The 72,089-nt window shown below is 45.2% G+C and overlaps 1 protein-coding gene across 2 annotated transcripts; it reads right to left on the bottom strand.

Moving 5' to 3' along the window:
* Window positions 1-24,494: 24,494 nt before the first annotated feature.
* Window positions 24,495-34,560, bottom strand: LOC125536632 (B3 domain-containing protein Os07g0563300-like). 2 transcript variants are annotated; one of them, XM_048699885.2, is made up of 12 exons: window positions 34,138-34,560; window positions 33,751-33,832; window positions 33,546-33,647; window positions 32,185-33,032; window positions 31,922-32,018; window positions 30,745-30,919; window positions 28,590-28,660; window positions 27,773-28,177; window positions 27,421-27,470; window positions 26,955-27,068; window positions 26,083-26,150; window positions 24,495-25,375 (listed from the first exon to the last, which is right to left on the bottom strand). In XM_048699885.2, exons 1-12 carry the CDS (start codon window positions 34,458-34,460, stop codon window positions 24,816-24,818), a joined length of 2,895 nt encoding a protein of 964 aa, XP_048555842.2. In that variant the 5' UTR covers window positions 34,461-34,560; the 3' UTR covers window positions 24,495-24,815. The 2 variants fall into 2 exon arrangements, with proteins under 2 accessions (XP_048555842.2, XP_048555843.2); XM_048699886.2 differs by having other exon boundaries at window positions 32,203-33,032; window positions 34,138-34,558.
* Between the last annotated feature and the right edge of the window lie 37,529 nt (window positions 34,561-72,089).

A 72,089-nucleotide genomic window follows, 5' to 3' on the forward strand; every position in this document is an offset into this window, starting at 1 on the left:
ACATAAGAGCAGGTTCAAACAAGCATAGCAAAAGTGCAAAAGATATCAGCTTCACAGACTTAGTGGAAATACTAACATGCCAGGAATTAACATCAGGAAGCAATGTTTAGAGCAAGCTAACAACATACTACGGGATCAGAACATAGCAAACAAAGGCATGGCATGAATCTACTCAAAGCATAGAACAGAAGTCCCTTACTGACCATGAGCCAAAAGGGCACATAAAATATGATGGAACCCATGTAAACATAGCAAGTTTCATTAACAGATTCAGACTTAGCAGAAAACTGGACATGGCATAAACAGAATTAAGAAAGCATCTTTGCGAGCTCGAACCACTCACCACAAAGCCTTGCATGACAAACTAAGCATAGAAATCAAAAGAAGACATGTTCAAGAAGCTAACCATGGCAAGAATCAAGTTTATAGCATGCATGGATCAACTACAACAACCTTGGCAAAATTGATTAACACGTAAACAATCTGCCAGGAACATTTTATAGCAAAAGTAGAGCAATATTAAGTCACGCTAGGGCACTCCATAAATGCAAACAGGAGCATGGATGGATAGAGCACAACCATATTCCCAAATTATCCTTACTGGACATACTCAAAAGAAGCATGGATCTCATTGTAGCAACATGAATACATGGCATAAAAATAACAGCAGGGAAATGACTTAGAGAAATTCAAAGTCTCTGAAATCAGCAATATCATGAGAGCTACTTTGCATACATGTGCTAGTCACCACATTGATCACAAAAATACATGGCATACACCCCTGTAAATATGGCATGGCATATCCCAAAACACATGTAGAGCTCATGCCCATATGCAGCACACAACAAATGTAGCAAAAATGACAAATGCTCATACTCTGCTAAGAATCAGCACCTAACATTTTATGGCACTCTTGCATCAGCGATTTGGGCATCAAGATGGACTCAAACAAGCATGGAACAATGGAACAAAATGAAGAGCACATCCTGATGAACATTTTGATATATCAAGTGCACGAAACGGAGTAGCACATACAAAGTTATGGCATGATAAACAGGGCTCTAGAATGCTAAAATTTATGGACTTAGAGAAAAAACAGGGTCAACCTCGTGGATCTGGATCTAGGGCGCGGGAAACGAGGATGGCCGGAGACGGGCTGCGCGGGGGCCGGAGAAGCTCGGGGAGGCGCCGGCGGGGGTCGGGGACGGCGGGGCCGGATCGGTCCCGGCCGGATCCGGGCGATGGCCGGACGGCGACGAGGCGACGAGCGGCGGCGGGGCCGCGGGGACGTGGCGGCGTCAGGCGACGAGGCGCGGCCGGCGTCGAGCGCGGCCGGCACCGCGGTGGTCCGGCGAGGCAGGGGCGGCGGTGGAGGCCGGCGACGGCGCGGGCAGGCGGAGGACGAACGCGGGCACGGGCGGCGGAGATGGGCCGCGGGGGCCGGCGGCGGGCCTGGCGGGCCGGCGACGCGCGCGGTGTCCGGGGCTGCCATGTGTCGCGTCTTGGTTCGTCAGGCGGCGGCGGGCGGACATGTCCGGCCCGATCCGGACGTGTCCGGCGGCATGAGGAGGAAGAGGCTAGGGTTAGACTGCGCCAAAAATCCGGGAGGGGCACATATTTATAGCTAGGAGGAGGTAGGAGTGTCCAAATGAGATGCGGTTTCGGCCACACGATCGTGATCGAGCGGCCGAGAGGATGGAGGTGGTTTGGATGGGTTTGTGGGCTGTCTTGGAGGGTTGTTGGGCTGCAACATACATGATGCCTTCACGGTTCCCCGGTTAACCGTTGGAGTATCAAACGGACTCCAAATGGCACGAAACTTGACAAGCAGTCTACCGGTGGTGTACCAAGGCCGCTTGACAAATCTCGGTCCATTCCGAGAAAGTTTAACACCCGCTCATGAAAAGAGGTAAAAGGGGGCGCCGGAGGACGTAGGAGTGCCGGATTGCAAAACGGACAACGGGGAAATGCTCGGATGCATGAGACGAACACGCATGCAAATGAGATGCACAAGATGACATGATATGAAATGCATGACATGAACAAAATGCAAAACTAAGACAAAACCCAACCACGAAGGAATCTCATAACTTAGAGCCGAAAATGGCAAGAGTCGGAGTACAAATATGGAAAGTTGTATCTGGGGCGTTACAACTCGGCTAGCATGGCAGGTTCATTCAAGACCATTCTCGACTCAACTAATAACATCATTACAATGAACACAAGGGTCCAGGAGCAGTTTGATCTCCCATATCTTCTCACCATGACCCTGCTCACTGGCGCGCGGACGACGGAGGCCTCACCTTGTGCAAGTTGGTGCTGCTTGATAATGATACGTGTGATGTTAAGATGCCATCGCTTGAGGGTAAGGCTTGGGCGGGTGCAAATGGAGATTGGGTTGTTTATATTGGGTCCAGCTGCGAGTGGGAACTTGTGAATGTGTACACTCATCACCGGGTTCCACTTCCAAAAATCTCAGACTACCCAGAGGTTGAGCACACCGGTTATGACCGTACTTTCAAGTATGGCCATGGTGATTGTCTTCTACATAAGATAGCAATTTTTCAAGTTCCCGGCCACTCTTGGGATTTAATGGAATATGTAGTTGTTGCTATCTTCAACAAGCTTGTTGCCTTCCTTCATAGTTCGACTGGATGGATATTGCTCAAGAATCAGTTTCTATACAAGGATGAGCACTGTGATGCAATTCAATACGAGGGTCTTGTGTTTGATGCCACCACTCATGGCACTGTTTTTGCTTGGAATCTTGATGCTTTCGGTACATTTGTCTTCCACCGTAATTATAATTGTTTCATCCACATGCATGCGGGTTAGCTAGTTTCCCTTTACTAATTAACCTTCTTGTGTTTCCAAGGTCCTGTGAACATTCCACCACCTATACTTGAAAAAAAATTATAACCAAGGGGGATATGACGATGATGATGATCACGAGCATGAGAACCCATATAGGAGTACTCAGTGGTGCCTGGCAACTTATTCCGATGGATCACCTCTTCTTGTCAGTATACAGGGCACCGCTGATGTGACTAAGGAAGCAGGTGTTGTCTCCCATGGTCGCACTCTTCGGACATATTCCAACATCTGTTGCAGGGTATTTGGGATGGATACTATTGTGCTAGCGCCAACACCTTCTCCCTGATTTAGTATTGGTACTCTTGGAGGAAACTCACTCTTCCTTGGACAAAACTATCCAATCATGATGAAAGGTGATCCATCTGCTGTTGACACAACATTACTACCATTTATGAGAAGCAATTGTATCTATACCTCGGACATTTCTATGCTTCCCTACCGTGGCTATCACAATATGGGTCATGAAATAGGCCGCTTCAGCCTGGATGATCAGTCATGCATTGGTCTCGAGATTGACAGTAGTTGGCCCTTCCGAGACAAACTCTTCTGGTTCAAAGCAAGTGTTTCCAACGCCGAGGAGTGGTTGAGCTGAAGTTCATTTCATTGCTTGTTATTTGTTGTGTGATGAAAACTTTAGTATTTACTAGAATGTTTTGTTGGAACTAATCTATAATCCAACATGTATCCTCGTTGTCGTATGTTTTGTTGGAACTAATCTATAATCCAACATGTATCCTCGTTGTCGTTGTGTGTTGATGAATTGTTGTATGTAATGAATGGTACATTTGCATATGCATGTCATAAACTCAATTTATAAATGGTTTTCGGCTCACTTCTTGGAGTGTTAGTGTCGTAGTAGTATAGCTAGCATTTGTAGTAGTATGAAGTTGCCACATCACATAGAGCCAACCAATAGTTAGGTGACGCAGGGAGGCCAAGAAATATGGTGATAGCGTGACTGCGTGAGGTGGGCTTGTACGTAGTATGATGTACGCACAGGGCTTGCGTGTTTCCTACTCCTCCGGTCTGCCGCCTTTTGTCGACACGTGGGACATCCAGCATCCAGGTCGTGTTATGCAAGAAAATGGAGTGCTAGTTGAAGCCATGTGATGTGCATCTTGGGTTAAACTATGAATAGAATCTTACTACTCTTGAGTAAATCCAAAAGCGGCCACCGAAGATCTTTATTGGATTTGTTTTTCATCACCAGCATGTCGAGGTGAAAGATGTGTAGGTTCAGTGGGTCCTCTTGCGTTTTCACTGACATGTGGGACCGCATGTGAGCAAACAGACGATGGGCTCCGCGCGTTTGCTGGCTGGCTGAGAAGAGAGATAGAGGAGGGATGAGCACGGACTCCAGGAAATTTGTTATACATAACAAGCACCTCGATATAGGCTCGATATAGTGGGGTGGCATGGGCCATAACTAGCATTCACGTCTAGCAGTATGTCACACGCCACCCACATGAGTCCCATCCGACACCAATTTTCTTGGAGTCTGTGCTACAACCATCTCTTCTCCCGCCTGTTTTCTCAGCCATCACGCGCTGGGCGGGGTGTGGGTTTACCGATAGTCGGTTTGCTCAACTACGGTCCCACTTGTAAGTGAAAATGCAACACACCACGCATTCCCCCTTGAGCGGCGTGCTGGACCAACCGTGTGGGCAGCGGGTGCGACGCGAACACGGCAAGCTTTTCCTTTTGAACTTGTAACTTGTAAAATTTGGTTCTGCTCCATGGCGCTGCCGATAGATAGAAATAACGATTTTCCCTAGAGTAATGAGAAGTTAGGTTCTGGCGCGGTTCATGCATGGAGTACGTACAAAAATTATGAAGTTGATGTGAAAGGTAAGATAATTACTAGTAGTACCATATACTACTACATGGATTTGACGGAAAGATAAAGATACATATGGATCCATCAATGACTTCCTCACGCCCTAGTGCGCTGGGTCACCAACCGACGTGTGAGGAGCGGCGGTGTTGGCGGCAAGCTCAACGTGCTTCTGAACAATGTCGTCCAAGGTTGCCCTGCGGGTCAAGAAGGCCAGCGACCTATCGTCCTCCTCTGGCAGGTAGTAGTCCTTGTGGACGATTTGCGCGTAGACGTGGGTGATTATGTCGACGGTGTCTTGCTGCACCAGGCGTTGCGCGGCGAGTGCGACCTCGAGGTGGACATTCTCCGGTGCAATGGTGGGCAGTCGCAGGACCACCAGTGCGTCGAAGAGGTTACCACCATAGAGGCCGTTGAGGGTAGCGGGCATCGTAGAGCCTGGGCACGTGGGCTGGAGGCGTACGTCAAGGTCGTCCGCGAGCTTCTTGATGACGGTGAACTTGTCGAGGAAACCGACGAGGACCTTGTCAAACAAGGAGACGAAGCTGTCGTCCAAGCGGCCTCTCACCCTGGCGGCCTCAAGCACGACCTGGAGACATTCCTCGGTGCCGGGCCACAGGCCGGTGTCGTGGACCATCTGGCACAGCCGGATGATGCTCGCTCTCATCGCCTCCATGGGTCTAGCTTCTAGTCAACTGATCTTGCGATTGGAGTGATTACTCTTGCCCTTGGTTAGGGTGCGTAGGTGCGTAGGATTTCATAGATTGGACTGGCAGGGAGCCTTTATATGAGAAGTGCAGACTGTTGAATTCACGTGCGTGTTGGCCATCTACTCCTCGGCCCTCTACTGCACCTGCCTTTGGTTGTATGACAGGCGGGCCAGCCACCTGTTGGGCCCACGTGTCATACAACCAAAGGTAGGTGTGGTAAGTTAATGAAGTTGCGTCCCTGTTGGGGATATAACTATCAGTTATGACCCTCCCAGGAGGGGCCGGGTCAGCCCCAATGGCGGGTCACAAAGGAAGCCCAGTAAGCACTCAAGGCAATAGTTTATTAAATATTATAGAAGGCCTAAAGGCCTAGAGGCGGCTTAAGGCCCAATATTGTAAACCATCGTATGTAAGGAAAGACTTGTAAGGAAAGGCATGTAAAAGAAGTCACCGAGTCGGACACGATTTATGAGCCGGCAGGGACTCTGTAGGCCACCAACCGTCAACCCGTGTATATAAGGGGACGACCCGGTGGCGGCTTAGGGCAAGAAACAAGAGATCGATAACCAAGCCGGCGAACTAGCCTCTTGGTGATGGAAAACCCAGCAATATCAACACAACTAGACATAGGCTTTTACCTTCATCGTAAGGGGCCGAACTAGTATAAAATCTCTCGTGTCCTTTGTCCCGATTAACCCCTTTAAGCTTCCTAGTTGCGATGGCCCTACGACTAAGTCCTTCTGCTAGGACATCTGTCGTGACAATTCCACGACAGTTGGTGCCCACCGTGGGGCCAGCGCATGGTGGATTTGAGTTCTTGAAGGGCAACTTCGAAGGGCTCAAGGGATACATTGTGGGACGGATGACCAAGAGTCGTCGCGGCAAGCTCTAAGTCGATGATGAAGGCTGGGGCTCCGAGGCCGGCTCGATTGAGTATGGGTACTGGGTCCCCTTCGGCGGAATTCATGTCTTCATCGGTCGGATCGGCGAGTCGGGCCCTGAGTCGGACGTCCACACCAACCTTGTCGAAACGGCTCAGCGCGCGAGGTCCACCCGTGTTCAATCTGTCGTGAAGCATGCCTTCGTAGGTTGCATCCACGGTGGTGAATACTGTGAAGAATTGGTGGATGGCGGTGAGACGGCCGTCTGTTCTGACGCCACATCATCAACGAGCGAGATGGATTCTTTGTATCAGCTGCAGGATGGCATGCTCGGGGGCTGTTCCGATGGCAGCAGTATTCCAGACCCCCTTGAGCCGCCGAATTGGGCCAGAGTCTTCATGGCAGGAACACAGCCCGGGCAAAACTCCACAGCAGCAGCGGAAACAACCACCGGGTCAGCCGCAGCCGGGTCAGGAGACCCCGCGGGCCCCCCGGCTCAGATTCTAATGGACCTCATGGATAAACTGACGACCCTGTTGACTGCCATGGTAGATCCGGCGGATAAAGCTCAACATGACGCAGAGGTGGCACGCGTACGTGAAGAGATGGTACAAGCTAAAGCAAATTTAGCAGCAGAAGAGGTCAGGATGGCAGTAGAGCGGGCGGCATTGGACGCTCGTGCTCAACAGCTTCAAGCAGAGACCTTCTGGCTCTCGGTGGATCTGAACGCGTCAAACGAGGTCATGAGAAGAAGGCATCAGAAAACTCAGTCACGTCTACCTCTGACGCTCGATCCTAGGAACCTTTTCCATACACCCAAGGCCGGGACAAGTAACCCTCCGGAGGCAAATCGGATCACGACACACGGGGCACCGGTTCAGCCGCGCGCCATGGAACCACCTCGCGTACATACCGCTCCGCCTCATTATGTGCCAACACCACCGGGTCACTTCTCCAATCCCTTGGAAAACCTCATTGCTACGTCGGCTCGTTTGGCGGCTCTCCCGATGGAAGGCGACTCTCCGGCGGCGATCAAAACACGAAGGGTGAGAGAACTTCTTCAAACAGCTCTGGCGCAGTAGGATGCGTACTCTTACAGTCGAGACAGGATCCATTCAACCCCTCGCCCGAGCTGGAGCCCAAGCTACAGTAGGCATATGGATTCAGTTGACATGTCAAGCAATGCTCAACACCGCAACCGGCCGCACAGGCATGAGCCGGTACAGGCTGGAGCCCTTAACTTGGCGGATCAGGAGAGGATCCGACAAGAGGCTGAGCGAGCGGTTCAACTGGTGACAGAGCAGGCGGCTCATCATCAGACTTTTCCGACTTATCCAGCAACCTCAGTTGAGGCAGGAGTAGCCACAAGAACCGAAGGTGTCCCTTGCCTGGTGCCGGCCATACGTAATGAGCGTTTGCCAAAGGACTTCAAGGGGCCTCGTAAGGTGCCTAATTACACGGCCGACTTGCAGCCTGGGGCTTGGATTGAGAGTTATGAGATGGCTATGGAGCTGTTGGAGGTCAGTGATGTGGCAATGGCTAAGTATTTCACTATGATGTTGGATGGAACGGCTCGTACTTGGTTGAAGGGGTTGCCACCCAATTCCATCAGCTCATGGGCGGAGTTGAAGACCCGGTTCATTCAGAACTTCAAAGACACATGTAAGCAACCTATGTCGATTGTGGACCTGACTAATTGTAAGCAAGAGGAAGGTGAGTCTACAACCCATTGGGTGCGCCGGGTCAAGGAGATAATACATTCATCTGATAAGATGGATGCCGGCTCTGCAGTCTTAATGTTGGAGAAGAACTGCCGTTTTGAACCTCTGAAGCAGAAGCTGGGGCGACTCAAGCGAGACTACAATGACATGGGCCAGTTGATGGCGGCTCTCGTCAAGTATGCTGATTATGATAGTACCAAGGACCCTGTGTCTGATGAAGAAAAGACAGGGAAGGGAAAGAAGAACGGCAACGGCAAGGGTCACCAGCAAAACCCGGCAAATCAAGGAGGTAACAAACGTAAGGCTCACGAATTTGTAGCTAACACCAATACACAGGGCAACAATCAACGGCGCAATGGTAGGAAACCCCCTCGGTCAGGCGGGTCAGGTCCCACCCCCGAGCAGCTATTGAATGAACCTTGTCCAAAACACAGCACCCGGGAGAAGCCAGCCACCCATCTGTGGAAGGACTATACAATCATGAAAGTGTTTAAGAATTCAAATGCATTTGATGGCGGTCACGGGCCTGGCGCCGGTTCAGGTGGAGGCGGTTTTTTCGGTCAGGGCCATACGGGTAACCCGGGAGGTTATAATCCACAACCCGGCCAAGGGAATCAACAGCAACAGTCCGGATATCAGAGCAACCCAAAACAGTTGAATAGTGGGCAATACCATGTGTTCACCACTAGTTTATGTAAGAGGGACCAGAAGCTTCACAAGAGGGCTGTCAATGCCATTGAGCCGGCGATTCCACATTACTTACGATGGTCAGAACAACCTATTGTGTGGAGCAGAGAGGATCATCCTCCCCGGGTTGATAATTCGGGTCACTTGGCTTTGGTAGTAGCGCCTCAGGTTGCTGGATATAAATTCACTAAGGTGCTCATGGATGGAGGCAGCAGCATCAACATCCTCTACTATGAGACGTTTCGTCGGATGGGGTTGACTGATAAGAGTCTTAAGCAATCCAACATTGTTTTTCATGGTGTGGTACCTGGAAAATCGGCATACCCAGTTGGTAAGATTGAACTGGAAGTATCCTTTGGGGATGAATATGATTCCAGAGTGGAAAAATTAACCTTTGAGGTGGTTAAGATCAAAAGCCCATGTCATGCTCTGTTTGGACGGCCGGCTTACGCCAAGTTCATGGCTCGCCCGTGTTATGTGTATTTGCAGCTCAAGATGTCGGGTTATAAGGGCACCATTACAGTACATGGAAGACGGAAAATAGCCCTGGAGTGTGAAGAAGGAGATGTTGCATATGCTGAGTTTGTTTGCGCAACAGAGGAGTTAAAATTTTATAAGTATAATGTTGACCCGGCAGACATGACGTCTTTAAAGAAGCCAACAACGGATCATGAACCGGTGTTGAAATTCAAGTCAGCTGATGACACCAAGATGGTTGATTTTGTGCCCGACGACTCATCCAAGCAGTTCATCATCAGTGCCAACTTGGATCCAAAATAGAAAGCGCGCTCATCGAGTTCATCCGTGAGAACCGGGACATCTTTGCATGGAAACCTTCTGACATGCTGGGTGTCCCGAGGGAACTCGCTGAGAACACTCTCAATATTGATCCAAAGTTTAAGCCGATTAGGCAGTTTCTCTGACGGTTTAACGAGGAACGGCGCAAATCCATTGGAGAAGAGGTGGCCCGGCTCTTGGCAGCCGAGTTCATTGTGGAAGCTTTTCACCCATAGTGGTTGGCTAACCTGGTGCTTGTACTCAAGAAGAACGGCACCTGGTGTATGTGTGTGGATTATACTGATCTAAACAAAGCTTATCCGTCTGACCCTTTTGCTCTCCCTCGTATTGATCAGATTATTGATGTTATGGCGGATTGTGAGCGTTTGAGTTTTTTGGATGCTTATTCAGGTTATCATCAGATCAAGATGGCAGTCAAGGACCAGGAGAAGACATCTTTTATCACTCCGTTTGGAGCCTTCTGTTATGTGTCTATGCCTTTTGGGCTTAAGAGTGCCCAGGCGACTTATCAACGGTGTGTGCAGAATTGCCTTCACAATCAGATTGAGCGTAATGTTCATGCTTATGTGGATGATATAGTAATAAAGTCCAGAAAGGAGGAAACTTTGGTCACAGATCTGAAGGAGACCTTTGATAACCTCCGGGTCTACAGAATGATGCTCAACCCGGCCAAGTGTGTTTTTGGAGTCCCAGCTGGCAAGCTCTTGGGTTTCTTGGTATCCAACCGAGGTATTGAAGCTAACCCGGAGAAAATTAAGGCAATCACATCCCTGGCCAAACCAACATGCATCAATGACGTTCAACGGCTGGCGGGTCATGTTGCTGCTTTAAGCCGGTTCATAAGCTGGTTATGGGAGAAAGCGATGCCTTTATATCATATGATGAAGAAAATGGATGATTTTGTTTGGAGCGATGATGCAAACTCTGCTTTTGAGGATCTGAAGAAACAACTTGTTGAGCCGCCAGTTCTTGCTGCTCCAATTGAGAAAGAGCCGCTATTGTTATACATAGCCACTAACTCACAGGCTGTTAGTGTGGCAATTGTGGTGGAGCGCGAGGTTGGCAAGGAACATTCGGTTCAACGGCCGGTTTATTACGTTAGTGAGGTGCTGATTGAATCTAAACAAAGATATCCACATTGGCAAAAGCTCGTGTACTTGGTGTTCATGGCAAGCCGGAAGCTCAAACATTACTTCCAGGGTCACCCAATCACTGTGGTTAGCTCTGCGTCTTTGGGGGACATCATCCAGAATAGAGAGGCCACTGGAAGTATGTGCCGCGTACTGCGATCAAGTCTCAAGCACTGGTTGACTTTATTAATGACTGGACAGAGATGCAGATGCCGGAGGAGAAACCAGACAACACATATTGGACTATTCACTTTGATGGGTCCAGACAGTAGGAAGGCTCGGGGGTTGGATTTGTTTTAACCTCCCCTCGAGGTGACAAATTTTGTTATGCGTTGCGGCTGATGTTTCCTTGCACTAACAACGCAGCGGAATATGAAGCATTGCTCCATGGTCTTCGAATGGCTAAAGAGATGAGCCTGAGCCGGAACCGGTGTCTTGGCGACTCAGATTTGGTAGCTCAACAGGTGTCAGGCAAGTGGGATTCCAAAGATCCTCTCATGGCGGCTTATCGCCGTGAAGTTGATGCTGTTGCAGGGCATTTTAAAGGTTATCAGGTGGAACACATTGACCGTAGGAAGAACGAAGCGGCTGATGCTTTAAGCCGGTTGGGATCTCAGCGTAAGCCGGTGCCACCTAACACCTTTTTGGATATTTTGCATAACCCGTCTGTTAAGTTACCTACAAAAGAAGATCTAGCCATTCCTGACCCGGAGGCGCAGTTGGTGGTGGCTCTTCATGTCATCCCAGATTGGACAGTGTCGTTCTTGGCTTACATGACCAGGGCGAGCTGCCAGCAGATGAGACCCTGGCCCGACAGATAACCCGACGGTCTAAATCAATGATGATTTCCGACGGAGAACTATACCATCGCAGCGTCTCTGGAGCATTTCAGTGGTGTGTTTCCCCTGAAGAAGGCCAAGAAATACTTCGTGAGATCCATGAAGGCGATTGTGGTCATCACACCGGGTCAAAATCTCTGGTGGCCAAAGCTTTTCGTCATGGTTTTTACTGGTTGACGGCTCACACTGATGCAGAAGATCTGGTCAGTAGATGTGATGGATGTCAAAAATTCGCACGACGAGCACATGTGCCAGCTCAAGAGCTGCGGATGATTCCAATCACTTGGCCGTTTGCGGTCTGGGGGCTTGACATGGTTGGACCTTTCAAAAGGTCTAAGGGTAAAAAGACACATCTTTTAGTGGGAGTTGACAAATTCACAAAGTGGGTTGAGGCAGAACCAGTGAGTAAGTGTGATGCGTCCACAGTGGTTCAGTTCATGAAAAATGTGATCTTCCGTTTTGGTTTTCCACACAGCATTATCACTGACAATGGCACTAATCTATCCCAAGGGGCTATGGAGGAGTTTTGTCAGCGTGAGCATATCCGGCTTGATGTTTCTTCTATAGCTCATCCTCAATCCAATGGTCAGGCTGAGAGAGCAAATCAGGAAATCTTAAAAGGTCTCAAGCCCCGGCTTATGGTTCCCTTGCAGCGAACGCGGGTTGTTGGGTAGAGGAGTTACCCTCGGTGCTGTGGAGTATCAACACCACCCCTAACAGGTCTACAGGTTATACACCTTTCTTCATGGTTTATGGAGCGGAAGCAGTGTTGCCTAGTGACATCCCTCATGACTCGCCCCGTGTGGCGGCTTATGTTGAAGCTAACAATGAACAAGCCAGACAGGATGCACTTGACTTGTTAGATGAGGAAAGAGACTTAGCAGCGGCTCGATCAGCAATTTATCAACAGGTCCTGCGTCGTTATCACAGCCGCCGGGTTAAGTCCAGGACTTTTCAAGAAGGTGACCTGGTCCTCCGGCTCATCCAGGATCTGTCAGATGCACACAAGCTATCCCCACCTTGGGAAGGACCCTTTGTGGTCAGCAAGAACTTAAACAACGGGTCATATTACCTCATTGACGTTTGAGAGCACAAAGACTCACGTAAGTCGGAAGAGGAGACCCGCCGGCCGTGGAACATTGCTCAACTTCGGCCATACTACACCTGAGCCACCGGCTCTCATCATGTACATACTTTGACGTTGTATATACTATGATAAGAAATAAATCAGGACCATCGGTCTCTTTTATTTTCAAAGATTACGCATCTTTACTATTTTTTACTATTTTCAAATGACTATTAAGGAGCTGATCATATTTGAATCAAGTCTAACCTTCTTTGGTCCGGCTTATGATCGTATTCGAATCTAGCTGCAAACTATCATAGTCACTTGGGGGCTTCCTGTTCAAACATAGGTCGTATTCAAACCAAAGAGAACATAGCTGTCGTAACCCTCTTGATCGACTCAAATCCAAACTCACTAGGGGGCTTCTTGATCGTATTCGAATCACAGCTTAACCCCTTTTGGGTCCGACTTGGATCGTATTCGAATCAGGGTCGTTAAAAACCTCTCAAGGTCATTTGGGGGCTTCCTATTCAAACATAGGTCGTATTCGAACCAAAGAGAACATATATGTCGGTATCCTCTTGATCGGCGCAACGCCAAAGCCACTGGGGGCTATATGATCGTATTTGAATCTTAGCTTAACCCTTTTGGTCCAGTTTACTGATCGTATTCGAATCAGAAAACCCCCAACCTTTAGTTACAAGGTTAATTTTGTTTACCACCTGTTATTTGTCTTATTGGTTTTTTGTTGTCCCAATTTCAAAATAATCAATCATGGTCTTTTCACCGGCTTGACTATTTGACAACAAGCCGCCAGGGCATGATAATCATTAGGTATTCAGAAGCATTGACTTCTCGCAAAGACTTGATTATCAACCTCATCACCCGGGTCATATAAACCGGTGGTCCGGAGGTCAAAGATACAGGTATGGCTATTGTTTATGAACAGTTTCCTTCTGTATTAATCAAAGGTTATTTCAACCTTGTTTTATTTTTACGTCTGGTTCTGTTTTCTACTATGATAAAAATATTGGCTATAAACCAAGTGTTCCGACCCGTTCGGTACTAAGCCGCCAAGCCAGTTTTTCCCTTTTATCTACAGGAACAGAGCGGAAATATTACAGGGACAACCATAAATATGATGCATATATTGACATCAGGAAACATAGAATCACACACGGTGTCTTATGTGCGATGGCATAGGCAAATTATGTAGTGTTTTCACAGCTAATCTATTACAAGGCTTTTAAAAGCCCATGAAGATGGTCTTTACTCCTCCCTCGTCGGCCCACCGCCTTTTGCTAATTGGAAGTTAGGTTTTGACCAGTCAAAACCGTCTACAGCAGTAAATTCTACTTCTTCATCAATCAAGCCGGCTGGATCAATATCCGAAGCAAATGTATGTTGACGAACCGGCAAGATAAGGTCGGTCACTTTGTAGGAGGGAGTCGCCATCTTCTTATTGTCCAAGTCAAAACCCGGCTGGTATTTATTGATATTTGTTCCATCTCCAAGAAGGCCAAGGCGGCCGGGTCTTCTGGAGTTTCAGTAGGAGGGGGAGAAGGTGGCATGGCCGGTTCAGGCGCCAGGACTAGCGGGTCTTCCGCTGGTTTAGTCACCTTGGCCTTCTTGGACTTAGCTTGACCACTAAAAGAAATGTTATGACACTATCAGTATAAAGATACAATTTGAAAAACACGGAGGAAAGAGGGTTTTTCCTTACCCAGGGGCAGTCTTGAAGGCTGGAAGTTGGGTCTGTGACGAATCACCAGAAGAGCGTGACACCTCCTACAAAGATAAAACAAAGTAAGTAATGCAAGGGAGAAGATCCATTAACAGAAAGTCAAAGACAAAGAAATAAACCTCATTCTGGCATTTTTGAGGAGTCTGTTGAAGAACAGCAGGCGGTTCATCATCATTCCGGGTCTGACGGTGGCTCTCATGTTGCTACTTTTTCAAAAGAAAATGAGGATCCAGATAAGCCAAAGGGTGTGAAAACCTTGCTTTCCGGGTTACGACTCGAAGTTTCTGTCTTGGCAAATGAGCTGAGTCGGAGGAAATAGTTACCTCTTCTTCCACTGCCTGACTGGCCCCTGTGTCATCCTGGCAATGATCAGTGTTAATAAGATTATTAAAAAGTTGGCCAAGGGAGTCAAGGGCTACCTCCGACTCAGAAGTATCATCAAGCTTCATCAGATCCTCGGCGGTACTTTTCTTCTTCTTGGACCGCCGGGTCGTTTTCTTGGTGTTGATAGCAGCGGCTCTAGCCTTCTTGGCGGCTTCGTGGTCGTACTTGGCTTTCCAGAAATCAGATCTGGCCTGCAGATGAATAAACAAAGATGAAAGATCATGCAGGTACTTAACACGGCTGGGGAAAATACAAAAAAGGAGATCAGAGGTTCTTTACCTCTGGCGCCGGGTTAAGTTTGCAGAAGGGGTTTAACCCAACTTTACTGCAGTCTTCGTATTTGCCTTTTACCAGAAGGGTTGACATTGCAACAATATCTTCTTCGGGTAATTGGACGGAGCTGTGACGAAGAGAATCATTTGGGCCTCCACCATATTGACACATCAGTTTTGATCGGCGGCTTAGAGGGATAACCCGCCATGAGACCCAGCAGCGGGTCAAGTCAACTCCGGTTAAGCCGTTCCCTAATAAGGCGTTAATCCTTTTGATTGATGGGATCGGCTTCTTGCATTCGGTAGCAGTAAGCTTGTCAGGGAGCATGAATTTGGAGTCAACACGCTCGGCGCGATAACCCGGCAGTGGCTTCTCGTTTTCTGGTGAAGTGTCTTGACAATAGAACCAAGTCTGATTCCAGTCTTTTGGATGACTCGACAAGACTATGAGGGGGAAGACAACGCCCTGTCGATGCTGAATTGAGATGCCTCCAAGCTCCAAGCTAAGGCCGTTGGTGCACTCGTTCTGCCGGTTCAGATAAAAATACTCTCTAAAGAGTTCCACGGTCGGCTCTTCCTAAAGGTACACCTCACAAAGCACTTGGAAGTTGCAAACATTGGATATGGAATTGGGCCCGATATCTTGAGGGTGGAGTTTGAAAAAATGGAGGACATCTCTGAAGAACTTTGAGCCGGGCGGTGAAAAGCTACGGTTCATGTGGTCAGAAAAGACAATGACTTCACCATCTCTTGGATTGGGCCATTCCTCGTCCGGGTCAGGTGCACGATAAGACATGACATTTTTCCTGGCAAAAATCATATGGAGAAGAACTCCTTCAAATTGTCCTCAGTCACGATTGAGGGAACCCAGTTGCATACAGTCGACGCTTTGGACGGCATGATGTTCAAAAATGAACTGAAAGGAAGGCAACATGCCGGTTCAATTCAATGATAATGGAGAAAGTAAATGATGATGATACAGGGGAGTAATGGTGGCTTAAATAAGGGCTAATGTCATATAAGGAAAGGTAAGCCGGCATAGTAAGCCGCCATGACTATAGATATTTGAGAAAGCAGATTCAGCTAAGTGTTGAGACAAACAAGTTTCCCAAATTGCTTGGTATTATTCTAGATCAAATGGCTGTTCAAAATGGAAAAAATTCTAGACCTAAAAGTTTAGCACAGATGAATTTGTAAGTCCTAATGAGGCCCTGGATTGGGGAAAAGGGATCTACCAGTGTCAAGAGCAAGCACAAAACAACTACTGCACAAACATGTATCTCTTTTTGGATCAAGAAGAGGCTGCAGGGAAGAACTACGGAGCAGCTGTGATGAACTATGAAGAACATGGAAAAACCTAGAAAGCCCTAATGCAGATCTGAGGGGCAAGAAGGGAAATGCTTACAGCCACAGAGTTTCCACGGAAGGTCGCCGTCGTTTTTTCTGAACTGATTCTGGTCGATGCAGCGGCCGAGGTCGACGGAGGTGATAAGCTCTCTGGCGGCGACGGAGCTCGAGTAGCAGCGGAGGTCGCGAGAGAAGGAAGACGAAGAAGAGAGGAGAATGAGAAAAACCGGCCGCGTGCCTATTTATAAGGGGATAAGCGAACAGGCGGGCGCGAAAATCGAGGAAGACCCGAATAATGGTTATCCAACTAAACGGACGCCTCGATTCTCGGAAGGCATTAAAGATGAAGATCCGTTGGGAGATGACGTCATAAGAGTTTTTCATGTTTTCCAGAGATGACGTCATGGCGGGTTACAAAAATTTCTGCGAGGAAAGGAAGATGGATTTTTGTTTAAGTGTTGGAGATTGACAAAGAACAAAATTCAAAGTCAACCTGGGGCCTAATGTTGGGGATATAACTATCAGCTATGACCCTCCCAGGAGTGGTCGGGTCAGCCCCAATGGCGGGTCACAAAGGAAGCCCAGTAAGCACTCAAGGCGATAGTTTATTAAATCTTATAGAAGGCCTAAAGGCCTAGAGGCGGCTTAAGGCCCAATATTGTAAACCGTCGTATGTAAGGAAAGACTTGTAAGGAAAGGCATGTAAAAGAAGTCACCGAGTTGGACACGATTTATGAGCCGGCAGGGACTCTGTAGGCCACCAGGCATCAACCCGTGTATATAAGGGGACGACCCGGTGACGGCTTAGGGCAAGAAACAAGAGATCGATAACCAAGCCGGCGAACTAGCCTCTTGGTGATCGAAAACCCAGCAATATCAACACAACTAGATGTAGGCTTTTACCTTCATCGTAAGGGGCCGAACTAGTATAAAACCTCTCGTGTCCTTTGTCCCGATTAACCCCTTTAAGCTTCCTAGTTGCGATGGCCCTACGACTAAGTCCTTCTGCTAGGACATCTGCCATGACAATTCCACGACAGTCCCTCTCCGAGCCGGTGCAGTATAGTCATCTCACCGGACCTCTACTTGGGGCCAAACGAGAGAACTTTGATGTTTACTAGTTTATTGGTCCCCTTTGCATTTTGCGCCAAGTTTTGACCTTTGATTTAACTAATAAAATGTTAATGCATGTAACCAAAAATGTTGTGTAATCCCAAAACACTTAGGCACGGTACATTAACTCCCTCCTCATTTCTTATTCCGTAACATATCAACCAATGAGAGATGTGGGCCGTGCATGCTTTCAATGACTTGAGACTACCAAACATGACATGCAATGGTTAGTTCATTGCATGTAATCCTATTAATTAGCAAAAAGACGTTAAGTTCTCTCGCCGATGGGAATAAAACAATACACCATGTATTTATTTACAGAGTGAGTAGTACATTTTTTGTGACATGCATTACTAGATATTGCTAGTCAAATACTAAATCCAGATGGACGTGGTAGTACTACTAAATCCAGACGGTGGTGCTAGTACTAGTAGTAGAACTACCAATGTACTAGTAGCACTGTACTACCCGTTGGTCAAATTATTACGTACTGCTCCTCACAGTGAAGTGACAAGACCATGCGCCGGAGATGACACCTGAGTATAGGCGCCGTGTTCGACATACCATAGTCAACCTCACCGTCTGTAGTCACTATCATCATGGATGTAGACCTAGCCTGCTTACAACTAGCCATGTTCAACATAATTTCCCATGCGTAGATGCCCGTGCATTGCATGAAACACCAAGATTGGGGGTGGACGGCGCCGGCAGCAGCCATCGCGCCAGATTTTTCCATGGCCTTCAAGATGTGGTGGTGAGGAGATAAGGCTGATTGTGAGAGACAAGGAGTTGTTTGTAAATAGGGAACAAGTGTGGGCATCTTTTTGCAAAACTAGAGAAGTTTGGTTTGTATGCGTTAGATTTAGATCCGATGGCTATTGGTGAAAGATGGCAGGCACAACATCATCACCAACTCAGGACCTTTTTGACTCCCAGGATTTTGAAAATGCAGGAATAGGACACGGCAATATTACAAGTTTCAAACTGATATTACAAATGTTAGGAGTAATGCTGCACCTACGAAGAGGGAATTACTAGGAAGTTTACGTAAGAACTTTCGTTACTTTAGGTGGATGCAGCATTATCGTAAAAACTAAAATCCACCGCCCTGAAAAGTCACTAATGGGCAAATAAGTTTTCGAGTCTCTGGCCACTTGATGTTTCAAAAACAAATTCAGCTTCTGCGGAGACTTTGTCATTTAGGCTTAGACGCTTGCGGTGATCAGCACGCCATTCATTGTTGCGCCAGAGAACGCCAAACCTCATTACCTTGAGCACACTTGCCTCCAGAACAAAGAATCTGGCCAATTTAATCTCAGATGTGTTGCCTCTGTAGTCGATCAAATCAATTTTTGTAAGATGGAGATCAAGGCATTCGATGAGATTGTTATAGTGCAGCACATTTTTCACTTTCGGGTCTTTTTTTATCTGCAAAAGAAGAGAACATATTAGAGCAGCTGGCTGTATAAGATTGTCATGTCATCAAGAGGTACCAATATCATTCGCTCATATGATAGGGTTGGCTGGCTAGTGATATTTTTCACTCTCTCTCTCTCTTTATCTTTCCTCTCATTTACCTAGGAGCACGTGAAGAGCTTGGGCATTTGTTGCCTTCCACTATGTGGCCGATGCCATATTTCTTAAAAGTATGCCACATAATACGCATCAATGTCAAATCAAAAGATTTTGGCACCGCTCTCATGATGTAAGAGAGTTGGCACCGCTGTGCACATAGACCCACATGTATAAACAAATCAATCAAACCAACTACACCAGCCTCTCACTCTCCCAAACGAGTGTTTTTATTGCCTCGGTCCTCTCTCTCCCACGCAAGTGTTTTTTCATTGCATGAGTTAATTTGGCACCGAAGCAAAGTATGTGATCCAGATTGGGGCACCAGGTGAGCAATGGAGGGGCATCGATGCCAAATGCATCACAAGTGAATTTGGCACGTGTTTTGGCCTACATAGTGGAGGGCCGTTATAGCCCACTTTTGTACTACCTCGTATTTAGTGTAAAATTTTGACCATGGATTTACCTAAGAAAATGCCAATGCATGTCACCAAAAATTATACCATTTGAAATTATGTTCAAATACGAATCCAACGATATACTTTTTAGTGACATGTATTAACATTTTATCAGTTAAATCTATGGTTAAATTTTGATACTACAAAATAGGAAGAGTAAACCAGGACGGAGGTAGTACTTGCTCTTAGGGTAACCATAGAGTTACTAGTCTAAGTTACTTTCTACTATGACTAGCCTAGGCTACTATAGTAGTACAACAAAAAAACGATGCAGGTGATCACGTGAGAAAAAATACTAAAAACATTTCTTTAAGTGCAGTGCGTAGATGCAATTTTGAACACTACACTTGTCATCATAATTTGGCAAAATTACGAAAAAATTGAGCTACGTTGTGATTACCGTTTACTAATAGGAAAGAAGTTTCACCTTGATGAGTAGCTTCTCCGTGCACGGAAAGCATGTAAGGAATCCAACAACTTGATCCAGATTGGGGCCGATAGATTTTATTGCCAAGATCTTCACTGTGCGCATAGATTGGGTCAAGCTTGTGGGAATCATTTTCTGGAAGACGGTCGTAAATACATCAAGAAGAAATATAAAAATGTGAATTTTAAGAAGACGGAGAAAAAGATGAGTGTTGTACCTGAACGATTACGGATCCAATAAAGAGTTCGGAGAATTTGGCAGACGAGTACACCAACGCTGTCAATTTTGGCGCGTCAATGACCCTGATTTTTGTTGGACCTTCTAGATCAGATACAAGCAATCTCTCAAGGAAAGACGCATTCTCAATGACCATAACATGGAACAGCTGGAGTGATCTCTTCCCAATTGATGTCTTGTTGTGGGGCCAGCAAGACACAAAAATCCATCGGAGATTCGTCGAGGCGATGTGGAGGCTAATGAACCCGTGGATCTGCTCAAGACGAAGGTACTCGAGCGCAGTATAGCTGCGGAGCAGGTGCTCCATAGCCTGCTTCAAGATGCCAATGTCGAAGAGGTCAAGCTGCTTGAGTTGAGGGAGAAGAAGGGCGGGCGCGGCATTAATCTAGGGAAGATAGCAGGAGCTGAAACTGACGCGGCGCAGCGTTGGCGTGAGGCGGAGCACGGACGGCGGTAGAGAGCGACATCATCTAGCTTCAAAGTTGAGCTCCTCGAGCTGATCTAGGGCGGGGGATAAGAACCACTCGTCGAACTTGGCTTGGACCTTGCAATTGGTACTGAACATGCGGATGTCAAGGCGTCTGGCTGGCCCAGGGTGCGATGATAGGATCTTGGAGACTGCGGCCATGCGTTTGCAATCCCCTTCGGAGAGGGAGTTGTCGACGGTGAGGTTGAGGGGGACGCGGCGCCAGAGGGGGCGCCACCGCCGGGAGAGCAGGGCGGTCCGCACGGCAGATTTGGTGGGAAGGAGGCCGATGATGACGAGCCGCATGTCGTCGGGGAGGCTGCTGGTGAAGTCCAGGCTCGCCGGATGCGGTTTTGGCTCGAGCCGCCTCCGCTTGTTGGCCGTCTCGCCGTCCATCTCAATAATCGGCAACGCCGGTGTACACGTGTGCTGGTCTGTGTTGTGTGCTAACCCGCTGAGTGTGCGCGAGTGCGTCCTTCTGTGCATGCCGCCGCGCAGTGGTGAATTGCGCGCGAGTGCGTCCTTCACGCAGAAGAAGTGTGTCCTCAATGCGCCCTCAATTTACTAGCGTGCGGGGTGCTACCCCGAGTGGTTTCAACTTTGTTTACTTCACCGCATGTCAAATGGGCCTCTAGTTTACTTATTTTCACCCACTGCCACATGGGCCAGCACACGAAGATAGACAACACGAGCTAATAAGGCAACATGTGGACTGGTTGACCGGTCAACTAAACAATATATGGAGCTATACGCTGACACGGTGAGCGTATAATCCGTCGGTATAGAGAGTTCGAGTGAGAGGGGAGGCCCGTGAGAGATAGCAGAGAGAGAGAGAAAGAGCTACTCCCTCCGTTCAATAATGTAGTGCCAACATTTTTTTAAAGTCAAACTTTTGAAACTTTGACCAAATTTATAAAGAAATTACTTATACCTACAACATCAAAGATAAATGATAGTATGAAATAAGTACATGTTGTGATGAATCTAATGATCATTCCAGATCTAAATATTTTTTCCACATATACCTGGTCAAACTTTTCTGAGGTTTGACTTTTCAAAACATCCATATGCTTATGGACGTGAGAGAGTCCCTAACTAGAGAGAGAGTGAGAAAGTGTGTGTGTGTGTGAAATAGAAAAAGTGAGTGAAAAAAGTGTGTGTGCGTGTGTGAAAGAGACATGGACAACACACGATAAATAGAGAAAAGGCGTGTGTGTCTTATGCAAACATATCACACATGCATCTTCGACAACGGAAGCAAGGTGAGGACTTAGTGTGTGGTTGTTTGCAACCGAGAGAGAAAGACCCCTAGCACGTGACCAACAGGGGTCTGACAAGTAAGTGAGAGAGGTCGAGAGAGACGTGCGAAGAAAATGCAGACATGGAGATGAGAGAGTGTGTGTTTGTGATAGAGAGATCCCCTGGAGATCGTGATGGGACTATATGGATGGGAGATCGAGTGACAAGGTGTGTGCGCGATAGAAGATACCCCGAGAGATATCGAGATAGACGTATGGATGGAAGGAGACAATACATGTGTTCCTGATGGCTAGTGAGAGATAATCATACTTAAGGGGGAGTGTGTGTGCCTATGATGGAGTGAGGGATTATGGTACTTAGGGGGTGTGTGTCACATAGAGAGAGAACAAGGGCGGAGAGTGTTGGATGGGTCTATATGTAGCGCGAGCGAGACATGTGTATGTGTGAACCTGTGAGATATAAAGTTTGAGAGAGATAGAGGAGCCCCAATAAGGTTGAGTGATGCGTCAGATAGCTGAGAGGGGGAAAGAGATATTCCATCCGCTCGATAATGCAGTGCATGTAAAGAAAATAAAAGTCGGACTTTAGAAACATTGATCAGGTTTACGCAAATGTTATTTATATCTACAATATCAAAGATACATCATATGAAACTATATCTCATGATGAATCCCCTATGCAGGTCGACCAACTGGTCTTCAATCTCTTCTTCGTTAGGGATTTCCCTGAGAGTGGCTGGAATTTCTCAAAAGTTTTTCCAGATACTTGCAAAGTTCTTGTTCACAGTCTTGATACGCAGTCTTGATATTGAGTTGCACGGATTCAAGCTTGAGATTGTCCATGCCAACCAAATTAGAGATCGTCATGTTGTAGTAGGGAAGGTTTTATAAATTGTAGACTACACCTCGTCTAAGTGCTTAAGAAGTTGGGTGGTAAAGGAAGGGATTTGAAACCACTCTTCTGGCAACCAGTCCTCAACAGCCAACTCTGCCGCCACATGTTGCCGTATGGTGCACCAGAAGGGTAGGGTGGGTTGGATTTATGTTGAAGAAATTTTCGTCATAAGCCAGGTCCAAAACCAATCCCGCACCCAAACTGACAGCCATCATCGAGATGCCACCGACCGAGCTACACCACTGTGCAGAGATGAAAAGGAAAGGATTTTAGACCTCTCATAGTGAGAGTATCATAACGAGTATCATGCATAATGACTAGGAAATTTTGATGAGATGGCATAGAATTAAATGAAAGTATAGAGAGTTGAGTATTATATCATATCATGATACCTTGTAATAACAAATATTATGTTACTATATATCATGAAATATTATGTTACCATATATCATGCATCGTAATAAATTAGATCATTTAAAATAGACTAATATCATATGCATACTAATGTATGACACTTCCACTATGAGTAGCCTTACAATGCTGTAGCCTTACAATGCTGCCAACTCTGCTAGGTTAGCAAAATCAGTCGCCTCCAAGGATCAGACATGCTCCGGATACAAGTTCAGTCTACATGAAGCTATCGATTTTTTTCATAGATAGTAGGATTCGGTCAACGAGTAAGCTAAGTTTGAGAGGAAATAGCGCTTAACTTGTATAACTCCCCAGCCAAAATCACTGGTTCATTTATCGGTTCTTGGCTGTTGCACATGCTAGCAACTAGAATCTAGACTGGTCTCATAAATCAACACTAGTCTTTTCTGCACATCTTTACTATCGGTCAACGAGTAGCTAAGTTTGAGAGGAAATAGCGCTTAACTTGTATAACTCCCCAGCTAAACCCATCAGTTCATTTATCGGTCCTTGGTTGTTGCACATGCTAACAACTAGGATCTAGATTGGTCCCATAAATCAACACTAGTCTTTTCTGCACATTTTTATTATCAACTTCCCGATCGGTCACCCATCGTCAAATTGCTTCAAATCAAGCACGCTTAACTTTGAGTTACTTTCGAATGGGCTCCCGAAAAATAAGATGCACCTTGTTGCCATGAGTAGTCTATCATTTCTATTAAACGGGGATGTCACGTACACCTCACTCAAAAAAACCGACATCCTCGTCGACCCAGCATGAACATTCTCTCTTGGCACAAATATGCCTCTTTGTCAACCGAAGCAACAACACTTCATCTCCATACAAAGTTCATGAGTTCTCTAGATATAGAACCCCAGTTGTAGAGCATCTTCAACTGGGGACCTCAAATCCTCCCCATATGTCCATACAAACATGTCTGGACATGAGACAAAGGAAAACCCATGTTGCTCGCAAACCCTCAAATCCAACCTATATACGTGAGAAGAAAATGAAACCCCATATGTCCATACAAACATGTCGGACATGAGAGACAAGGGAAAAACCATGTTGTTGGCAAACCCTCAAATCCAGCTCATATATGTCAGAAGAAAATGAAGACGTCGAGGGTGTCCGAACAGCCCACCATGTCCGGGACTACATTTTCTCTTTATTTATTTTTCTTCTCTCTCGGCATCCACAGCAATCATATGCATGTGTCCAAACAATTTCAGGCCAAGATTGCGTCCACGAACAAACGAGGGTTTAAAGCAGACACTGCCCCCCACCCCCCGACCCACCCACCGCAAAAGCTCCACAGAACTATAGTGTTTGTTATCGACATTAGAAGCACATACTAGTTGGGGATGGTTGAGTCGATACATGAATAAATTATGCCGCTGACATGGTGCCGAAGAGCGCTGCTCTTACAATACACATACATACAGGGTAGGCAATACCTACAACGGGGCCTGCCTACAGCACCAACCGACTGATCTATGGTATACACGATATAGCATCAACACAGGGAAATATGTCCCCCGCAACAGGAAGGAAACTAGCTAGATCCTTTTGTATGGAAAATGTAATAACACCTACACTACAACTCCAGGCGCCGCATATCTCCATTGGTATAGACAGTTTCCAATCTGCTGTTATCTATCACCACTTTCGCCACTACGGTGAGCCGCACTAGGCTGCGTTCTCTCGCGCAAGTCTCATTGCACCGACCGCATCTGATTTTGGTGACTGCTCGTCTTCCCGTTCAGGCTGGATGTTCAGGTCAATCTGGTTCTTCATAGGAGAGGATGCCATGCTATGCTCCACGGCTTCTTCCGCGTCATCACCATTTCCGTTCACCTTCTGGGGAGTGCTAGTAGGACTGGTGCTAGCCGGCAGCGGGTCTTGTGGAGACTCGCTCGACTGGCCTTGCTCTTTCTTTCGAGGCGGCTCCTCCGATTCTTTCTCAGACGCGCGCTTCTCACGCCGAAGCATCAGTGTCCTAAAACGACGGCGCACCGTCATACATACATTGCAGGTGCATGTCTGCTTGTGCTTTGGTCCCTTCCCACTAGGAGGCTGAATGCAGACAATGCACGAGCAGCCAGGGCGATGTCGGGGATGCTTTGTAGTTGGCTGGGAAGGAAGAGATTCACCCTCACCAAGAATAGCAAGGTTTGCCAGAGTGTCCAACCCATCCGAAACATCGATACTGTCAGTATCCATCCTAAGTTTAGCCTTTTTTGCAGCACCTGCAATGTCAATTAAGCAAAAGCTATCATTATATGTAGTAGCCATTACATAACGGTACAGTGTTACCTCCAACATACTATTCTTCAACAAGAGTTTCAAACACAAGATAATCACAATGTCTTTGTGCAAACAGGGATAACTTAGAGGATGCATTACCTAAACATCCACTGAACATGATTCTAGCGAGTCTTGAAATTATTAATACAATAAAAAGAGCATCGTCTAAATCCCAACATAACTGAGCAAACCAGCGTGCTGATTTTAGTTAACATGTACTTTGGTTCAAGGTCCAGGCCACAACTAACCTCAGGCAATGTGGCAAAAGTTGACAAAAAGTTATGTCTATGATGTATACTATATGGGCTATACGGCGAACGTGTGGCAATCCACAATTGGAGGTTAGGGTTAGCCATGGCAAATTGTAGCTCGCAACCATACATAACCTAAGACTACGCTATGTCTATGGCACATCTTGTAATGGTACACATTTGATTGGTTATCCTTTACACCTTCGGTTGTTCATTTGTTGTTAGTGGATATCTAAAAGAAATATCCCTCTGTAATTCATCTTTGGCATTTCTACTTGGAAATAACTACTACTCCCTCCGATCCATATTAATTGTTACTGCTTTAGTACAACTTTAGTAGGGAGTAATAAAATTCAACTTCTGCATAACCATGTCTAAATCTTTCCAGGCCACCATACCTGCTTTTATAGGAATCAGTTCTGCAAGTTCCTCCATGCTTGCCTCTTGTGGAGAGACACAGGTCATCCTAGAAACAAAAACAACAATCAGCTCAACAGCTAAAATATAAGTAGGAGCAAATCATTCTCCCCTCGGTGGCAAGATAGTTACTCCCTCCGTTCACTTTTGTAAGTCGTTTCAGACAACTCAAAATAGGCTGTTTTGCACATTGTCTGAAATGTCTTCAAGGTCTTATAAAAGTGAACAGAGGGAGTACTATTGTTGAGCTCAATAATAAAGAAGTTTATGAACATCCAGTTGGGTAAGAGATTTCAGCCACTTGTCGTAACACAATTTCTCCATGGTGTTCTGTAGCTTTCAGTAAAAATAGATATGCTTCAATTTGGCACACTACATAGCAAATACATGTGGCATTCTCTAGCACTAGCACGAAAAAGGCCCATCTGTGCCCAGCGAGGACTTGTTTGAGGGATAAGTATTTTCCTTATGAAGTTTACCGTAAGTTGCACAATGTCAAGAATATCAGTGTCTCTGTCTGGGGTTCTTTCCTCATATTTTGATGGCATGTAGATCAGATACATGATTGTTGTTCCCCACGAGAACATATCAGGAAAATAAGAATACTAGTTCTCAACCTCAAAAAAACATGTCTTTTACAGCATGTCCACTTGAAAGGTAACTTTTTTTTCCTAAACATGATTTGCTATTTTTGAGGACTAGATAATTGTAATTTGTAAAGATGGTTCATCATTGTACCAGTAACTAGTACAGTATTGTACTGTTAGCTAATCATAATAAACAATACGAGTGAAACTAGATAAAAATGTACGATGATAACGAAATAATCAGCCAACACAGAACAGTATGTCACCTTTCAGGATCCCATTTATTGTCGGAACAGGTCCACTTAGAGGGTAAAAGGGCGTCTACTGGCAGTTTCCGCCATTTGGAACAATCCTCACACTGAGCCCACTGATGATTCTCACTGATAAAATAAATAAACTATAAGAAGCAAGCAGAAGTTAACAATGCGGGAAATCTTACAGATAGAACTCCATAGGAGTTAAATTGATATATGGCAGCCTAGGTTTTGGCACTGGCATTCCACCACTCCCAGATAGGAACACAAAGGTCAATTATTACATGTTGTTGCAACTAAAACCTAGAGGCTAGAGCACAGCAAGGAACTCACTGACAGAAAAAGGTAAGTAGATAAATATGTTGAGCAGACTGTTGAATTAAGCATTCATTTCAATAAGAAAAGGAGGCCTCATTTGTTCCATCTCTACACACATGTCAAATGCACATGCCAAGAAAAATCATTCTGAAAACATTACCCTGATTGGTCAGTCACAAAATATGTCTTCCTCCCAAGTACTGGTGGCTCCTGCGAAAAACATGTAAGTTTTAGTCTTTTCATAACAAGTACATAAGAGAAAATAAATCATGCAATAATACAAGTTCACTGGTAAGCTATGTGCCACAAAATAAAATATCAGAATAAACATATGTACTACTCCCTCTGATCCAAAAAGAGTGTCGCAGTTTTGAAATAACCTTAGTTCAAAACTAGTTCAAAAGTGTGACATTTTTTTTGGATCGGAGGGAGTACTATTTATCAGAAGACCACAAGTTTTTTTTCCGGAACAGACGAAAGACCACAAGTGATATTTGAGAAGAATGACATACCTCATATTCCTCAAACTCATGGCCATCAACAATAACAACCGAAGGGGCCTTCAGGGGAGGGCGAAGCAATTCTTGAGCCTCCTCCCATGTTATCTTTAATTCCATGGATTCCTCGTTATCGATCCGGAACCGTTTAATCTTTGGACCGATAGAAGTTGCTTTTCTCTTCACAGGTCCGGGGGATGTGCGAACAGTTCCCGGCCCTTCTTTCTGTGCTACTCCACCTTTGTCTATTTTAGAGGCAGCTTGTTCCACAGGGCTAGAGTCTTTGTTCTCTGTGTTGACTTTATTTGGTCGCGCTAACGAAGAGTTCGGACTAGAATCTGGAGCACTGACATTAACATTCACATCTGGAAGATTTGGTGCAGCATTTGCAGGCTTTGTTGGTTCTTCCTGACGGAATATCTGATCAACATATAAACTTATAGTCAAACAAACTATTCCAGCAATTATTTTGTCAATAGCCAGCATAGTTATGATATCAAAAGATCTAGCATATGAACAGGAGATCTTAAGACTTGACGGTACAACAGGATGCAGCAGAACATCTAGCATATGAACAGGAGATCTTAAGACTTGACGGTACAACAGGATGCAGCAGAACATCTAAATTGTCAAGAACGGAGACATGCCCTATGCATGTATATGATAATACTTCATCAGGCATTAAGCAACCAAAAGAACACAATTGAATCTGCATTCGACCATCGTTCAAGCAAATAGCAATATACAAGCTGCATGAACTGTAACAAAAGATTGAATTTTAGAGCTATCCTCCAGGGAAGCCACAACACAACATACTTAAGTAACACCGTACCTGTTCTTGAGTCTTTGTCTTTCTGAATCCCATGACCAGCTTCCCTTCTGGATCTATTCGGCTGAAACTTACTGAACAATATTAAATGGGATGAGTTATCAGCAAAACACATGACCACTTTCTTAAGAAAAAATTAAAATAAAATAAGTGAATCTCAAATGAGAAGGGAAAAAGACCATTGCAGCCTTCAGATATTGCCCAAATCCTTTTCAACATAACAATGTTTCGAAACAATCTCAAATTCTTAAGACCATTGACTTTACCCCTTTCTGCCCATTCCAGAGTGGTTGTCATTGATAGTGGTGGTCTTCACTAACATGGTGGCCCTCCTTCCTCTCAAGGCCTGCTTTGAAGCTGCCGCTCCAACATAGCCACATAATGTGTAATGATCCCTGGACTGGCTACTGGGTATAAGGCCGCTACGCCTGGCTACCACCTAGGATCTAGACTGGCCCCACAGACCTACATGAGTCTTTCCCGTAGTTACCAGATTCGCTGGGAGAGGCCTCGAACTCCAATCTAGATCTAACAACCCAGATCGGAGTTCAAACTCAGTCGGTTCTAACGGAAATCGGTGCCCGATTCGCCGAACCCTAATCGGTCAAGTTTTCTCCTCATTCGTCTCCTACATCCGCCAGAGCACGAGCGCGAAGGGAGAGACGTGCTAGAATAAGAACAAAGGAGAGATGCATGCCTGAAGCCATGAGGTAGAAGATGTGTGCGTGCTGTGTGTGTGGCGGCTGGGATCGCTAGGAAGTCTCGACCTAAAGCCAGCATATTGCGTTTCCATTCTCTAGTGGGCTTAATGGGCTGTTCTTTTATATTGGGTTTCCATTCTCTAGTGGGCTTAATGGGCTGTTCTTTTGTTACGTACATGGATCAGATGTGGCCCACCTAGCGTGTACGTCTCCATATAAAAGAAAAATACACTATACTAGAGGCGGCGAATCGTAATTGCCGGGTTTGCAAACCCCTTCTACGTTCGTGAATCTGAGATGTGTACCCCCCGCCGAATCCGACTCGGTAGATATAGCTAATTCCGAATCGCGGATTCAAATTGTGAACCGAGCGAATTGCGAATCAGGTAACTATGGTCTTTCCTGCGCATTTTGTCCTCACTTGTGCACACCCAGAATCAACTTCCCAGTCAGTCACCCACCCTCAAATTACTCCAAGCCAAGCACACTTAACTTTGAGGTTCTTTGCCGATGGACACCCAGAAAATAAGGAACTCCTTGTTGATATGAGTAGTCTATCAATCTTATTAACCCGGATGTCATATAATGGATGTGCGACCTACATTGTGTCAACCTAGCCCTATCAAGCCATTCTAGTTGTTGTAGTGATCCACATCTCTTAGGTGTCATCAGAAACAGTGTCTGTCGTGGACAAAATGTGGAGGCTGTGCTGTACAGCTGTGATATGGATGCAGTGCAACTACGGCAAGAGCATAACATGACACAATGATGAGAAGGACAACGGACATGGTGGAGGGTGCTGGTGTGAGGGTGGAGAGGCCATGAATAGGGAGTCTAGATACTGGTGGCCCTGAGAAATAGGGTGAAAAGAGACGTAGTAAAGAAGACGCGAGAGGAGATGGAGAAGACTGACATGAGAATCCCTGCATTTTTTTCTGTTAATTGTTTGATGTACGCATGTGACATTCAAATCAGCACAAACAGCTTTGGATGGACCCAAGGGGTGGATGGTCTTTACGAGCTCGAGGGTGCATTTTACACGGTATTAGAGTTTGAGACTGGATGATGACCTTCGACAAAAATTGAAGGTTGAATAAGGGAAATTTACATATGATATGGAGAAAGATATGTAAATCAAGACACCAACAATTCAAATATAAGATCAGGAAAGGTAATATTATTAAGAAAGGTAGCATTAATGTAATAGAACAGCAAACAGGATATAGCAACGAATTACAATCACATGCCCCAATCTAGTGGATAAGAAACATTGCCAGATCATGGTATTTCTATCTGTACAAGATGTGTACTGTGTGATATCATGGTACAAGGAAAAAACCTAATGGGGTACTAATTTGTTATACCCATGCTAAGTAACGCTATTACTCTTAGGTTTTATATTAAGCTAATATATTCGACATCTAGTGCATTGCATGTTTTTAAGACAGAATATCTACCTGTATCGCCCGCTTGTAAGTGCATCGACTGAATGCAAGGTGTGACACCCTCCAATACATACATCCTGCTGTTATTATTGGGCCAGAAACGGAACTGGAACACCCATTCCTTACCACTGGCATCCTGAACTTTTAAGGGAAGTCCTTCTGGCTGAGAGATTGGAGGGAAGTATGCCTATACAAAATGATTTTACATGAGGGTGGTTCTCTTCTAAGAACTAAAACACCTACTCCCTCTGCTCCTAAATACAAGTATTTCTAGAGATTCCAATATGGACTACCTACGGAGCAAAATGAATGAATCTACACTCTAAAATATGTCTATATACATCCGTATGTAGTCCATATTGAAATCTCTAGAAAGACTTATATTTAGGAATGGAGGGAGTAGTATACAAAATCCATACATATCCTATTATACTAAGGCTTCAAAATTCAAACATGTTTTCTCCAGCAAACTCTACTTGTATTTAAAACATCTGGGAAGAAGATTAGTTGCTGATACCACCATTCTACAGAACTTAGTCACATATCAGGTTAATCTAGCTCATTGGATTACTGACAAAAATAATATGGTTCAAGATTAGTTAGCAAACCAAGTGACAGGAAAAGAATGGATCATGTCAAGTCCAGATTTTTCAAAAATATAAAAAATCATAACTGCTCCCTCCGTTCCTAAATATAAGACGTTTGGGTAGTTAAATCAATTTGAACTACCAAAATGTCTTATATTTAGGAACGAAGGGAGTAGAAGTTACAAAAGATTTTGGAAACAGGCCTTGTGTACATGTAGATGTGTCCTTTTTAATTTGTGCGCTGCAAAAAGACTCTGTTGATCTATATAATAGAAAAATATTACATCAATAGATCTAGGTGTAGAACACAACTAATCATATTTCTTCATGAAATTCTACAAGTGCATAGTGAACATCCACATGCACTTGTGAAGAAAAATCAAGATTTTTGGAACTCCAAAATGTGTTTTCCGAATTCTTTAAAAACGATCTCCTTGAAGACCGGGATCTTTGTATTTTCCAGGATCATTACCATACATACAGAATAAGTAAGCACCAGTGAAAGAAAATTTCCATGGACAGTAGCCTTAACATAATTTAATCATGGAGAATCTACAAATTAACGAAGGTATAATTAAGAATGACATAGTGAATCAACTTACCTCAGCACATTTCTTTGGCAACACCAAACGACCAATTCGACCAGCATCACTGGCACTTAACATTTTCTCGAACAAAGGAGTAATAACAGAATTCGAACTGTAGGAGTGTTAAGGAGACACTTACATATAGATAATAAGTCTTTAAAAAAATAATTTTGATATAATTCAAGATGTCATTATTAAAAAAAATGAGCTTATGTTATTATTAATTACTAGAATAGAGAGGAATATATTGTCTAAGAGGAAATTGCTCATGAAGATACGTAGAGTTTTTTGGATACTCTCCCGATAAGTGCTGTAGCTCTTTATCTGTTATTCTAGGCCAGTAGCGGGGAAGTAATTCTGATCTCGCCTTTGGATCCATTCTGGGCTTTCCATTACGGAATTGCGCTTGGTAGTTGGGCTCAATGACACTATGGGAATAGAACTGTTTTTGCACTACTGAGAGGGGCACCGTGGTGGGTGGTTGTTGCGGATTATTAGGTATGATTCTGAGATGGTCGCTTCGTCCAGGTACCGGTGGATAATTAGTGATAGTGTAGCCACCCATTGTCGGCAGGGTTGACGCCGCATCATCCTTTAGAATGGATGGATGATGTGAATCAAGCTTAAAGCCAGTAGATACAGTAGAACCACCATCTGAAATTATCCCTTTCCTTGAAGACAAAGGGTCGCTTTCTCCTACATGGTGACTAGGATCATGAAGGCTATTTGGATTTGGTCCTTCTCTCTGGTAGGGCGTAGAGGAGTGTGTCGGATCCATGCTTGTCTGCTGTCCGAGCCCATTGGCATATCTGTCCCTTATAATCTGGCCCATGCCGGCAGGTGTTGTTGGTCTGTCATGCATGTCATCAGATTTCTTTTCCTGGGCATGAATAAAAGTGCGCCCTGGAGGTAATTTTTCACTGCCACTTGGCCTATCAAACTCATAAGCTAGACGTTGCTGCAAGTCCGATTGTATAGTGGACATGTTCCACAGCTGGTGATTCTGTCGCCACTGACTTGAAATCTGGCCCGTAGGAGGTCTCCAACTCTTTACATAACTGTCTTTTCTGTCAGCAACATTTTGAGGCATATGCACAGTAGGAGTTGACCACATCTGACTTGGTGCCTAACAAGCATAAGAAACAATTAGCATCAACAAGGGTTAGAATGTGAACTTCACAGAACACAAGAAAATTGCAAAGCTCCAGCAGCTTCAGCAAATATAAACACTTCAATGCCTAATAGAGACATCCTTCACATAAATCAATTGCCAGCTATGGTAAATGGCATGCGAAAAGTAGAAACTGGGCTTCAGACAGATAACATCAGGGTTGCACCTAACTAATGCTGGCAACAAAACAGCATAGCTAGAGTACAGCTATGAATGATGGATGTTTTCAGTTCGAATGTACACTAATAAAAAGGAGGTGAGCATAACTAGAGTGCAAGTGAAACCATTCTGCAAACCATCCAAATGCAAATTTGTAAAATCTCTGCACATGCAAATTGATCAGAGTTCACCAGCTTAAAGTGCCGGTATGCAAAACAGAGACAACATATTTCATAAGATAGTGTCCTCGTTACCATCAGCCCAATAATAGTAAATTCTTACGCAAGAGTGAAAAAATTGATGCCATACCATTGCCGCATAGGACTTGCGAGCACATAGGATGCAGTCAACTCCGCCAGCGTCGAGCAGCGCATACGCATGGACTGAGACGATGCACCCACAATGTAGCCTCTGCCCAGCAAGAACCGAAATACAGAGACGGATCAATCAGCAAGCACAAATCACGAGTAGAGCCATAAAGGCTAGAGAATCAGCGGCATGCAGGCGTACACACCTTCCCGCACGCTTCGCATTTCCTCCATCCGGCCACCTCCGAGTGGAAGGTCTCGCAGAAGGTCCCATGCTCGAACGAACCACTGCTCACAGAAAACAGAAAACACACATGCATGCATGCATCAGGCACCAGGAGTCGTCGTACGCAAGTCAAAGCGCTCCCGGAAACCACCAACTTTACAGAAAACCCCCGCGTATCCGCCGAAATCGCGCCGACGTAGCGATCACTCCACGTAGATCCGGTGTGCGCCATAGGCGAATCCGCCTCCGTGGGGGCGGAGGGAGGGAGCGAGCTCGCTCTCCCCGGGCGCACGAATCGAGCGGGCGCGATTGGGGCGGAGGGAGGGAGGGGCAGGAGATTCGATTAGAGAAGGGTTACCGTACGTACTAGCATCGGTCGCAGAGCTCGGCGTAGTCGCCGGAGCGGAGGCGCCAGCCGCGGCGGCGCGGGCCCTCGGATTTGGGGTCCTTGCAGTGCGCGTTGAAGCAGATCCTGGGCCGCTGCTGGAGCGAAGCGGGCGGAGGGCCCTGCTGTTGCTGCTGCTGTTGGTGCTGCGTCTGCGTCTGCTGGGACGGCGGCGGCGCGGCGGAGCCGGACGGCTGCTGCGGCGGCGGGGGCGGCTTGGGCTGCGGCTGCACCGACATGGGGGTGCCGGTGAGGACAGTGGCGTGCGCGGGCGCGATGGGGTTCGGCGGCCCCGACGAGGACATGGCCGGAACCCTAGGCCGGCGGTGCGGGGGGGCGGGGCGGCCCGAGGGGGGGTTTTGGGGAGGCGTGGGAATCGTGGGGGCGCAGGGAAATATGGCGAGCGAGCGAGCGGAGGGGGGAGGAGGGGCGAGGCGACGCGAGGAGGAGGAGGCTTTTAAAGCGTGTCGCAGAAAAGTAGTAGTAGTACCCAGCGTCTGGATTGCTCTCGCTACGTGTACACGAAACGCCTCGGACTCACCTCCCACCCTCCCACCATGCTATACGCCACCATACAAGCTTTCTCCATTTCTCATCCATACCCTTGCATATACTTATATACATATAATAATACAGAGTACTACGTGCTTCTGTAGTACAGTACGTATTACCATTTGTAGTACAAAAAAAATATTGAAACTACTGTGCGGACGACAGTTGCCAGCCGAACTTCATGGAGGATTGAACGGTGCTATCCAATTTTGCTCTACAATGGACGGTTTGATGTGCTGCATCGTGCAAAAACCGTCCAGAATTTGTCGCATTTATAAAACATATATATATATCGTTGCTTACGTAAGGATGCAACTTTTATCCAGGCTAAAGCTAACTGATGTTAGGTGGAAGTTGAAAACAGTCTCACAGACAAAAATGACACAACCCTATGATTTTTTATCGATATATATGTCGTGGGATCTTGTTGATGAAGGAAGGTCAAACGGAGCAAAACGTGCTCCATGCATGCACGTTGGTTGGTTCGTTCGCTCGCTCCTGATCCCCGATCCAATCTTGGTCCAGCGTGAACGGCGGTAAAATAACACGACGAGAACGACCTCCCCTCTGGTGTTTCCTGATTATTAATATATACTCGTACTGCCAGTAGAGATTAGGGACGCCGCCGGAGGTCCCTCGTCTATAGTCTAATCAAACAAATAATGCCGGCCCCTTGCTCTTCTACCGCACCACGTACCTACTGCCTACGTACGTAGGTACGTACGTGCACGACGATACAGCCAGGCGTGAACGGAACTACGTACAATCCGCCGTTAACTAGCAGGTGCGTACACGCCGGTACGTGCGCGTGGGCGGGAATCTATAGGCCGGGGCCGCGCGCGGCGGCGGGCGAAGGAGGGGAAGGGACGTGAGGAGGGAAGGACGGGGAACGGAACAAAATCACCAACGCCGGTGCGCGGCGGGGTCCGCTCGCCTTGTCCTCGTGCCCCGGCCCGGCGAGGTACGTGAACGAGTGGAGGAGTGCGATGCGGGGCGGGGCGGTGGCCCGGCGAGCGCATCTCGTCTCGCAAAACAAAGCCCATGCACGCACGCCACCGGAGCGCCAAGCCATCGGTTTCCCCCGTCACGCACGCACGGAAAAAGAATCGTTTCCTGCCACCACTAGGGCAGCCGGAGACACGTCGTGCGGGCGGGCGGGCGGGCGGGCTTCGTCGCGGCGCGCCGGTCGAGACAGCGGCACGCGGCCCCCACCGCGCGGACGGCCCGCCATGGTGCCTGGTGCGGCCCACCTGGCAGCAGCTTACATGGAAAGAAACGGTCTTTTCATTTTTATACTTTTCGCGTGGCCTGCGGCTGCGCGCGGCTCAGCGTGACGAGGACGGCACGCCCGTGCTTTTAGATTCGCGACGTTGATCCACGCATGCGCCATGCATATTCATCCAGACTCGAACGTAGTGCTACGTGCTTTTTTTTTTTGCATCGAGTAGTGCTACGTACCTGCTGTGCTGCCGTTGTACATTTGTATTTGTAAGTACTCTACGGGCGTTGTTCCGTCTCGCCTGTGTGCCGTCCTTGTCGCGCGAACAGAGTGGTTGGAATCGGCACCAAGTGGGCGAATAGTGCGCGCACGTACGTACGTCCTTGAGATGTGTGATCAACATGCAACAAACAGGAATTCCCACACGCAATTGTTTATAGGGAAGCTTTTTGCTTCCTGGATTCTTTAGATTTTATATATGTTGTTTTATTAGAGGTTTCAATTTTTTATCCTCAGTATGGGTTTGGTTACTTGGTGTTGCATGAATATGGTTTCCCATGTCGCGGATATGAAGCCATGGCGAATCTTCGCGAAGGGGCAATCTACAAACATAATTGCCGGGGTCGTCAATGGTAGCCTGGCAGTTTCTTCGGTTACCACCTCTATTTTCTTCTTCTTTTTGCGAATACGTTACCACCTCTATTTTCGGTGAAGATGTAACGTTTATGTTTATCTAGAAGACTATGCGAATTTGATTATTGGCAAATATTTAGTCAGATGTTCTTAGCAATGCATTGACTTAGTAAGGGAATGGCTATATATGATATTGCCGAGAGTCATTGACTAATATTTTTTTAGAAATATTCCACCCTTATTCACATTGGTCCTTGAAAGTCTCGAAAGATGTTTGTGGTGTTTATTTTCTAGTATTTTAGATTTATGTTATTTTCGAGGTTAAAATTTTATCTTTTATGGATATAATTGCTTTGGTGTATCATGAACATGAACATGATCGGTGAGGTTAAATCATGTTGAACACGGGAAGCAATGGCAAATCTTCATGAAGGGGTAACCTTGAAACTGCTGGGGGTAATGACAGTCTGGAAGTTTCTTTCGCTACAACATCTGTATGCAAAAGCGTTAGCAATCTCTTAAGAACCACCTCTATCTTTGGCATAGATGTGCCTTTAATGTTCGTGTTTATACGAATTTGATATAGGGAAATATTTGGCCAACTATTCTAAACCTTGCATTCATTCACTAGTTGGAGTAATTAATCGCATGCAAGGAAATATAGCTCTACGATGTTGATGGGGATCGATGACTAGTGTGGGACGAAGATGCCTCGGGTTAACTTGGGAATTCTTTTTAGAATATTTGGCCCTTATTTTTATTGGGCCTTCAAAGCCTAGAAAATATGTTTGTGATGTTTATTTTGTAGTATTAATTTTATGTTATTTTATAGGTTTAAGATTTAATTACTTAGTGTCTCGTGAACTTGCTTTGTGAGCACACATGAAGCAACGGAGAGTCGTCAAGAAGGGCAGCCTACAAACAAAATTGTTGGGTCAATGACAGCTTGGAAGTTTATTCCATTACCCGATATCTCTATGCAAAATCATTAGCAATCTCTTAAGAATCACCTCTATCTTTGATATAGATGTGCCTTTAATGTTCGCGATTATACAAAATTGATGTAGGGAAATATTTGGCCAACTATTCTAACCTTGCATTCAATCAGTGGCTGGAGTAATTTATCGCATGCAAGGAAGAAAAACTCTACGATGTTGACAAGGATTGTTGACTAGTTGGTGGGCCGAAGATGCCTCGGGTTAACTTGGGGATGATTTTGAGAATATTTAGTCCTTATTCTTATTGGGCCTTCAAATCCTAGAAATATGTTTGTGATGTTTATTTTTCTAGTATTTAAATTTTATGTTGTTTTATAGGTTTAGGATTTAATTACTTGGTTTCTCGTGAATTTGGTTTGTGAGAACACATGGAGCAATGGAGAGTCTTCTGGAAGGGCAACCTACAAATAAAATTCTTGGGTCAATGACAACCTGGAAGTTTCTTCCGTTACGGTATCTCTATGCAAAATCGTTAGCGGTCTCTTAAGAACCATCTCTATCTTTGGTATAGACGTGCCTTCAATGTTCGTGATTATACGAATTTGATGTACGAAAATATTTGGCCAACTGTTCTAAACATTGCATTCGTTCAGTAGTTGGAGTAATTAATCGCATGCAAGGAAATATAGCTTTGCGATGTTGATGGGGATCGATGACTAGTCAGTGGGCCGAAGATGCCTCGGGTTAACATGGGAATTCTTTTGAGAATATTTGGCCCTTTCTTATTGCGTCTTCAAATCGTGGAAATTTTTTTGTGATGTTTATTTTCTAGTATTAAAGTTTATGTTGTTTTATATGTTTAAAATGTTATCTTGCTACAAATTTAATTGCTTGGTGTCTCATGAACTTGGTTTGTGAGCACACACGAAGCAATGGAGAGTCTTCAGGAAGGGCAACCTACACACAAAAAAATGGGTCAATGACAGCTTGGAAGTTTCTTCCGTTACTATATCTCTACCCAAAATCGTTAGCAATTTCTTAAGAACCACATCTATTTTTGGTATAGATGTGACTTTAATGTTGGTGATTATATGAATTTGATATAGGGAAATATTTGGTCAACTGTTCTAAACCTTGCATTCATTCGGTAGATGCAGTAATTAATCGCATGCAAGGAAAAATAGTTCTACGATGTTGGAAAAATAGTTCTACGATGTTGACGAGGATCATTGACAAGTCGGTGGGCCGAAGATGCATCGGGTTAAATTGGGGATTTTTTGAGAATATTTGGCCCTTATTCTTATTGGGCCTTCAAAGCCTAAAAATATGCATGTGATGTTTATATTCTAGTATTTAAATTTTATGTCGTTTTATAGGTTTAAAATGTTATCTTGTTACAATTTAATTATTTGGCATCTCATGATCTTAGTTTGTGAGCACACATGAAACAATGGTTGGTCTTTAGGAAGGGTAACCTACAAATAAAATTGTTGGGTCAGTGACTACTTGATAGTTTCTTCCATTACGAATTCTCTATGCAAAATCATTAATGATCTCTTAGAAACCATCTATATATTTGGTATAGATGTGCCTTTAATGTTCATGTAGAAGACTATTTGAATTTGATGTAGACAATATTTCCCAGATGATCTAAACTTTACATCCATTTTTGATATAGGGAATATCTGGTCAACTGTTCTGCATTCATTCTGTAACTGGGGTAATTAATCACATGCAAGGAAAAGATGTCCTGTGGTATTTCCTTTTTTAGAATTAGTTATATTGTATTTCCTAGGATCACTGACTAGATACTGGGCCGAAGATGCCTCGGATTAATTTGGGAATTCTTTTGGTAAATACTTGTCCCTTATTCGTTTTGGGCCTAAAAGCTTGGAAAGATGTTTGTGCTGGTTATTTTCTAGTATTTAAATTTTGTAGTGTTGTTATAGAGGATTAAAAATTTATCTTGTTATGGATTGAATTACTTGGTGTTTCATTGACATGGTAGCGAGGTTTGTTGCAAACATGAAGCACTGCCGAATCTTGGGGAAGGGGCAATCTACAAACATAATTGTTGGTGTCAATGACAGCCTGGAAGTTTTTTTCATTAGGATATCTCTATGCAAAATCATTAATTAACAATATCTCAAGAACCACATTTATCTTTGGCATAGACGTGCCTTTAATGTGTGTGTAGAAGATCATACGAATTTGATATATGGAAATATTCGACCAGTTGTTCTAAATCTTGCATTCATTCGGTAACTGAAGTAATTAATCACATGGAAAGAATAGTTCTACGATATTGCCTAGGATTGTTGATTAGTCAGTCGGCCCAAAGACGCCCCTAACTAACTTAGAAATTCTTTCAAAAAAAATATCCAGCCCTTATTCGTATTGGGCCTTAAAAGCCTGGAAAAATGCTCATGATAATTATCCAACATTGGGCATGTCTTTACTAAAACCAGACCCGTCTCCGAGCTATTGGGCTAGAATACCGCTCTCCTCCCCCCTAACCGTCCAACACACACCATAAGTTATGGAAGTGGTACCGTAACGTGCTATAAATATGACATAACCACATATAGATAAAAATAACCCATGGAAGTGGCGGGTCTTCATTGGACCTTGTGTCGGTGTTTTGCTTATTTAAGTGATTAAGATTTAATGGCCCGTCTAATTCGCTAAAAGTTTGCTTTTGATGTTGGCACCTCTTTCCTGTTGCGTGAAAGGTCTGCTGGTTAACCAATGGATAAACCACTTGATTTATGCGTAAGCCCTTCTTGTATAAAACACAACTATTTACATGTTAACCCAATGGGATCTAATACTTCGGGGAAATCATGTAGCAGAAAAAATGTGTGTAGTTATATGACCAAGAGAAAGCATCTGCACTATTCCGTAGATATGCCACCCTATGGTCTTATGCTATAGATAAATTGCAATTCGCATATATAGAAGATTTTATGTATATGCAGGTCAATGATACATGTAGGTTGATATACCTATTCATAGAAATCATTGCTCAACAAAGCCAACTACTTTAAATCATGGGTGAATCAATGATCAATATGAATAGTCACTTGTTGAAAAGAGATTTGTTATATACTCCCTCCATTCCACAGTGTAGCGCATATTAGTTTGCTCAAAAGTCAAACATGTCTACGTTGGGCCAAGTTTACAGAATAAACTATCAGGCACAAGCATATAGAACACTAAATTAAAAAAATAGAAATACACTTCATGATGAATTTAATGGTACCTTTGATACTATTTTTGTAATGTGGATGTTTTTTCCTATAGAATATAGACATGTTTGACTTAAAACCCCTAATATGCACTATATTGTGGAATTATATATAAATAGTAATGTTATTCATCACACATGATGCAGAATAAGTTATTTCGCATATGATGTACTCTTATGTCATTGTATTAAAAATTACGTTTGGTATACAAATAGTAAGTTTCATATTGATTCATTACACAAAATTGGCATAAGAAAACCAAGATATAAATCATAAAACCACACAAAACATGTTTTATGTATATTTTACTCTATGTTTTTACGTTTATAATTTTACGTCATGTAAATAGGGGACGTAAAACTAATAGTATCATGCACGTAATATTAAGTGTGTGCATGGTTGTTAACATAAGAGCATCTCCAATAGAAGATGCAAATTTAGAGATGTAAAAATTTACATCACCAAGAACTTCTTTTTACATCTTCAAAAAAGAGACAACTCCAATAGATGATGTATATTGGAGTTGTAAAAGAGCAACTCCAATAAAATGATGCAAAATGGAGATGTAAAACTAGTGGGCGGCGGCAGCACAACGCGATTCGGGGCGGCGGCGACGGGGCAACGTCGGGGCGGCGGGGTGGTGAATCAGGATGGTGGCGACGCGGATCAGGGCGGCAGGACGGCGGCGGTGCAACGACAGAGGAGCGGTGATTCGAGGCGAAGAGAGGAGGATAAGCGGCGTAGGGGCGGCGGAAGAGCGTTGGAGGGGCGGCCGACTTCATGTGGCGGGAAAAACGATGGAGGCGGGCGGCGTGGTGCCCTTCCCCTACCTCCGGCGGTGGATCGAGGCTAGGAACAAGCTCAACCCGTCCACGACCGCGCCGTGGAAGCCATTACGGCAGCCGAACCTCCAGCGAAGCTTCGATTCGAAGCGGCGGCCGAAATCGAATCGACGACCGGGGGGAGGGGGGCAGTCGTCGCTACTCCGGCGAGCGACAGGCGAGCGGAGTCGCGGCGGGATCGGAGGTGGGCAGGCGGCGGTGGCGGCGGCGATGGGCGGCCGAGGGTCGGGTGGGCAAAAGCGAAATGAAGGCAGTTGGGCAGTTGGCACGCCACTGCCATTTTTACATCTCGTGTAGGTGAAGATGTAAATTTGCAACTCAAGGTGTTGTATTTTACATCTTCAGGTGGCGAAAATGTATTTTTTTTCATCTACATTATATATTGAAAAGGGATTTTTTTTACCTCAGTGATGCAAAAATTAGTTATTTTTGCATTTATATCATGTATTGAAGATGCTCTAAACGTCGAAGCCCGAAGACCCACCCAAAAGGAAAAAGCTAATTCCATTTTGGGAATCATAGATAGCAGTGCATATATGTTGCCAGAACAAAAACAACTTGAATGATTCCCGTCAGAAGAAACAACACTATTCTTCCCGCAAAAAGGAAACGAAAAACTGTGTGTATATTCTGTTTTATTTTTCTGAATATTATATTCTGTTTTCAATTTGGCTTTTTTACGTTCAATTCAGGTTGCTACGCCTGTGCGGACTGCACATACACGAGTGTGCCCGTCGAATGGACGTGCTCTCTTTTTAGCACAAACTGTGTGTATATCGATCAGTTTTCGTTCAAATGTCGGGGAAACCTAATTTCATGCGTACATTCAAATGCACACGAATGAGCATGAAGTAATTAGCTCATGCATGCACGCCTCGTGCATTAATTAGCTACTCGTTCAGAATTATTTGTCTCGAAAATGGATGTATCTGAGCTAAAATACATTTAGATACATTCATTTCTATGACAAGTAATTCCGAACGGAAGGATTAGTTTCCAAGACTACGTACGCGACTAGTAAGAATACGCGTGTGCATGGCTAAGCTACTATTGCATTAATTATTTTCAAAAAAGACAATTGAACCAGATCAACCACACGATAAGAAAATGTACAATATGATGATGTAGTGGGCGGTAAGATTTTAAATAATATATTTTTGCATAGTTTACATAGAGACAACAGAAATGCGTTATAAATTAACAGCAGGTGCTTCTAGAGACTTTATGAGAAAAGGAGGTCAGCCACATTGATTGTATCTCAGGGCGGACACGACCTTTCAGTGCCTCTGCTATTGAAGCAGTGCGTCAACTGAGGGCGCCGCTCGCTGCACACCTGGCTGAACGCGCCTCCTCGTCGCATTCAAACATCTTCATTAAAGTCGCGTGGAAGTCGAGAAACCAACTCCGGCCACATGTACGTTCACGAGCGGGCTGACATTAAACGCAGCGCCGAGTAGGCTCTTCCCGTCCGCCTTCTGTTTAAACGAGGCCAAACGCCGAGTAAGAATCGCACCGTTCCACCGCTCCCCATCTCTCACCATTTTCTTCATTCTTTCGATGGCATCCGACGAGTCGGAAGAGCAGTTCTCCGGCATAAAAGACGGCTGGGTGGCCCGTCGAGCCCGCCGGATACGTGAGAGGCAGCTCGCTGCTCCACCTACAAGACCGACGGAGCAGCTCGCCATTCCAAGCCAGCTCACGGAGGAGTGGCGAGCTGCTCCAGGCCGACACGGCGGGGAGCACGGCGGCACGTGCATCGTCGCTACCGTCGACGCCGCCGCGTCGTACCGCGCCTCCAGTGTCTGCGCCCACGCCATCCGTGGTCGACGCGCGCGTAGCTACACCATGCAGACAAAGAAAGAAGCCGGCTGCGTGGATGTCGACGAGGTGGCAGCCCGCACGTTTGTGTCCGCCGCCATCATCGAGGAGAAATAGAACACGGGAGGATGTCGTTGCTTCTATCCCGTGGAGGCCACCGCTGGTGACCTATCCGGTCTTTATCTCAGACCATCCTGGGCACATCCGTCTGGGCTCCACGAAAACATCTTCCCCTCCGGCTGGAGCACCCTCTTTGCCACTTCGATGAGCGGTGTAGCCGGACATAGGGTAGATACTGGGGAAGAATATGCCTCGGCCGATCGTAGACTAATATAGTGTATCCATGTCGTGAGAGTGGAGCTCCGCATGATTGCACATGCACATAGTTTTACCTTTTTAATTAAATTTTGTCCAAAATGTAACTGTTTTCGTCCGGTTTGTATGAAATTCGGCCGTGCTGACATGAATTTCATCCGGTTTGTTGAAAAAAAGTTTGCAATGTATGCGGCTAGCATTTGATGTCGGTCTTTCGCATCCGTGTCCGCGGACTGATCCACCTGCCCGCGAACGGATGCCAGAGAAAATTTATGGATCGTCGTTGGTGATACCCTACCCTCATTGATATGCAAAAAATAAAGGTCCAACCTCTTCATAGAGTGTAGGATTAGGACGATCTCATAAATGTAGGGGTCTGGTCCTTTTGATCCAAGGATTTAAACAACTGCCGCATCAAATTTAAGACTAGCCATAATGGGTAGTAATATAGACTAGTAACATGCCCATGTTACTAGTCTATATTACTACCTCTATAGTGGTGAGTAATATATATGTGGTAACATGAAGCACTTTATTTATTAAATTATAGACACATCTTGTCTTGATATGTGTGACATACTAGTAGTAGTAACAAACTATGTTACTACTGTCATCTTTTTTTCATTTATTAAATGCCACATCATTTATTTTAATCTAGATATGTGTGATATTACTAGTACTTATGTTACTTTTATTGGATAGTAACATACACTAGTAACATACACATATCTCTAGACTATGTTACTATCTTCATAGTGGGTAGTAATTTAAATGTGGTAACATGCAAAGATTTATTTATTAGGTTATAGACTCATATTGCATTGGAACATGTGATGTTACAGTAACTATCTAAGTTACTACAACTACCTCTCTCTTCATTAACTCATTGTCACATAAGCAAATTTGCTGAGTTGAACTCAAAGTTACTGCTGAAGTTACTCACATTGTGGCTAGTCTTATGGGTAGTCTAAGGGATTGCAAGGCCCTATAGGAATCCTTCAATCCAACGAAAACCTAGAATTTATGCGGAATGATAATTAGTAGTATCAATCGACTCAAAGTTTGTTGCACGCAATGCATGCATGAGAGTTGTGGTCTTGTGGATGGAGTCCGTAGAACCAATCTTGCTCGCATTAGCTGACGACCTGACGTACGCTCCCAGATTTTTGTAAGTAGCGGTCAGTTTTCTTGTTTAGTTGTCTCCATCAGCCACGCGCGGAAGGAACCATGAGCAAAATTTAATTTGTCCATGCGGAAACGAAGGGGAGATGGATCGCTAGAGTATGTCCGTGCATGTCGTGTATGACCCGTAGAAAAATAATAATGTGTGCATCGTGTGGCGCTGCAGGCCGGGATGTTCTACGCCTGGCGTCCCTGTGGCCATCAGCGAGTTCGTGGCCTTTTCGCAATAGAAAGGGGTTCAAATATCGGCGTGCGGTGTTCAAAAAAATAAAAATCCCATGGATTCCTTCTGCAGACTTTTTTATGAATTTGCTAATGAGAATTAGCAAAGCCACATCTAATTCTTATATTATTTATTAATTAACCAAACAGAAATATATATAAGAAATCCCCACAACTCTCGACGTAAAATCCAATGGTATAGTAGTTGGATGAGACATAGTTATTACTTATCTAGTACCTTCGTTCAAAAATATAAGACGTTTTAATAGGCTACTCTCTTCGTCCCATAATGTAAGGGGAGTAGTTTAGATGAGAGTTTATACCATTAATATATGACCCAGATATTTTCCCCTAGGGTTCCACCTTTTCCTCCGACGGCGCCGTAGGAGTCCACGTGATACCTAATACCAGTCGGCGATTGTTCCGGGCGATCTGACGCACGAAGGGTGCGTGCGGCTGACACTCTCGGTGTTGCATGGCGGCGCCCGATCAGTTTGATGGCGATGGAGGGATGAAGGAAGGAGATGCAGAGAAGTTGAAGATGAAGGAAGCGACTGTTGATGGAGGTGCAGGATCGGGAGGATCTTCTGGCCCGCCTGATCCAAAGCAAGGTGGCGTGACGGGAGATCAGGACATGGAGGATCACGGAGAGGAAGAGGTTAGTGGCTGGGATCACTTTGGCCCGGATCAGTACCTGGAGGACGCGTTTGAAGGTCTAAAGCTGCATGGAGAGGAAGAAGAGGATTTGGATCTCTCGGGGGAGGTTGAGGAATTGATTGGGGACGTGAGATGGCTTGCCTTGTTTAGGGTTCATACCTTGAGGCCCTTTAGCCACTCGGCGCTCTTGAACGCAATGAGGAACGCGTGGGCATGTGCGCAAGGCGTTACCTTCAACATTAAAGGACCAAACCTGTTTCTGGCGCAATGTCACTGCTTGGGGGATTGGAAGCGAGTAATGGAGGGAGGCCCTTGGCAATTTCGTAGAGACCCGGTTGTTTTGGTTGAGTATGACGGATTCACGAATGTGGCTGAATACTCCCTGAACATGTATCCGCTATGGGCAAGAATTAAAGGGCTGCCGGATTGACTTACGAGGAAGAAGGAATTAGCAGAAAAAGTGGCAAAGAAGGTGGGTGAGCCACCGTTTATTGTTATGGTGAATGAGGGAAGGATAAATCCTTCAAGTTATTTACGGGTGCGAGTGTTTATGAATGTAAACAAACCCTTGGTCAGATTTGTTCCTATAACATTAAAGGAGAGGAAGAAGTATCCCATCAGCTATGAGAAGCTCCATGATTTCTGCTTCTTCTATGGATGTATGGGGCATGTGGTGGAAGAGTGCGGAGATGGAATACATGACCCTGGCTCCTGTGATTGGGGAGATTTTTTGCATTGGAACAATGATCCAGGAGCAGGAGGTGCTGCTACAAGTAGAGGTGGGAGAGCAGGGGGTAGAGGAGGTAGTAATGCCTCGGGAGGCAGAGGGCAAGGAGGTAGGAGAGGAGGTAGCAATGGCAGGGGACCTGGAGTAGTGGAGATGAACAATACATATGATCAAGAGAGGAGGGTCAGTACGGCCAATGCACATAATGTGGCCGGACAGTATAGTGCTTCGATGGCTGAGGATGATGGGAGCAGAATTCGTAAAAGGCTCGTGTCTGAAGATGGCTCTCTAAATGTGAGAGGACAACCTGTGCCTAACCTCTTGGGCAAGGTCTCAAATGCTGTGCTGCTGCTTGAAAATGGAGCGACTTCAGGAGGTGAGGAGAGTGCAGAGTTGGGAAGTAATACACCAGGAAAATTGCCAATAGTTAAGAGAAGGAAACAAGGAGAAGAAGGTAGTGAAGTTGATACTGACATGAACCTTTTGGCGGTCTCCATCAGTGAGGACTGCCGGTCCCAATGAATTTCATAAGTTGGAACTGCCGGGGAGGGGGGAATACCCGGACAGTTCGTGAGTTAGCGACTTTGGCTCAGTCGCATTCCCCGACCTTTGTGTTCTTATGTGAGACAAGGCAGAAGGAGAGGAAGATGAGAAGATTACGTGGCAGGTTAGGTTTGAAGGGGTTTGAAGGTGTGGATAGTAATGGAATGAGCTGAGGTTTGGCGTTCTTTTGGCATGAATCTTGCATTGTGGATATATTGGACAAGGATGAAAGATTTATTGATGCTACTGTTAAGTTGCAAGAGGATGGTGAGCAATGGAGGATCACCTGTGTATACGGTGAACCGAGGACTGAAAATAGACATATTATGTGGACGAAGCTCAGAAGTCTAAAAAATATAAATGACCTTCCCTGGTTAGTAATTGGGGACTTCAATGAAGCACTTTGGAGCTTTGAGCACATGTCAGTAACTCCAAGAGCTGAGCCACAGATGGTAGCATTCCGTGATACCTTGGAGGTGTGTGGACTAATTGATCTCGGCTTTACCGGAATCCCTTTCACTTATGATAATAAACATGGTGGACAATCCAATGTTCGTGTGAGGCTGGATAGAGCTGTGGCAACAAACTCCTGGAGGAATATGTTCGCCTACGCTTCGGTCCAACATGTGCCATCGCCATGTTCTGATCACGTGGCGCTAGTTCTAAGGGGGAAACCTGATCAGCAAAGGGTAGTTGGAGGGGGGACGGCGATATGAACTGTTCTGGGAGAGAGATCCCTCACTACCAGAAGTTGTGAAGGTCGCGTGGGATTCGGTTGGTGCTATTGGCAACATGGCAGACCTATAGCAAGCTCTAACGAAAACAATGTTAGCTCTAAGGTCATGGGGGAAGAAGTTTGGTAATGTTACAAAGGAGCTTGCCAAGTCTCGGTCACACTTGGAGGAGTTGATGAATATGAATGCTGACAGGCAGGACATTAGGAGTATAACTGATAAGATGAATGAGTTACTTTATCAGGAGGAAATGATGTGGCTTTAGAGATCGAGGATTACATGGCTAAAGGAGGGTGACAGGAACACTAAATATTTTCAGAGCAAAGCAATATGGAGGGCTAGAAAAAATAAAATCCGTGAGCTGATGGATAGTATAGGAGTCGTGCACTCGGACTTTTCAGCTATGGAGGTTATAGACAATGATTATTTTCATAACATATTCAAGGCTGACCCGAGCATTGACCCAAGTCATGTCATAAATCTTGTTGAACCTTTGATTTCTGATGAGGATAACAGAAGGCTATGTGCACCTTTCAGTGATAAAGAGATATCGGATGCGATGTTTCAAATTGGCACCCTTGAAGGCTCCGGGCCCGGATGGGTTTCCGGCTCGTTTTTTTCAGAGGAATTGGAGTGTCTTGAAGGACAGTGTGTTAGCTGCGGTTAGAGAGTTTTTTCGTACAGGTATCATGCCAGAAGGCGTGAACTCCACATCTGTCACTCTTATTCCTAAGATTGCTAACCCTGTCAGTATGCCAGATTACAGGCCAATAAGCCTTTGCAATGTCACCTATAAGGTGATTTCCAAGTGTTTGGTTAACCGGTTGCGGCCATTGTTGGATGATATTATTTGTCCGGAGCAGAGTGCCTTCATACCAGGGAGAATGATAACTGACAATGCCTTGGTGGCATTTGAGTGCATTCATTACATCAAGCAAGAAAAAGACCCCTCAAAGAGCTTCTGTGCGTATAAGCTTGATCTCTCAAAGGCCTATGATAGAGTGGATTGGGTTTGCTTGAAGCGAGTGATGCAAAAAATGGGCTTCTTGGACCGATGGGTGGACTGGATAATGTCATGTGTCACATCGGTTAGATACTCTGTTAAATTAAGTGGGACCCTTTTGGATTCATTTTCACCGTCGCGTGGGCTTCGGCAAGGTGACCCTTTATCACCATTCCTATTTTTGTTTGTGGCTGATGGTCTTTCCGCAATTTTAAGGCAGCGAGTTGTATCAAATGCAATAACTCAAATTAGAATCTGTAGGAGAGCGCCCGGGGTTTCTCATATCCTTTTTGCAGATGATACTCTCCTGTTCTTTAAAGCTTCACAGGAGCAAGCATTGGAGGTGAAACAAGCTTTGGACGTGTACAACACTGCTACGGGCCAGAGCCTAAATTTTAACAAATGCTCGCTCTTTTTTGGCTCAACATGCCCGGATTCAGTGCAGAATCAGGTTCGTTCTACGCTGCAAGTGACAAGTACAGTGTTTGAGGAGAGGTACCTGGGTCTCCCAACTCCAGAGGGACGTATGTCTAAGGGCTGTTTTCAAAACTTGCAAACTAGCTTGACAAAGAGATTGATCTAGTGGGGGGATGGACATCTGGCCCAGCCATGTAGGGAAACTTTGATCAAGTCGGTTGCCCTCTCCCTGCCTACATATGTTATGGGGGTATTTAAATTGCCGTACTCATTATGTGACGATCTGACTAGGATGATTCGAAACTTCTATTGGGGTTCAGCGGAGGGCAAGAGAAAGGTGCATTGGAAAGGTTGGGATCATCTACTCCAACCGAAGTCAAAAGGAGGGGTGGGCTTCCGTGACCTTCGCCTTTTCAACCAGGCTTTGTTATCACGTCAAGCATGGAAACTGCTTACTAGGCCAACCAGCTTATGTGCGAGAGTGTTGAAAGCGAAGTATTATCCGAATGGGAAATTGGAAGACACGGTCTTCACAGGCAATGCCTCTTTTGTTGGAAATATGCCCTAGAGGCAATAATAAATTGGTTATTATTATATTTCCTTGATCATGATAATCGTTTATTATCCATGCTAGAATTGTATTGATAGGAAACTCAGATACATGTGTGGATACATAGACAACACCATGTCCCTAGTAAGCCTCTAGTTGACTAGCTAGTTGATCAATAGATGGTTACGGTTTCCTGACCATGGACATTGGATGTCGTTGATAACGGGATCACATCATTAGGAGAATGATGTGATGGACAAGACCCAATCCTAAGCCTAGCACAAAGATCGTGTAGTTCGTATGCTAAAGCTTTTCTAATGTCAAGTATCATTTCCTTAGACCATGAGATTGTGCAACTCCCGGATATCGTAGGAGTGCTTTGGGTGTGCCAAACGTCACAACGTAACTGGGTGGCTATAAAGGTTCACTACAGGTATCTCCGAAAGTGTCTGTTGGGTTGGCACGAATCGAGACTGGGATTTGTCACTCCGTGTAAACGGAGAGGTATCTCTGGGCCCACTCGGTAGGACATCATCATAATGTGCACAATGTGACCAAGGAGTTGATCACGGGATGATGTGTTACGGAATGAGTAAAGAGACTTGCCAGTAACGAGATTGAACAAGGTATCGGGATACCGACGATAGAATCTCGGGCAAGTATCGTACCGCTAGACAAAGGGAATTGTATACGGGATTGATTAAGTCCTTGACATCGTGGTTCATCCGATGAGATCATCATGGAGCATGTGGGAGCCAACATGGGTATCCAGATCCCGTTGTTGGTTATTGACCGGAGAGTTGTCTCGGCCATGTCTGCATGACTCACGAACCCGTAGGGTCTACACACTTAAGGTTCGATGACGCTAGGGTTATAGGGAAAGTATGTACGCGGTTACCGAATGTTGTTCGGAGTCCCGGATGAGATCCCGGACGTCACGAGGAGTTCCGGAATGGTCCGGAGGTAAAGATTAATATATAGGAAGTATGGTTTTGGCTACCGGAAGTGTTCCGGGCATCACCGGTAGTGTTCCGGGCATCACCGGTAGTGTACCGGGACCACCGGAGGGGTCCGGGGGTCCACCAGGTGGGGCCACCAGCCCCGGAGGCCTACATGGGCCAATAGTGGGAAGGGACCAGCCCCTAGGTGGGCTGGGGCGCCTCCCACCAAGGCCCAAGGCGTCCTCAAGAGGAGAGGGGGCAAACCCTAGGCGCAGATGGGCCCTAAGGCCCACCCTAGGTGCACCCCCCCTCTCTCTCCCCCTTGGCCGCCTCCCAGATGGGATCTGGGGGCTGCCGCCACCCCTAGGGAGGGAACCCTAGGTGGGGGCGCAGCCCCTCCCCTCCCCCTATATATACTTGAGGTTTGGGGCTGCCCAAGACACGTGATTTGCTCTCTCTGTTGGCGCAACCCTACCTCTCTCCCTCCTCATCTCTCATAGTGCTTGGCGAAGCCCTGCTGGAGTCCCGCGCTCCTCCACCACCACCACGCCGTCGTGCTGCTGCTGGATGGAGTCTTCCCCAACCTCTCCTTCTCCCCTTGCTGGATCAAGGCGTCGGAGACGTCACTGGGCTGTACGTGTGTTGAACACGGAGGTGCCGTCCGTTCGGCACTAGGATCATCGGTGATTTGGATCACGACGAGTACGACTCCATCAACCCCGTTCACTTGAACGCTTCCGCTTAGCGATCTACAAGGGTATGTAGATGCACTCTCCTTCCCTCGTTGCTAGATTACTCCATAGATTGATCTTGGTGATGCGTAGAAAATTTTGAATTTCTGCTACGTTCCCCAACAGTGGCATCATGAGCTAGGTCTATGCGTAGTTTCTATGCACGAGTAGAACACAAAGCAGTTGTGGGCGTTGATTTTGTCAATTTACTTGTCGTTACTAGTCTTATGTTGATTCGGCGGCATCGTGGGATGAAGCGGCCCGGACCGACCTTACACGTACTCTTACGTGAGACTGGTTCCACCGACTGACATGCACTAGTTGCATAAGGTGGCTAGCGGGTGTCTGTCTCTCCCACTTTAGTCGGATCGGATTCGATGAAAAGGGTCCTTATGAAGGGTAAATAGAAATTGGCATATCACGTTGTGGTTTTCGCGTAGGTAAGAAACGTTCTTGCTAGAAACCTGTAGCAGCCACGTAAAAACTTGCAACAACAATTAGAGGACGTCTAACTTGTTTTTGCAGCATATGCCTTGTGATGTGATATGGCCAAAAGGATATGATGAATGATATATGTGATGTATGAGATTGATCATGTTCTTGTAATAGGAATCACGACTTGCATGTCGATGAGTATGACAACCGGCAGGAGCCATAGGAGTTGTCTTAATTTATTTATGACCTGCGTGTCAACATAAACGTCATGTAATTACTTTACTTTATTGCTAAAGCGTTAGCCATAGTAGTAGAAGTAATAGATGACGAGACAACTTCAAGAAGACACGATGATGGAGATCACGGTGTCGTGCCGGTGACAACGATGATCATGGAGCCCCGAAGATGGAGATCAAAAGGAGCAAAATGATATTGGCCATATCATGTCACTATTTGATTGCATGTGATGTTTATCATGTTTTACATCTTATTTGCTTAGAACGACGGTAGCTTAAATAAGATGATCCCTCACTAAAATTTCAAGAAAGGTGTTCCCCCTAACTGTGCACCGTTGCGAAGGTTCGTTGTTTCGAAGCACCACGTGATGATCGGGTGTGATAGATTCTAACGTTCGAATACAACGGGTGTAAGCCAGATTTACACAGCAAAAACACTTAGGTTGACTTGACGAGCCTAGCATGTACAGACATGGCCTCGGAACACGAAAGACCGAAAGGTCGAGCATGAGTCATATAGAAGATACGATCAACATGAAGATGTTCACCGATGTTGACTAGTCCGTCTCACGTGATGATCGGACACGGCCTAGTTGACTCGGATCATGTTTCACTTAGATGACTAGAGGGATGTCTATCTGAGTGGGAGTTCATTAGATGAACTCAATTATCATGAACATAGTCTAAATTGTCTTTGCAAATATGTTGTAGATAAATAGCTCACGTTGTAGCTCCCTGTTTCAACACGTTCCTAGAGAAAGATTAAGTTGAAAGATATTGTAAGCAATGATGCGGACTGGGTCCGTAGTCCGAGGAGTGTCCTCACTGCTACACAGAAGGCTTATGTCTTTGATGCACCGCTCGATGTGCAAACCCCTACAACGTCGTCTGTGGATGTTGTGAACACCTGACAGACACATCCTGATGACTACTTGATAGTTTAGTGCGCCATACTTTACGGCTTAGAATCGGGATTCCAATGACGTTTTGAACGCCATAGAACATATGAGATGTTCCAAGAGCTGAAATTGGGATTTCAGGCTCATGCCCGTGTTGAGAGGTGTGAGACCTCTGACAAGTTATTTTGCCAACAAGATGGAGGAGAATAGCTTAGCTAGTGAGCATGTGCTCAGAATGTCTGGGTGCTACAATCACTTAAATCAAGTGGGAGTTAAACTTCCAGATAAGATAGTGATTGATAGAGTTCTCTAGCCACTATCACTAAGCTACTAGATCTTCGTGATGAACTGTGACATGCAAGGGATGGAGTTGATCCCGGAGCTGTTCGCGGTGCTTAAGACCGCAAAAGGTAGAAATCAAGAAGGAGCATCAAGTGTTGATGGTTTAACAAGACCACTGGTTTCAGGAAGGGCAAGGGCTAGAAGGGAAACTTCATGAATGGCAAACCAGTTGCCGCTCCAGTGAAGGAACCCAAGGTTGAACCCAAACCCGAGACTAAGTGCTTCTATTGTAAGGGGAACGGTCACTGGTAGCGGAATTACCCCAAATGCATGGTAGATAAGAAGGCTGGCAACTTCAACAAAGTATATACGTGTTATTAATGTGTACCTCACTAGTACTCCTGGTAGCACCTGGGTATTGGATACCGGTTCAGTTACTATTATTGGTGACTTGAAGCAAAAGCTACGGACTAAACAGAGATTGGCTGAGGGCGAGGTGACGATGTGTGTTGGAAGTGTTTCCAAAGTTGATGAGATCACCATCGCACGCTCCATCTGCCTTCGGGATTAGTATTGAACCCAGATAAATGTTATCAGGTGTCTACGTTGAGCATGAATATGATTAGATCATGTTCATTGCAATACGGTCATTCATTTAAGTTAGAGAATAATGGTTATTCTGTTTACATGAATGATACCTTTCATGGTCATGCACCCTATGTGAATGGTTCATTGAATCTCGGTCGTGGTAATACACATGTTCACGCCAAAAGATGTAGAGTTAATAATGATAGTACCACTTTCTCGTGGCACTGCCGCTTAGGTCATATTGGCGTAAGATGCATGAAGAAACTCCATGTCAATGGATGTTTGGAGCCACTTGATTTTGAATCACATGACACATGCGAGCCATGCCTCATGGGCAGGATGACTAAGACCCCGTTTTCAGGTACAATGAAACGGGCAAGTGACTTGTTGGAAATCATACATGCTGATGCGTGTGATCCAATGAGAATTGAAGCGTGCGGTGGATATCGCTATTTTCTCATCTTCACTGACGATTTGAGTAGATATAGGTATATTTACTTAATGAAGCACAAGTCTGAAACGTTTGAAAAGTTCAAGCGATTTCAGAGTGAAGTTAAGAATCATCATAACAAAAAGATCATGTTCCTACGATCTGATCAAAAGGGGATTTTCTGAGTTATGAGTTTGGCAATCACTTAAGACATTGTGGAATTGTTTCACAGTTGAAGCCACCTGGAACACCACAGAGTAATGGTATGTCCGGACGTCGTAATCGAACCTTATGAGATATGGTGCGATCTATGATGTCTCTTACTGATCTACCATTTTCATTTTGAGGTTATGCGTTAGAGACAGCTGCATTCACTTTAGATAGGACACCATCTAAGTCCGTTGAGACGACGTTGTATGAACATTGGTTTGGCAAGAAACCAAAGTTGTCGTTTCTTAATGTTTGGGGCTGCGATGCTTAAGACTTCAACCAGAGAAGCTCGAACCCAAAGCGGACAAACACATCTTCATGGGATACCCAAAGGTGACAGTTGGGTATACCTTCTATCTCAGATCCGAGGGCAAATTGTTTGTCGCTAAGAACGGGTCCTTTCTCGAGAAGGAGTTTCTCTCGAAAGAATTGAGTGGGAGGAAGATAGAACTTGATGAGGTTGTCGAACCTTTATTTCAACCAGAGAATGATGCAACACAGAAAGATGTTTTCTGTGGCACCTACGTCTGTTGAATAGGAAGTTAATGATAGTGATCATGAAGCTTCGGATCAAGTTGCTATCGAACCTCGTAGGTCGACAAGGATATGTACTACTCCTAAGTGGTACGGTAATCCTGTCTTAGATATCATGTTGTTAGACAACAATGAACCTACGAGCTATGGAGAAGCGATGGTGGGCCCGTATTCCGACAAATGGTTAGAAGCCATGAAATCCGAAATAGGATCCATATATCAGAACAAAGTATGGACTTTGGTGGACTTGCCCGATGATCGGCAAGCCATTGAGATAAATGGATCTTTAAGAAGAAGACGGACATGGGCGGTAATGTTACCGTCTATGAAGCTCGACTTGTGGGAAAGAGTCTTTTCACAAGTTCAAGGAGTTGACTACGATGAGAATTTCTCACCCGTAGCGATGCTTGAGTCCGTCGGAATTATGATAGCATTAGTTGTATTTTTCGATTATGAAATCTTACAGATGGATGTCAAAACAAGTTTTCTTACCAGTTTTTCGTAAGAAAAGTTGTATGTGATACAATAAAGGGTTTTGTCGATCCTAAGGATGCTAAAAGGTATGCTGGCTCCAGCGATCCTTCTATGGACTAGAGCAAGCATCTCGGAATCGGAATATATGCTTTGATGGAGTGATCAAAGCTTTTAGGTTTATACAATGTTTGCTAGAAACTTGTATTTACAAGAAAGTGAGTGGGAGCGCTACAATATTTCTGATAAGTATATATGGATGACATATTGTTGATCTGAAATAATGTAGAATTTCTGGAAAGCATAAACGGTTGTTTGAAGAGTGATTTTCAAAGGAAGACCTGGATAAAGCTGCTTACATATTGGGCATTAGAATCTATAGAAATAGATCAAGACGCCTGATGATACTTTCAAAGAACGCACACCTTGACATGTTTTTGAAGGATTTCAAAATAGATCAGTCAAAGAAGGGTTTTTTACCTGAGTTGTAAGGTGTGAAGTTGAGTAAGACTCAAAGCTTGACCATGGCAGAAGAAAGAGGAAGGACGAAGGTCGTTCCCTATGCTTTTGTCATAGGCTCTATACGGTATGCCATGCTGAAGTACCGCACCTGATGTGTGCCTTGCCACATGTCTGGCAAGAGGATACAAAGGTGATCTAGGAGTAGATCACCAGATAGCAGTCAAAATTATCCTTAGAGGAATAAGGAAATGTTTCTCGGTTATGGAGGTGATAAAGAGTTCGACGTAAAGAGTTACGTCGATGCAAGCTTAACACCTATCCGGATAGCTCTGAGTAGAGATACCGAATACGTATAATGGAGCAACAATTTGGAATAGCTCCAAGTGGAACGTGGTAGCAGCATCTACGATATGACATAAAGTTTTGCGAAATACATAGGGATCTGAATATGGCAAGACCCGTTGACTACAACCTCTCTCACAAGCATAACATGATCAAACCCAGAACTCTTTGAGTGTTAATCACATAGTGATGTGAACTAGATCATTGAGTCTAGTAGACTCTTGGATGTTGGTCACATGGCGATGTGACCTGTGAGTGTTAATCACATGGCGATGTGAACTAGATTATTGACTCTAGTGCAAGTGGGAGACTGTTGGAAATATGCCCTAGAGGCAATAATAAATTGGTTATTATTATATTTCCTTGATCATGATAATCGTTTATTATCCATGCTAGAATTGTATTGATAGGAAACTCAGATACATGTGTGGATACATAGACAACACCATGTCCCTAGTAAGCCTCTAGTTGACTAGCTCGTTGATCAATAAATGGTTACGGTTTCCTGACCATGGACATTGGATGTCGTTGATAATGGGATCACATCATTAGGAGAATGATGTGATGGACAAGACCCAATCCTAAGCCTAGCACAAAGATCGTGTAGTTCGTATGCTAAAGCTTTTCTAATGTCAAGTATCATTTCCTTAGACCATGAGATTGTGCAACTCCCGGATACCGTAGGAGTGCTTTGGGTGTGCCAAACGTCACAACGTAACTGGGCGGCTATAAAGGTTCACTACAGGTATCTCCGAAAGTGTCTGTTGGGTTGGCACGAATCGAGACTGGGATTTGTCACTCCGTGTAAACGGAGAGGTATCTCTGGGCCCACTCGGTAGGACATCATCATAATGTGCACAATGTGACCAAGGAGTTGATCACGGGATGATGTGTTACGGAACGAGTAAAGAGACTTGCCAGTAACGAGATTGAACAAGGTATCGGGATACCGACGATGGAATCTCGGGCAAGTATCGTACCGCTAGACAAAGGGAATTGTATACGGGATTGATTAAGTCCTTGACATCGTGGTTCATCCGATGAGATCATCGTGGAGCATGTGGGAGCCAACATGGGTATCCAGATCCCACTGTTGGTTATTGACCGGAGAGTTGTCTCTGCCATGTCTGCATGACTCACGAACCCGTAGGGTCTACACACTTAAGGTTCAATGATGCTAGGGTTATAGGGAAAGTATGTACGCGGTTACCGAATGTTGTTCGGAGTCCCAAATGAGACCCCGGACGTCACGAGGAGTTCCGGAATGGTCCGGAGGTAAAGATTAATATATATGAAGTATGGTTTTGGCCACCGGAAGTGTTCCGGGCATCACCGGTAGTGTACCGGGACCACCGGAGGGGTCCGGGGGTCCACCAGGTGGGGCCACCAGCCCCGGAGGCCTACATGGGCCAATAGTGGGAAGGGACCAGCCCCTAGGTAGGCTGGGGCGCCTCCCACCAAGGCCCAAGGCGTCCTCAAGAGGAGAGGGGGCAAACCCTAGGCGCAGATGGGCCCTAAGGCCCACCCTAGGTGCGCCCCCCCTCTCTCTCCCCCTTGGCCGCCTCCCAGATGGGATCTGGGGGCTGCCGCCACCCCTAGGGAGGGAACCCTAGGTGGGGGCGCAGCCCCTCCCCTCCCCCTATATATACTTGAGGTTTGGGGCTGCCCAAGACACGTGATTTGCTCTCCCTGTTGGCGCAGCCCTACCTCTCTCCCTCCTCATCTCTCGTAGTGCTTGGCGAAGCCCTGCTGGAGTCCCGCGCTCCTCCTCCACCACCACGCCATCGTGCTGCTGCTGGATGGAGTCTTCCCCAACCTCTCCTTCTCCCCTTGCTGGATCAAGGCGTGGGAGACGTCACCGGGCTGTACGTGTGTTGAACACGGAGGTGCCGTCCGTTCGGCACTAGGATCATCGGTGATTTGGATCACGACGAGTACGACTCCATCAACCCCGTTCACTTGAACGCTTCCGCTTAGCGATCTACAAGGGTATGTAGATGCACTCTCCTTCTCTCGTTGCTAGATTACTCCATAGATTGATCTTGGTGATGCGTAGAAAATTTTGAATTTCTGCTATGTTCCCCAACATCTTCTACTTGGCAAGCTATTAGTCATGGTCTTGATTTGCTGAAGAAAGGAATTCTATGGAGGGTTGGTAATGGGAGAAGTATAAGAATTTGGCGCGACAATTGGATACCACGGCCGTTTTCTTACAAGCCTATCTCACCACAAGGTAGATGTCGGATCCGTTTTGTGGCTGATTTGCTAAATCCAAATGGCTCATAGAAGTATGACCAGGTAGAAAATTCTTCGCTGCTGGTGATGTAATGGAGATTATGAAGTTGAGAGCCTCCCCGAGGCAGGAGGAGGACGTTTTAGCTTGGGGTCCGGGCCGCCATGGGCAATTCTTTGTCAAAAGCGCATATGATATGGCGTTTGAGGAGGTCCATAGAGGAAGTTCTGAATCTAGCAGTACAAATCCGAATGGGAGCAGATCATTATGGAAGCTAATCTGGTCTTCTGAAGTTCCTCCTACAGTCCGGAATTTTGCATGGCGACTGACATCAAACAGCTTACCCACATGGCAGAATAAGCACATGATTGGCCTTGAAACTTCTCCGCTTTGCCCGATTTGTGCGAGGGAAATTGAGGACAACTTTCACCCAGTGCTACGCTGCCTGCTTGCGAGGCATCTATACAACACCATGGCCGGCGTTTGGAGGCTGCCGGCAATTGAAACGATTATGTACACAGGCAAGGAGTGGCTGTTTGAGTTACTGGAAACTTTGGACGAAGCGCAACGATGCATGGTGCTATTCACATTCTGGAGAAGTTGGTATATTCGGAATGAAGTAGTGCATCAAAAACCTGCTCCTCCTGTTGATGCATCACGCAAATTTTTGCAGAGTTACTTGGACTCACTTATTGCGATCCGATCGAATGCATCAGCGGATTCCCGGAAGGGGAAAGTGAGTCTGTCTTATGAAAAAAGTCTGCCGAGTACAACACCTGATGTAAAAAACTTGACTTGGAGCCGCCCTACTCGGGGTTGGCTTAAGTTAAATACTGATGGTTCCTTCGATGTGAACGGTACAACAGGTTCTGGGATGATCTTACGTGATGAGAATGGTAACATCATTTTCTCGGTGTAGGCAATTGTTCTCGTGTCGGGATGTCTTGGAAGCGGAACTAAGTGGATGTATGGAAGGATTGTCGCTAGCTATTCAAAGGAGTGATGCACCCATTATAATAGAACTGGACTCGGTTATTGCTGTCTCCATGATACAAGAGGTGGAAGAGGATAGATCTGTTTATGCTTCTTTGGTGAAGGAAATTAAGTACCTTCGGAGTATTAGAGAAACTTGTGTTACCCATGTAAGTTGGAATCAGAATAAACCTAGTGATTGTCTGGCTAGGTTAGCTAGAGTTGATCATAGAATTGTTACTTGGCTCGGTTCTGGCCCACCTGAGGTTCTGAAGCTGGTACAAGCAGATTGTATTGATACTATGAATAAGTAATACAAGTTTTCTGCCGCAAAAAAAAAGTTTAGATGAGAGTTAGACACATCTTTTTTTTTATCTTCTACGAAAAAGTTGGGACAAGAAAAAAGAGAAGAGAGAGCATATGTGTTGGTGTGGCATGTGTTGCTGTTACGGCATATTTTGCACTAATACCAGCTGGTTTGGTCAATCACTCATCTTGGTCCCGTTGTCAACTCTCCTTTGTTATATTCCCCGCAAAAAAAAACTCTCCTTTGTTAGATGAATGACTATGATTTTTCTTGAAAATATAAAACCGAGAAAAATATCGGAACTGATCTCTGGGCAAGCAATCGATTGAATCGCATCATTGCAGGGGGCAGCAGACAGTGGCCCCCCGTTGCGCAGCTGCAGCCTCGCACCATGCATGCATGCATGCATGCACGCCACGCCTTTTAAAATGGGCGAGCTTGACATGCATGCACCGCATCGCATGCGTGTGCCATGTGGTCGGTAGCGCCGTACCGATCCAGGAGTATTGTTCCTAATTACTCTACCCCACGCATTTATGATTTATGTGTGTACATGGAAATAATACCTACTATGTGAATTTTGATCTTGCTAACCACATGTCCCATGCGTTATGGAAATAATACCTTTAAATTGTTTTCGTACGAGTAGGGTTTTCAGGACATCGTACAACGGTACAAGTGGTTTTTTCTAGGGCATCGTACGAGTAGGTCATAGTGCACGCGAGAAGTGGCTCTTGCGTCCAATTGTGATATGGTGATATGATGATAGAACAAATGTAAAATGACCAAATAAACAGTGTTCGCTATTCACGATTGAGGTTAAAAATTTATAGTACTCCTTTCATTCCTTTATATAAGGCCACTATGGAAAATACATTTTACATCTATACAAGGCCAGTAACAGTAATCGAGTTAAAAATTAATGATGTTTTCTCGAACTAGCAACTTATTTAATACTTGCATGCATGTAGTCATAATGACACTGTGCTACTTCCTTCTCATTCCTTCCTTGCATGCATGCAGGTTTATTAATGATCCCTTTTAATGAGAAGAAAAGTTGGCTTGTAAAGCAGTCATTAATTTTTATCTTGGTACCTGTAATTTGAGTTTGTGGCCTTGTATAAGGAAATGGAGGGAGTACCTGAAATAAAAGAAAGCTTTGAACGGACACAAGCCTATAATCTAGATTTTTTTAGTTGTCCCTATATTTTTCCACTCCCTCTGTTCACAAATATAGGATGTTCTACTTTTTTATGAATCGGTTGTATACATATACATTTTAGTGTGTTGGTTTATTCATTTCGGTCCATATGTGGTCTATATTTAAATATCCAAAACGTCTTTTATGAGCAAAGGGAATAGTTACTACATGGCGGTTAGGCTACTTGAAGTGAGGAGTATCATACATAAAAGGGAGTGATTTCAGTATTAAAAGGATAAAAACACGGTGTTTGAAAAGACTACCTGTCGATGCAAAGAGCGTCTCAGTTGAAATTGCCAAAGAATCAACCCCACCACACATAATGCACACTCTTGGAGATAGTACTTCTACTCCGATAGACAGAGAACCAGCTACACCACATCTAACTCCAACCCCGGCAGATAGTCCCAGTTTCAATTGACTCAACACCATCTCTGCTAGAGAGCACCCAAATACGAGTGGTTAGTGACGCAACTACGGTGCCCAAAGAATCAAGAGCACGACGGAGAACCCCAACTCCACAAGGTAGCACACTTATTCCTGTGGACTTAGCACCACTAGTCATCCATAGCTTAGCAAGAATTGCTTTCGATGCCGTTAAAACCTATGTGTGTATCTTCTTGTCATGGAAATATTATACTAAAGACGAAGAAAAATACCAATTTCTAGTTTTCTCCAAGAGTATGTGTAAGTAATGTTATTCGTGACAATTACTTTGCTTTGCCCTATACTTTCTAACTACCTGCTAGTTATAACCCAACAAATGTTCTCATTTTTTTTCTGTAGATAATGATCGATTTGGACACTCATTATAAGGCAACATTTGCTATTTCTTGTGCTATCTTCTAAAATGTTGTGTGGCAGTACCAGCATTACCTGAAGAAAACATACTTCATTGGCAAGGAAACTCATGGAGTTCCCTTACCTCCAGAGCAGTGTTTACGAGATGATGACTAGGGACGCCTTGTTGTGCTCTGGTCCAGACCTAAGAATCAGGTATGGTGATGCCTGCAAGCCAAACAGGGTTATGTAGCATTTTCAGGGAAGTGTTCCGATTAGTTATCGTCACAACGAAGAGCAGAAAAGAGTATTTATATTGGCGCTTTTGTCACACATAAGGTGACACAATTCTTTTGTGAAGTAACGGTTTGTACTTCTGCAAATATTTTCATTGTCCTAGTGGACGGATAAACTAGAGTGGCAAAGATAAAAGGTTTATAGTAATGAAGGTAAAAACACTTAAAAATAAATAACATAAATAAATGTGAAAGTAGAGTTGTGTTTCCTGCAGTGGAGAGATTAGGCGCGGAGAGAATTCAGCTCATGGTAAGTATATATCAAGTGTGCTAGTGTGACGATAATACGAGTTATCTTGTATTATACTCATAGAATTTAATATGTTTGCTCTGTAGGTGGATCACCCTAATGTTATGGAACTCCTCCTCGCGGGGTTACATCCCATTTTATGGTCCCGCTTCACCGTTGTCACATAGTGGTCATCTCCACAATTAAGGTCTTTGGACCGGAACCAAAGTATCAAGTTTCATGGATCACCGTCATATTGTCTTCAGTTCTCATAGATATCTCCACCTGTCACGTTAGAGGTCACAAATTCCCTAAACGATATGTGTTACCTATGTAGTTTTTGAGATCGTGTTTCTTGGGCCCATAGATTGGACAACACGCACAGGGTTCACAACAGTATAACAACTTACTAGACAGATCATAAGACTACAAATACAAATGACGACATATAGATCATGTTGGAAATATGCCCTAAAGGCAATAATAAAATGATTATTGTCGTATTTCCTTGTTCATGATAGATGTTTATTATTCATGCTAGAATTGTATTGAACGGAAACTTAAATACATGTGTGGATAAATAAACAACATTGTCCCTAGTGAGCCTCTACTAGACTAGCTCGTTGATCAAAGATGGCTAATGTTTCCTAAACCATAGACATGAGTTGTCATTTGATAATGAGATCACATCATTAGAAGAATGATGTGATGGATAGACCCAACCGTAAGCTTAGCATCAGATTGTATCACTTAGTTTATTTTCTACAACTTTCTTCATGTCAAGTATTTGTTTCTTAGACTATGAGATCATGTCACTCCCGGATACTGGAGGAATATTTTGTCTGCTATAAAACATCACTTCGTAACTAGGTGATCATAAAGATGCTCTATAGGTATCTCCGAAAGTATTTGTTCGGTTTCATGGACCGAGACCGAGATTTGTCACTCCATGTGATGGAGAGATATCTCTAGTCCCTCTCGATAATATAACATGACAAGAAGCTTGCAAGAATGTGACTAATGAGTTTAGTTACGGGATCTTGTATTACGGAGCGAGTAAAGAGCCTCGCCGGTAACGAGATTGAACTAGGTATGGAGATATTGACGATCGAATCTCGGGTAAGTAAAATATTGCCGGACAAAGGTGAGTCCCTATCGGGCCAACTTTGTTCCCATTACAAGACGTATAGTGATGTCTACTACGCAACTTTATTCTTGTAGACTCGTGTTGGGCCTCCATGCGTAGAGTTTTATAGGATAGTAGAAATTTTTCCTCAAGTGGATGACCTAAGATTTGTCAATCCATGGGAGGCGTAGGATGAAGATGGTCTCTCTCAAACAACCTTGCAATCAAATAGCAAAAAGTATTTTATGTACCCAACACACCAAATACAATGGTAAATTGTATAGGTGCACTAGTTCGACGAAGAGATGGTGATACAAGTGTAGTAATGATAGTAGATATTGATTTTTGTAATAGTAACAATAGAAAACGACAAAGTACCAAGTAACAAAAGTGAGAACAAACAATATTGCAAGGCTTGAAAATGAGTCCTAGGGTTCATACTTTCGCTAGTGCAATCTCTCAACAATGCTAATATAATTGGATCATATAACCATCCCTCAACGTGCGATGAAGAATCACTCCAAAGTTCTTATTGATACTTCTCCCTCGTATCTACTTTTCCTAACGCTTTTTCTCTTGTTTTGGACTCTAATTTGCATGATTTGAATGAAACTAACCCAGACTGACGCTATTTTCAGCAGAACTACCATGGTGTTGTTTTTGTGTAGAAATAAAAGTTCTCGGATTGGAACAAAACTTTTTGGAGAATTATTTCAAAACAAAAGAAAAATATTGGAGCCAAGAACCACCGGAGGGCCCCCTGGGTGAGCACAACCCACCAGGGCGCCCCCCTCTAGGCGCGGCCAGGCGGGTTGCGCCCACCTGGTAGCCCCGCGGACCTTGATTCCGACTCTATAAAATCCTATTTTTCCAGAAAAAAACCATGGAGGAAGAATTATCTCGTTTCGTGATATGGAGCCACTACCACCTCCTATTCTTCACCGGGAAGCCAGATTTGGAGTCCGTTTGGGGCTCCGGAGAGGGGGATCTTCGATCTTTGTCATCATCAACCCTCCTTCATCGCCAATTCCATGATGCTCCCCACCCGGGGTGAGTAACTCCTTTGTAGACTCGCTGGTCGGTGAGGAGTTGGATGAGATTCATCATGTAATCGAGTTAGTTTTGTTAGGGCTTGATCCCAATTATCCATTATGTTCTGAGATTGATGTTGATATGACTTTGCCATGCTTAATGCTTGTCACTTTGGGCCCGGGTGCCATGATTTCAGATCTGAACCGTTTATGTTATCACTAGTATATCTATGTTCTAGATTCGATCTTGCAAGTTATATTCACCTGTTACATGTTATGATCCCAGGGCCGGTCCTGAGATTTCAGGGGCCCTGGGCGAAATTATAATTGGAGGCCCTTGATGGCCCTTAGTATAAATGTCTATTTATAAATCATTATATGTAGATATAATTTTTATCAAAGAAAAAATTAAGTGCATATCAAATAATGTATTACATATTCCTTAAAAAAATCTCCTCATATTCTGAGATGGAAAATCGCTAATGATATTATCAATATCAATTTCATCAAGCATGTTTTTCTCAATGCATAATGTTGCCAAGCTGTTGTAACCCTTTGTCAATTTGTTTCATGCTTTCTCAGTCCAGTGCTCAGTTCATTCCAAGAGTTTATGTTGGTAATATGGTCAACACTAGCTGCATGTTTCGGTCTCGCATTAATATGCTTCCAATCACAAAACCCCTCATGCCTCAATGAACTCTTGCATTTGTCAGAATTGAAAAGCTTACATCGCAACGAAAACACTCTTTTTGCGCCTTTTGAAATAACTGACCATTTCTTATCACGCACCTCTCAATTGCACATATTTCTTGAGTAATGCGTATATGAAAAATGTCTTGAATTTTCATCCAAAGAATATTTAGTGTTTTCTTCTTCCCTTTTAGGCCCCCTTTCCACTAATATATCCCTCAATTTATTTTCAAGATTACCCAAATTGCTTGGATCATAAATATCCACAATAATAACTGGTTTGTCATCAACACTAGCAAATCATGTCGCAGATAAATTAAATATGGGCGCATGATCACTCACATTGGTATCATCTGCCTGTACGTGCAAACATGGGCCAAGCCCATCATCTCTCCTTTTCTTTCCTAGGCCTAGCACGTGAGTCACACGAGAGGAGCAGAGGCTGGGGCGTTGCTGAGTTTGGCTTCATTTTTTTTCGGTCGTAGTATATACCTGTGTACCCTACACACACGTACCTGGAGGGGTCCCCCTGGCGTTTGGGGGCCCGAGGAGGCCGCCCCGTTCGCCCCCCCCTCAGGGCCGGCCCTGTATGATCCGTAAACCCCGGAGTGACGGTATTCGGGATACTTTTCGGTGATGACCATAGTTTGAGGAGTTCATGCATTCATTATGTGCTAATGCTTTGTTCAGATTCTCTATTAAAAGAAGGCCCTAATATCCCTTAGTTTCCATACGGACCCTACTGCCACAGGAGGGTAGGACAAAAGATGTTATGCAAGTTCTTTCCATAAGCACGTATGACTATTTACGAAATACATGCCTACATTATATCTATGAACTGGAGCTAGTTTTGTATCGCCCTAGGTTATGATTGTTATATGATGAATATGATCCAACGAATCTACCGATCCAATGCCTATGAATTTCCTACATATTGATCTTGCTAAGTTACTACTGCTATTGCTACTGTTACACTTGCTACAAAATCATTGCTATCACTATTATCGTTACTATTGTTGTTGCTACTACTATCAAAACTATCATATTACCGTGCTACTGATCACTTTGTTGCAGATAATTAATCTCCAGGTGTGGTTGAATAGACAACTCAGCTACTAATACTTCCAAATATTCTTTGGCTCCCCTTATGTCGAATCAATAAATTTGGATTGAATACAGTACCCTCGAAAACTATTACGATCCTATACTTGTGGGTTATCAAGACCTTTTTCTGGCGCCGTTGCCGGAGAGCATAGCTATATTTGTTAAGTCACTTGGGATTATTATCTATTTATCACTATGAAGAATCTGAAGGATACCAAGACCAAGATTCTTCCCTCTAAGATGAGGGAAGGTAAGGAACTGTCATTTAGCTCTGCACTTGATTCACCTTCTATTTTGAGTAGACTTGCAACACCGCCAGATGCTATTAATCCTGATATGCCGCAAGTTATTGATGATGCTATTTCTATGAATGCTACTCATGATGATGCTAGTACCTTGCTTGATGATGATATGCCACTAGGTTAATTTCTTGATGAACAAATTGCTAGAGCTAAAGATATGGAGCATGCTGAAACTGATGAAATTATTGAATCTGAAAATCTTGAAACACCTATTAGACCTAGCTATCCTAGATATGAATTGCCTAAGATACCGGAAGGTTATGTTATGGATGAGGAGACAACTAGAGATTTTCTTGCTGGCAATGATAGAGATGATCTTAAGAAATTATTACGCAAACTGAAAGAAAAAACTTTGAATGCTAGAATGGAATGTGATCCTAAGTTTGCTACTTCACCTATCTTTGTTGATGATAAGGATTATGAATTCTCAGTCGACCTAGAGTTAATTACTTTGGTTGAATCTGATCTTTTCCATGGTTATGAAAATGAAACTGTTGTGGCACACCTCACCAAATTAAATGATATAGCCACCCTTTTTGCTCATGAGGATAAAATTCGCTAGTAGTATATTCTCAAATTATTTCCATTCTCATTAAAGGGTGATGCTAAGATATGGTACAATACTCTTGCTCCCGGTTGTGTGCGTAGTCCCCAAGATATGATTTACTACTTCTCTGTAAAATATTTTCCTGCTCATAAGAAACAAGCTGCCTTACAGGAAATATTTAACTTTGTACAAATTGAAGAAGAGAGTCTCCCACAAGCTTTGGGGAGGCTTCTCCAATTGCTGAATGCTTTGCCTGATCATCCTCTTAAGAAAAATGAAATAATTGATATCTTCTATAATGGACTGACTCATGCTTCTAGGGATTTCCTAGATAGTTGTGCTGGTTGTGTTTTCAGGGAACAAACTTTTGAACAAGCTGAGGAATTATTGAATAACATATTGAAAAATTATTATGATTGAACTCTTCCTGAACCATCTCCTAAACCCACTCCGAAGAAGAGGGATGATGACCCACACTTATAGGGGATCTATTGTAGTCCTTTCGATAAGTAAGAGTGTCGAACCCAACGAGGAGCAGAAGGAAATGACAAGTGGTTTTCAGCAAGGTGTTCTCTGCAAGCACTAAAATTATTAGTGACATATAGTTGTATGATTAGATAATTCGTAACGGGTAACAAGTAACAAAAGTAAACAAGGTCCAGCAAGGTGGCCCAATCCTTTTTGTAACAAAGGACAAGCCTGGACGAACTCTTATATAAAGAAAAGCGCTCCCGAGGACACATGGAAATTGTTGTCAAGCTAGTTTTCATCATGCTCATATGATTCACGTTCGTTACTTTGATAATTTGATATGTGGGTGGACCGGTGCTTGGCGTTGCCCTTCCTTGGACAAGCCTCCCACTTATGATTAACCCCTCTCGCAAGCATCCACAACTACAAAATAAGAATTAAGATAAATCTAACCATAGCATGAAACATATGGATCCAAATCAGCCCCTTACGAAGCAACGCATAAACTAGGGTTTAAGCTTCTGTCACTCTAGCAACCCATCATCTACTTATTACTTCCCAATGCCTTCCCCTAGGCCCAAATAATGGTGAAGTGTCATGTAGTCGACGTTCACATAACACCACTAGATGAGAGACAACATACATCTCATCAAAATATTGAACGAATACCAAATTCACATGATTACTTATAACAAGACTTGTCCCATGTCCTCAGGAACAAACGTAACTACTCACAAAGCATATTCATGTTCATAATCAAAGGATTATTAATTATCATTAAGGATCTGAACATATGATCTTCCACCGAATAAACCAACTAGCATCAACTACAAGGAGTAATCAACACTACTAGCAACCCACAGGTACCAATCTGAGATTTTGAGACAAAGATCGGATACAAGAGATGAACTAAGATTTGAGAGGAGATGGTGCTGGTGAAGATGTTGATGGAGATCGACCCCCTCTCGATGAGAGGATCATTGGTGATGACGATGCCTTCGATTTCCCCCTCCTGAAGGGAAGTTTCCCTGGCAGAACAGCTTCGCTGGAGCCCTAGATTGGTTCTGCCCAAGTTCCGCCTCGAGACGGCGGCGCTTCGTCCTGAAATCTTCCTTCTGATTTTTCCAGGTCAAAACACACCATATAGCAGAAGATGGGCATCAGGGGCCTGCCAGGTGGCCCACAAGACCGGAGGGCGCCCCCAGGGGGTAGGGCGCGCCCTCCACCCTTATGGATGATAGGTGGCCCTCCTCTGGTGCTTTCTTCGCCCAATATATTTTATATATTCCAAAAATATTCTCCGTGAAGTTTCAGGACTTTTGGAGTTGTGCAGAATAGGTATCTAATATTTGCTCCTTTTCCAGTCCAAAATTCCAGCTGTCGGCATTCTCCCTCTTCATGTAAACCTTGTAAAATAAGAGAGAAAAGACATAAGTATTGTGATATTATGTGTAATAATAGCCCATAATGCAATAAATATCAATATAAAAGCATGATGCAAAATGGACGTATCAAGGGGTATCTTATATCTTAGTGTAACACCCCCAGTGTCATGCTACAGTAACCCCCTATGATTAAACTAATCATTTTTCCAAACAGTGCTTAATCACCTTGTTCTCCCATTTGAAATTCCACTCAGTTCAAATTCAAGTGAAGTTTGAAGTTGCTCAAAAGTTGCTGGAAAAATGTTCATCATTTGTCAGAAATCCCACAACACTCCTTTGTTAAGGAACACAACATCAGTTTTGTGCAAAGATGAGCGTTAGCAATTATAACAGCATCAATTCAACATTTTTAAATGCCATCCTATTTATGAAAAATACCAAATGAATTCTTCTGGTCTCCTAAATATTTGTGGCACTATCTAATATCACCAGGGAATAAGAGGGGCACTTCCCATAGTTTTCCAAAGAAAATGGCATGTCCAATATTTTCTTACCCATCTCTGATTATAAAAAAACAGAAAAACAAAGCTGTTTAAATAAAAGAGAAAACCCCCCTATATCCCCCCACTAGGCCTTAGCTACCTAGGAGGCCCAAACCAGCAGCCCACCTCCCCCGGTCGCCTCCATCCTCTCTGTTCCTGCGACCCGAGCAGCTACAGGGCTCGCCCCCGCCGGACCGTCTCGACGGCGACTCCCCAGAGGGGATAAGGCCACGCCCTACCCCGCGATGCCTCGGTCTCCCCTCCCCCACCTACCGTCGCACCCACTCGCCCACTTGCCTGCTCTCTCTCCCTCCCCTCGCTTGCTCCACCTTCCCGACCATAGCCGAGCGCCATCGTCGCCATCTCCGCGTCGAGTCCCTGACCACCAGCAGCCCCGTGCCGCCCGGAGGCGTCCAAGAGTACCGCTGTCATCACCGCGTCGACTACGGCCACCAGCGCGAGCTGGGAGACGTTGCAGCCCCGAATCGCCGTCGTCTTCCACCTCGGGCACTGACACCGTCACCATCGAAATTCGGCCACCTCGAGCCTCCCTCGAGCCCGCGTTGCTCCTCTACAGGCTCCTGGTGAGCCTCCCGTTCCTTCCCCTCTCTGTACGCCGCCCCATTCACCTCGTAGACGCCGTCCCCATCGTTACCGAGCCAGCCGCTGCCGTTGGCCTCGCTGCTGTGGCCACCGTGGATCTAGCTCGCACCCGAGCACGCGCCCTACTCCCCTCAACCGCGCCCCCGCCCGTCTTGGCGACCGCCCCGCCGTGCCTCGCTGGCCTCCCGTGCCGATGCCTCCGCGCTATTACCTGCTGCTGCTTCTTCTGCTGAAGCTTTGCCGCCGCTGCCGCTGTACTTCTACTGCTCGGCCGCCCCCCACGCGCCTGCTGACGCCTTGTCAACGCGTCGGCCCGCGCCCACCTCACCTGCGGTGCCTCGCCGTTAGGGCACGCACTCACCATCGCTACTTTGCGCCCGTTCGCGCCGCCCGTCGCCCGTACTGCTCGACGTGCCCACGCGTTCCGGTCGCCCCCCTGCACCGCACCCCCTAGCCTCCCGCCTGCATGCCGCCGCCACCTGGCCGCGCCTACCAGGGCCGCCGCCTGGGGCCTTCCCCTGCTCCCCGCCCTTGCCGCGACCTCGCCAAGCACCCGCACCACCTGCGCCTGTACGTGTGCGTCGCGCCGACGCACAGCCGCCGCAAGACCTCGTCGCCGGCGCCCCGGCTGGCCACCCCCCGACCCCTGCGACTGCCACAATGGATGCGCGACGTCGCCAGCTTCCCAACGCCGCCTCGCGCGCGAAGAATGGGTCACCGTAGCGATTTTCCGGCCAACTCCAGCGAGGAGCCGCCGCGAGAGGGTCGCCGGAGCGACTCCGGCGTCACTTGCTGACCTGTCCGCCACGCGGCCCTCCCTGTGTCGCTGCCAGCGGGCCCCGCGGGTGTAACGCCCTCAATGCGGCTATATCTCCTACGTGTCGAAGCACGACTTAGAGGCATAACCGCATTGAAAGCAATGTCGCAAGTAAGGTAATCTTCACAACAACCCATGTAAATAGATAATAGGGGAAAAAGATACATAGTTGGCTTACACTCGCCACATCACACAAATACATGAATAACATTACAATCATCCAATACACTCATGGTCCGACTACGGTACCAAAATAAAAGATCAACCCAACATGCGACACGGTCCGGATCGCCCCAACTGGGCACCAGTACTGATCATCAGGGAAAGACACATAGTAACGGCGTGAGTCTTCGTCGAACTCCCACTTGAGCTCAAGCGCATCATCTGGAACGGAATCATCGGTCCTTGCATCTGGTTTGGAAGTAATCTGTGAGTCACAGGGACTCAGCAATCTCGCACCCACACGATCAAGACTATTTAAGCTTATGGGTAAGGCAAGGTAATATGTGGAGCTGCAACAAGCGACTAACATATATGGTGGTTAACCTGTTCGCAAAAGAGAGCGAGAAGAGGAGGCAAAGCATGAATGAAGAACTATAGAACAACCTACGTCAAACATTACTCCAACACCGTGTTCACTTCCCGGACTCCGCCGAGAAGAGACCATCACGGTTACACACGCAGTTGATTCATTTTAGTTAAGTTAAGGTTCATGTTATCTACAACCGGACATTAACAAATTCCCATCTGCCCATAACCGCGGGCATGGCTTTAGAAAGTTCAAATCCATGCAGGGGAGTCCCAACTTAGCCCATCACAAGCTCTCACGGTCAACGAAGGATATTCCTTCTCCCGAGACATTCCGATCAGACTCGGCATCCCGGTTCTACAAGACATCCTCGGCAAGGGTAAAACTAAACCAGCAACACCGCCCGAATGTGCCGACAAATCCCGATAGGAGCTGCACATATCTCGTTCTTAGGGCACACTGGATTATCCAAGGTTCCGGCAGGCCAGCCCAGAGTTGCCCCTGGTGGCCACCGGCAGCTGACAGGTTGGACCAACACTCAGAGAAGCACTAGCCCCGGGGTTTAAATAAAGATGACCCTTGGGTCCGCGGAACCCAAGGGAAAAAGA

Source organism: Triticum urartu, chromosome 2A (assembly GCF_056163025.1).
Source record: "Triticum urartu cultivar PI428250 chromosome 2A, HENAU_Tu73, whole genome shotgun sequence".
In the NCBI taxonomy this organism is placed as follows: domain Eukaryota; kingdom Viridiplantae; phylum Streptophyta; class Magnoliopsida; order Poales; family Poaceae; genus Triticum; species Triticum urartu.

Bases quoted from the DNA above. Each gene is read 5' to 3' on its own strand.
- LOC125536632 (XM_048699885.2), bottom strand. From the start codon at position 34,460: ATGTCCTCGTCGGGGCCGCCGAACCCCATCGCGCCCGCGCACGCCACT. The intron at 33,648-33,750 runs GTGTGTACGCCT...CTTGCTGGGCAG, and splicing joins AATGCGAAGCGTGCGGGAAG to AGGCTACATTGTGGGTGCAT. The intron at 26,151-26,954 runs GTGACATACTGT...TTTTGTTTCTAG, and splicing joins AATAAATGGGATCCTGAAAG to GATGACCTGTGTCTCTCCAC.